This window comes from Grampus griseus (genome assembly GCF_964374135.1).
Source record: "Grampus griseus genome assembly, chromosome: 17".
NCBI classification, from domain to species: domain Eukaryota; kingdom Metazoa; phylum Chordata; class Mammalia; order Artiodactyla; family Delphinidae; genus Grampus; species Grampus griseus.
In genome coordinates, this window is record NC_139011.1 from 21,213,393 (window position 1) to 21,285,481 (window position 72,089).

The window sequence follows — 72,089 nt, forward strand, 5'->3', positions numbered from 1 at the left end:
GCAGACATTGCTAATCAATAGAGGGACTTGTTCTTGCTGAGCTGAGTGGTTCTTATAAAATGTCCATGTTGTTGCATCCAAATGATTAGAGTTGTAATGAGGAATAAAGCCTAGGTATCATCCCACATCCCACATTTTGCCTTGCTTGGAAACTGGAACACAATTGATTCCATCTAGGCTTGGGACAACTTGTTGCTTCCAGTGTTGTGGGTCTGCTCCTGACTTATGCTTCATCTGATCTTGAGGTCAAGGAAATCTCTTCTTTCAGATTTATGCAAATCAGGCTCTGGCACAATTCCAGCCTCCAGGGAACACATGCATAAGTTATTAAATTAGTGTAAACTGCTTAGAATAGTATTTGGCACCTCGTATTTGATAAATTGACATAAGTAAATACTTATTAAAAAACAATAAATAAATATCAGTTTAAACTCTCATCATTATTAGTAAAATTATTTTAAGAGAAAGGGCATTACTCCCAGGGAGCAGTGAGAGTAGGGATCTAAGGAAGAACTGTAGCTAAGAGTGAGGGAATGGCACATTGTCTGTGAGCACGGACAGGGTTTCCTTAGCAGTATTTTTTAAATTAATTTTTATTGGAGTATAGTTGATTTACAATGTTGTGTTAGTTTCTGCTGTACAGCAAAGTGAATCATTTATATATATATATATATCTCCACTCTTTTTTAGATTTTATTCCCATATAGGTCATTACAGAGTATTGAGTAGAGTTCCCTGTACTATACAGTAGGTTCTTATTAGTTATCTATTTTATATATAGTAGTGTGTATATGTCAATCCCAATCTCCCAATTTATCCCAGCCCCTTTCCCGCTTGGTAACCATAAGTTTGTTTTCTACACCTGTGACTCTATTTATGTTTTGTAAATAGGTCCATTTGTACCATTTTTTTAGATTCCACATATAAGTGATATCATATGATATTTGTCTTTCTCTGTCTGAGTTACTCCACTCAGTATGACAATCTCTAGGTCCCTCCCTTTTGCTGTGAATGGCATTATTTCATTCTTATTTATGGCTGAGTAGTATTCCATTGTATATATACACCAAATCTTCTTTATCCATTCCTCCATCGATGGGCTCTAGGTTGCTTCCATGTCCTGGCTATTCTAAATAGTGCTGCAGTGAACGCTGGGGTGCCTGTATCTCTTCAAATTATGGTTTTCTCCAGACATATGCCCAGAAGTGGGACTGCTGGATCATATGGTAGCTCTATTTTTCATTTTTTAAGGAACCTCCATACTGTTCTCCATAGTGGCTGTACCAATTCACATTCCCACCAACAGTGTAGGAGGGTTCCCTTTCCTCCACACCCTGTCCAGCATTTATTGTTTGTAATGATGGCCATTCTGACTGGTGTGAGGTGATACCTCATTATAGTTTCGAATTGCATTTATCTGATAATTAGTGATGTTGAGTTCTTAGCAATATTTTAACTTCACATTCTACTTGTCCTTGAAGCCTGCACCTCTCCCCACCGCCCTTCCATGCATAAAACCATGGGTCCTGGATCTTCTGGCCTCTTCGCTTTACCAGGGCCACAGGAGCTGGGGATACTAAGGAAAATTACCCTAGTCCCTGTCTTTAAGGAGCTCACATTCCAGTACAGAGGCAGAGAAGTAAAGGAAAATAGTGAATTAATAGACACTGTTCTTTCCTTCATGGAGCCTGCAGTCTGGAAATGGAAGAGGTGTTAAATAAATAAACACATAATTTAAAATGTGTAATTTCTAAGAAGCTCAGTAATGGTGTGCAAGAGAGGGAAAGACAGGGAGGCCTAATCTAAAACTGGAGCATCTGGTTAATGAAGACTTCTCTGAAACAGAATTGAGCTGAAGATGGTCTCATTTTGCTATGAATACATGCTTTGTGGGATGACGTTTTCTCCAGGTATTTCAATAATTTTATCACGTGTAAGATCATAAACATGCATTCTGATCGCCAGGACAAGTCAGCAGACCCAGCTCTCTTTGTCCTGCCCCTGGTGTTAAGAAATGGGAATGCTGAAAACACTCTACTAAAAAGCTCTGATAGAGTCTGAATACCTTCCACTTCACTGCCCAGCAAGCCCTCAATAAATATCAAATATGTGACTAAATGAGTGAATGAAGCAATAGAATTTTGGAAATGTTCACTGAGAGGTTTGACTGTCTCACTATCTCATGGGACATCACTTGTATAGTGTCATTGTTTTTGAATTCACTATATGATTAACTCAGTTTGGGAGGTGAGGAGAGCATAATGAATGCCAAGTTTCCTTATGTCAAGCAAATACCCTTCTAAGAAAAAATAAGAGCATTTTTCTAAGAATAAATCCTGACCTCAAGAAAGTTTTAGTTCTTAGTGTTACTGAAAATTATTTTAATAGGACAAAACAGTTGAGCAAATAAAAATAGTCCCCCACTAGCAATGACCAAACCTTAAAGGTGTATAAGCCAAAATGATATAAGTTCCTGCAACTGATCCAACAGTTCTGGGGCATATGGGCCACTGAGGAGAGAAATACTCTAGATCAATGACTGGATAGGATTTGATAAGAATGGAGACACATTCAGCTTACTTGGTTGAGGATTCAAACCCCATCTCAACTCCTTGAATTTTCTTTCTAAGTAAGCTGCTGGAAGTTGAGGTCCCAAAGCTGCAAGCCATGGTCTAAGAGGAGTCACGTAATTGTCACCAGCTGCTTTCATTCCAAGAAAAGGAGGATATCTGGGCTATAAGAGTATCTCACTTTGTGACCAAGTGTTACCGACCAACATTCTTGACCTTCCCTAGTTAATAGAAGTTGATAAAGAGAACAGACAAAAAATCTAGGCAAGGCTTCACTGGGGCCCCTGCTGTAGCAGGAGGGAGTGAAAACAAGTACGAGGTTTCCTTGCTTGCTCCCCAAGGGGGCACAAGCTGGTTCCTTAGATTGGGTAGGGGTAGGGGCAGCTCCAGGAGTCTGGCCAGAAAGGTGGCTTAAGTGGTTTCACCACCCCTTTGGTGGTGGTGTGTACAGGGGGGCATGCCCAGTACCCTGCTTTTGCTCCTGGCTCTTCGGAAGTGACAGTTGGGTTTCTGGTCTTTCTGTATCTTGTTGTCTATAATTTTCCCCAACTGGGCAAGTACACAGCTATTTTTAGTCCCACATGGTTACTTTGTATATTGTTGTGCTAGGAGATGTTTGTCCAGGTGCACGCACTACAGCAAAGGGTCCCAGGTCGCAGCCTGTCTCACAAGGAGAAGAGGGGAGAGAGGAGGTTGACTACCAAACTCAAGGAAGCAGGGTCCTGCCCCTTTTTGGAAGCGTAACATTAAGAGCTTGATTCTGTCAGCTCCTTGTAAGGATATGTTAGGAAGGACTGAGATGGATCAATAGCCCATGTTGATACCTCGATACCTTTAGTGAACCTAGGAGACATCTGAACCACATCTCCCGGGGGATGCAGGCAATACTAGCAGCAGAGTAGGACCCAGAATAATCAGTGAAAGACAATGAGTATTCAGGTAAGTTGTCTCTCATTCCAGTCCCAAACAAGGAGACACAGCACAGATTCCAACATGAAATGGAGCCTTGCTCCAAGCAGTACCCATGGGAGGCTTCGCTCAGTGTCTCCCAGGGGCAACAGAAGCAGCCTCCCCAACTGGTGCCAGTGTCTCACCTTAAGGGCACTTGTCTGTGCCTCCCAGGTTCAGCTTCTCACTTTCTACTTTATAGATTCAGTTCTCCTCTGTCTCATGTATCTCTTCAGGCCTAGGCACTCATTCAATATCTGTTGAATGAATGAACATTCTCATCATCAGCCTAGTAACCTGGGCCAGCAATGTAATTTGCAAGTCCCAGTGCAAAATGAAAATGTGGGGTCTCTTGTTTAAAAACCTGAGGGAAGATGTTGTTGAAAGTACTAAGATACAAAGCGTTCCCTTCCTACCATGTCTTCTCTCTCACTTTGTCATGATGTTTATTCGCTACTTAATTTGTTCTCAGCAAAGAGAAATTTGAAATTGTTTACTGTTTATCTTTTATGGTGCAATGACAGTTTTAAATGCAAATATAAGCGCATTTAGTTCATACATAGAATCACCAAAATTATACGGTTCCTATTTCCGTAGGTCATACAAGCACTTGTATTTTATTTTTAACAGAACAGTGGAAATAGTGCATAAAGTGAACTCAACTGTTTTTATTTCCCTCCTTGTTATAATTCTACCAATACTGTCTACCTTAGGCTTATAGATGATTACAGAAGAGTAAGGAAACTGAAAAGAAAAGGAACAATGGGTCATCCTATCTTTCCCAGTTCAGGATTTATTAGTCTTTTATGTTTCTTTGAACCCCCGTTGCCTGTCATAGCAAGAACCCTGTGAGCATTCACTCCAATGCTCTGTAACAGGCACAGTATATTAGCAATTGAATCAGCCCCCAAACTACCACGAAAGTCTAATCAACTGCATTGTTTTCACATAGCCCATAGAAATACCTTCATTATTTTATAAGATTTGTCTATGTGGCTAGAGGTAAAGAGGAGAAAGACAGTGAGGAAAATACATAAAAAGAGATTGCTGTGGGGCTTCCCTGGTGGTGCAGTGGTCGAGAGTCCGCCTGCCGATGCAGGGGACACGGGTTCGTGCCCCGGTCCGGGAAGATCCCACATACCGCGGAGCGGCTAGGCCCGTGAGCCACAGCCGCTGAGGCTGCGCATCCGGAGCCTGTGCTCCGCAGCGGGAGAGGCCACACCAGTGAGAGGCCCGCGTACCGAAAAAAAAAAAAAAAAAAAAAGAGATTGCTGTGGCCAATTTTTATGCATCATATTTCTAGTCTCAAGAGTTCCAAACTGATTAAATACAAACATAGCTCCTGACCAATGTGGCTTTTGGAGCTCTACAGAGTTCATTTCCCTTACCACCAAGATAATTCAATTCAACAAATATTTATTGAGTTTTACCATATGCTTGCTGTGACAATGCCAAGACCAGCTAAGGAGGCAAGGCAGAAACTGAGAGCTGGCTGTAAATCAAGCTTTTCTCCCTAGGAACCACACGAACATTTACCAAAGGGGAATAAAAGGCTTCCAGAAAGGAAAGGGAGATGCTATATAGGAAACCACATCTCATCTTTGGTGACTGCACAGTTGTTCACTTCCTCACCCTGACATTGGCTTTGTTAGCACTCTTTCAAGATAAATTACAGTAAGAAAAGGGAACCTAGGGGCATGTTAAGAGAACTTTGGCTTTCTGTCTTTGGACTCATTGAAGCTAGAGAGGTTACATCAGGAAGCGCTGACTAGAGATTCCGGAAGGACTGCCATAGATTTACCTTGAGGGCAGGTGGTCAGGCTTTGCTGAAATGAAGGGTTCTCCCAATCTAAATGCAATAAAAAAATTTTTTAAAAGGCATTTTCAGATTAATTGTGAAGGAGGAAAGGTTTCCACACACTAGAAGCCCCTTCGCGGGCGGAGACTGTGGGTGGCAGAAGGGGGAGCTTCGGCGCCACGGAGGAGAGCGTAGCAACGGGGGTGCGGAGGGCAAAGAGGAGAGGTTCCCGCACAGAGGATCGGTTCCGACCGGCACTCACCAGCCCGAGAGGCTTGTCTGCTCACCCGCCGGGGCGGGCGGGGCTGGGAGCTGAGGCTCGGGCTTCCGTCAGGTCGCAGGGAGAGGACTGGGGTTGGCGGCGTGAACACAGCCTGAAGGGGTTAGTGCGCCACGGCTAGCCAGGAGGGAGTCCGGGGAAAAGTCTGGACCTGCTGAAGAGGCAAGAGACTTTTTCTTCCCTCTTTGTTTCCTGGTGCGTGAGGAGAGGGGATTAAGAACGCTGCTTAAAGGAACTCCAGAGACGGGTGCGAGCTGCGGCTAAAAGCGGGGACCCCAGAGACAGGCATGAGACGCTAAGGCTGCTGCTGCCGCCACCAAGAAGCCTGTGTGCGAGCACAGGTCACTGTCCACACCTCCCTGGGAGCCTGTGCAGCCCGCCACTGCCAGGGTCCCGGGATCCAGGGACAACTCCCCCGGGAGAACGCACGGCGCGCCTCAGGATGGTGCAACGTCCCGCTGGCCTCCGCCGCCACAGGCTCGTCCTGCATCCGTACCCCTCCTTCCCCCCGGCCTGAGTGAGCCAGAGCCCCCGAAGCAGCTGCTCCTTTAACCCCGTCCTATCTGAGCGAAGAACAGACGCCCTCAGGCGACCTACACACAGAGGCGGGGCCAAATCCAAAGCTGAACCCAGGGAGCTGTGTGAACAAAGAGAAAGGAGAATCTCTCCCAGCAGCCTCAGGAGCCACGGATTAAATCTCCACAATCAACTTGATGTACCCTGCATCTGTGGGATAACTGAATAGACAACGAATCATCCCAAATTGAGGAGGTGGACTTTGGGAGCAACAATATATATATTTTTCTTTTCCTTTTTTCTCTTTTTGAGAGTGTGTATGTGTATGCTTCTGTGTGTGTATAGCTTTCTCTGTATAGCTTTGGTTTTACCATTTGTCCTACGGTTCTGTCTGTCCGTTTTTTGTTTGTTTGTTTTTCTTAAGTATAGTTTTTAGCACTTGTTATCATTGGATTTGTTTTTTGGTTTGGTTTCTCTCTTTCTTTTTTATTTTTATTAAAAAAATTTTTTAATAATTAATATTTATTTTTTAATTTAATAATTTTATTTTATTCTATCTTACTTTATTTTATTTTATCTTCTTCTTTCTTTCTTTCTATTTTTTCTCCCTTTTATTCTGAGCCGTGTGGATGACAGGCTCTTGTTGCTCCAGCCAGGTGTCAGTGCTGTGCCTCTGAGGTGGGAGAGCCAAGTTCAGGACATTGGTCCACAAAAACCTCCCAGCTCCACATAATATCAAACGGTGAAAATCTCCCAGAGATCTCCATCTCAAAACCAAGACCCAGCTCCACTCAACGACCAGAGAGCTACAGTGCTGGACACCACATGCCAAACAACTAGCAAGACAGGAACACAACCCCATCCATTAGCACAGAGGCTGCCTAAAATCATAAGGCCACAGACAGCCCACAAACACTCCACCAGATGTGGACCTGCCTACCAGAAAGACAAGACCCAACTTTATCAACCAGAAAACAGGCACTAGTTCCCTCCACCAGGACACCTACACAACCCACTGAACAAACCTTAGCCACTGAGGACAGACACCAAAAACAACGAGAACTACGAACATGCAGCCTGTGAAAAGGAGACCCCAAACACAGTAAGTTAAGCAAAATGAGAAGACAGAGAAACACACAGCAGATGAAGGAGCAAGGCAAAAGCACACCAGACCTAACAAATGAAGAGGAAATAGGCAGTCTACCTGAAAAAGGATTCAGAATGATAGTAAAGATGATCCAAAATCTTACAAATAGAATGGAGAAAATACAAGAAACGTTTAACAAGGACCTAGAAGAAATGAAGAGCAAACAGTGATGAACAACACAATAAATGAAATTTAAAATTCTCTAGAGGGATTCAATAGCAGAATAACTGGGGTAGAAGAACAGATAAGTGACCTGGAAGATACAATAGTGCAAATAACTACTGCAGAGCAGAATAAAGAAAAAAGAATGAAAAGAATTGAGGACAGTCTCAGAGACCTCTGGGACAACATTAAATGCACAAACATTCGAATTATAGGGGTCCCAGAAGAAGAAGAGAAAAGAAAGGGACTGAGAAAATATTTGAAGAGATTATAGTTGAAAACTTCCTAATATGGGAAAGGAAATACTTAATCAAGTCCAGGAAGCATGTAGAGTCCCGTACAGGATAAATCCACAGAGAAACACTCCAAGACACATATTAATCAAACTATCAAAAATTAAATACAAAGAACAAATATTAAAAGCAGCAAGGGAAAAACAACAAATAACACACAAGGGAATCCCCATAAGGTTAAGAGCTGATCTTTCAGCAGAAACTCTGCAAGCCAGAAGGGAGTGGCAGGACATATTTAAAGTGATGAAGGAGAAAAACCTACAACCAAGATTACTCTACCAAGCAAGAATCTCATTCAGATTTGACAGAGAAATTAAAACCTTTACAGACAAGCAAAAGCTAAGAGGATTCAGCACCACCAAACCAGCTTTACAATAAATGCTAAATGAACTTCTCTAGGCAGGAAACACGAGAGAAGGAAAAGACCTACAATAATAAACCCAAAACAGTTAAGAAAATGGTAATAGGAACATACGTATCGATAATTACCTTTAATGTAAATGGATTAAATGCTCCAACCAAAAGACATAGACTGGTTGAATGGATACAAAAACAAGACCCATATATATGCTGTCTAGAAGAGACCCACTTCTGACCTAGGGACACATACACACTGAAAGTGAGGGGATGGAAAAAGATATTCCATGCAAATGGAAATCAAAAGAAAGCTGGAGTAGCAATTCTCATATCAGACACAATAGACTTTAAGACAAAGACTATTACAAGAGACAAAGAAGGACACTACATAATGATCAAGGGATCAATCCAAGAAGAAGATAAAACAATTATAAATATTTATGCATGCAACATAGAAGCACCTCAATACATAAGGCAAATACTAACAGCCATAAAAGGGGAAATCGACAGTCACACAATCATCGTAGGGGACTTTCACACCCCACTTCCACCAATGGACAGATCATCCAAAATGAAAATAAATAAGGAAACACAAGCTTTAAATGATCCATTAAAAAAATGGACTTAATTGATATTTATAGGACATTCCATTCAAAAACAACAGAATACACATTCTTCTCAAGTGCTCATGGAACATTCTCCAGGATGGATCATATCTTGGGTCATAAATCAAGCCTTGGTAAATTTAAGAAAATTGAAATCGTATCAAGTATCTTTTCCGACCACAATGCTATGAGACCACATATCAATTACTGGAAAAAATCTGCAAAAATACAAATGCATGGAGGCTAAACAATACACTACTTAATAACCAAGAGATCACTGAAGAAATCAAAGAGGAAATCAAAAAATACATAGAAACAAATGACAGTGAAAACACAACGACCCAAAACCTATGGGATGCAGCAAAAGCAGTTCTAAGAGGGAAGTTTATAGGAATACAATCCTACTTTAAAAAACAAGAAACATCTCAAGTAAACAACCTAACCTTACACCTAAAGCAATTAGAGAAAGAAGAACAACAAAACCCCAAAGTTAGCAGAAGGAAAGAAATCATAAAGATCAGATCAGAAATCAATGAAAAAGAAATGAAGGAAACAGTAGCAAAGGTCAATAAAACTGAACACTGGTTCTTTGAGAAGATAAACGAAGTTGATAAACCATTAGCCAGACTCATCAAGAAAAAAAGGGAGAAAAATGAATAGAATTTGAAATGAAAAAGGAGAAGTAACAACTGACACTGCAGAAATACAAAGGATGATGAGACATGACTATAAGCAACTATATGCCAATAAAATGAACAGCCTGGAAAAAATGGACAAGTTCTTAGAAACGCACAACCTTCTGAGACTGAACCAGGAAGAAATAGAAAATATGAATAGACCAATCACAAGCACTGAAATTGAGACTGTGATTAAAAATCTTCCAACAAACAAAAGCCCAGGACCAGATGGCTTCACAGGCGAATTCTATCAAACATTTAGAGAAGAGCCAACACCTATCCTTCTCAAACTCTTCCAAAAAATTGCAGAGGGAGGAACACTCCCAAACTCATTCTATGAGGCCACCATCACCCTGATACCAAAACCAGACAAAGATGTCACAAAGAAAGAAAACTACAGGCCAATATCACTGATGAACATAGATGCAAAAATCCTCAACGAAATACTAGCAAACAGAATCCAATAGCACATTAAAAGGATCATACATCATGATCAAGTGGGGTTAATCCCAGGAATGCTAGGATTCTTCAATATATACAAATCAATCAGTGTGATACACCATATTAACAAATTGAAGGATAAAAACCATATGATCATCTCAATAGATGCAGAGAACACTTTCAGCAAAATTCAACACCCATTTATGATAAAAACCCTTCAGAAAGTAGGCATAGAGGGAACTTTCCTCAACATAATAAAGGCCATATATGACAAACCCATAGCCAACATCATCCTCAATGGTGAAAAACTGAAACTATTTCCCCTAAGATCAGGAAAAACACAAGGTTGCCCACTGTCACCACTGTTATTCAACATAGTTTTGGAAGTTTTAGCCACAGAAATCAGAGAAGAAAGAGAAATAAAAGGAATCCAAATTGGAAAAGAAGAAGTAAACCTGTCATTGTTTGCAGAGGACATGATACTATATATAGAGGATGCTAAAGAAGCTACCAGAAAACTACTAGAGCTAATCAATGAATTCGGTAAAGTAGCAGGATACAAAATTAATGCACAGAAATCTCTTGGCAATCCTATACACTAATGATGAAAAATCTGAAAGTGAAATTAGGAAAACACTCCCATTTACCACTGCAAAAAAAAGAATAAAATATCTGGGAATACACCTACCTAAGGAGACAAAAGACCTGTATGCAGAAAATTATGACACTGATGATAGAAATTAAAGATGATACAAATAGATGGAGAGATATACCATGTTCCTGGATTGGAAGAATCAGCATTGTGAAAATGACTCTACTACCCAAAGCAATCTACAGATTCAATGCAATCCCTATCAAACTACCAATGGCATTTTTCACAGAACTGGAACAAAAAATTTCACAATTTGTATGGAAACACAATAAACCCCGAATAGCCCAGGCAATCTTTAGAAAGAAAAACGGAGCTGGGGGAATCAGGCTCCCAGACTTCAGACTATACTACAAAACTACAGTAATCAAGACAGTATGGTACTGGCACAAAAACAGAAATATAGATCAATGGAACAGGATAGAAAACCCAAAGATAAACCCATGCATGTATATGGTCACCTTATCTTTGATAAAGGAGGCAAGAATATACAGTGGAGTAAAGACAGCCTCTTCAATAAATGGAGCTGGGAAAACTGGACAGCTACATGTGAAAGAATGAAATTAGAACACTCTGTAACACCATACAGAAAAATAAACTCAAAATGGATTAAAGACCTAAGTGTAAGGCCAGACACTATCAAAATCTTAGAGGAAAGCATAGGCAGAACACTATAACATAAATCACAGCAAGATCCTTTTTGACCCACCTTCTAGAGGAATGGAAATAAAAACAGAAATAAACAAATAGGACCTAATGAAACTTAAAAGCTTTTGCACAGCAAAGGAAACCATAAGCAAGACAAATAGACAACCCTCAGAATGGGAGAAAATATTTGCAAGTGAAGCAACTGACAAAGGATTAATCTCCAAAACTTACAAGCAGCTCATGCAGCACAATATCAAAAAAACAAACAAACAAATCCAAAAATGGGCAGGAGACCTAAGTAGATATATCTCCAAAGAAGATATACAGATTGCCAACAAACACATGAAAGAATGCTCAATATCATTAATCATTAGAGAAATGCAAATCAAAACTATAATGAGATATCATCTCACACCAGTCAGAATAGCCATCATCAAAAAATCTACAAACAATAAACGCTGGAGAGGGTGTGGAGAAAAGGGAACCCTCTTGCACTGTTGGTGGGAATGTAAATTGATATAGCCACTATGGAGAACAGTATGGAAGTTCCTTAAAAAACGAAAAATAGAAGTACCATACGACCCAGCAATCCCACTACTGGGCATATACCCTGAGAAAACCATAATTCAAAAAGAGTCATGTACCAAAATATTCATTGCAACTCTATTTACAGGAGCCAGGACGTGGAAGCAACCTAAGTGTCCATCAACAGATGAATGGATAAAGAAGATGTGACACATATATACAATGGAATATTACTCAGCTATAGAAAGAAACGAAATTGAGTTATTTGTAGTGAGGTGGATGGACCTAGAGACTGTCATACAGAGTGAAGTAAGTCAGAAAGAGAAAAACAAATACTGTATGCTAACACACATATATGGAATATAAAATTAAAAAAAGAAAATAAGTTCTGAAGAACCTAGAGGCACGACGGGAATAAAGACACAGACGTAGTAGAGAATGGACTTGAGGATACGGGGAGGGGGAAGGGTAAGCTGTGACAAAGTGAGAGAGTGGCATGGACATATATACACTACCAAACGTAAAATAGATAGCTAGTGGGAAGCAGCCGCATAGCACAGGGAGATCAGCTCGGTGCTTTGTGATGACCTAGAGGGGTGAGAAAGGGAGGGTGGGAGGGAGGGAGTTGCAAGAAGGAAGAGATATGGGAACATATGTATATGTATACCTGATTCACTTTGTTATAAAGCAGAAACTAACACACCACTGTAAAGCAATTATACTCCAATAAAGATGATTAAAAAAAAAAGAATACACAGTGATAAGTTTGAAAAAAAAAAAAAGCCATTGTTCTTTCCCTGGTGGTATCCTCAGCCTAGTGGGAGAAACATTTACCTAAAAAGCAAATGTAATACAATGTGCCAAGTATATAGAGCTAAGCAGGGGGTTTATGGGACATCCTGGGGGCTGACATAAAACCCTTGCCTAGGTTCCTAACACAGAGTGGATGCTTAACAAGTATTTGGTGAATGCATGAATGAATAAGTGAAGAAAGACCTTCTCATAGGAGTTAGTAGATATGGCTAGTCTTTCAAAAATATATTAGGAGTTATCAGGATTGTTCTGTGGGGCTTCGCTGGTGGCGCAGTGGTTGAGAGTCCGCCTGCCATGCAGGGGACACGGGTTCGTGCCCCGGTCCGGGAAGATCCCACATGCCGCGGAGCGGCTAGGTCCGTGAGCCATGGCCGCTGAGCCTGCGCGTCCAGAGCCTGTGCTCCGCAACGGGAGAGGCCACAACAGAGAGAGGCCCGCATAACACACACACACACACACACACACACACACACACACACACACGCACACAAAGATTGTTCTATGCAGAAAGAACAAGTACAGAATTCCAGGTGCAAAAGACAGCAAGGCATGTCCAGGAAAGTCCAAAGAGATCACTGTGGCCAGACTGTAGGGTGTGAGAAGGCGAGAGGTGAGAGACATGCCTGCAGAAGTGAGCTTTAGATGTCGTCTAGGGCGGGGATTGGACTTTACACAGAGGGCAGTACAGTGCCCCCGAAAGGTTGGAAGCAGGAAAGGCATGTGATCAGATTTGTTACTTAGGAAACTCACTCTGGCTGCAGCACTGGGTATGGACTTTTAAAGCATGAGCCCGTTATTGGAGTGCAAAGGACAAAATGTTACAAGTGGTATAGGCCTCAATTTCCTTCTCCTAAGCTTCTCTCCAGGAACTAGAGCGCTCTGTTTTGCAGCAGAGCCCTAGCAGGAGCCCTCCTCTTCTCTCAACAGGATTAAGCTTCTTGACCCTTGCTGAGCACTTACAGTTATTAGTTCCCAAGGAGATATAAAAGAGCTTCAGAGGATGGATCTTGGGGTCTCTTGGGATCTTGGGGTCTCTGAGAGATCTTGTCAGACAGTTAAGAACCAGTGTTATAAACCCATCCTTCCAACAAAATTTGGTTTGGGAAATGGAGTGTCTGATTTTAGTTAATCCTCTATTTCTTGACACCACATATGAGAAACATTCTCAAAAGAGCCATGACTTGACTCACTTCATGTGCAAGGAAGAGAGAGCAGTTCCAGACTGTTCGTTTATCCATTATCCCTTCTCGAAAATCCTCAGACTCTCTTGGAGTTACTTTGTTCTTCATGCTTGCCCAACAAATATCATAATCTTTCTTATGTAACCACAAGAACTTTTAAATTGTCTTTGATACCCTTGTACAGTTATCCTACAGAAGCTCCTTATAACTAAGGCCACACGTTTGGAGTTAGACTGCCCAAGTTCAATTCCTGGGTCCACCTCTTATTAGCTCCATGACCTATATAATTCAACTCTCTGCATCTCAGTTCCCCTATCTGTAAAGTAGAGATAATAATAGTCCTTATCTGCTAGGAGTTTCCTGATAATTAAATTAGAGAAGTCACAAGAACCCTTTAGCACAGCATAAGCCACGTAAGAAAGACTTGGTAAGTGAAAGTTACGCTGCCGATGGTATTTGTCCAGATAGGACTCTCAGATTTTTCTTCATATTTTTTCTGTACATATTCTTCTGTCCTATGACATTCTAAAGATAGTTTTATAAGTTGCTTCAGGTCTGAGTAACTCTAATTGTACTTCTCACATTCAGAAGTAACTTGACATCCCATTTAATGTAGACATCGATAATGAAATCTCTAGAGGCTGAGTGGTTCCTACAAACTTTTTATTCATTACACAGAGAGTTGAGTGGGTATAATGGTGAGAAGGATTGATTAGCAAATAAGAGAAACATGGGTTTAAATCCTCACTATGCTGAGTACTATGAATAATAGAGTGATCTTAAGAAATTTAACTAACCTGTTTTTTCCCATCTGTAAAAACGAGTTGTTGTGAGTATTTAATAATGTGTATGTAAACTTCCTGGCACACAGCAACTACTCGATGAATATGTTATAATTGTTTTTTAACTTACTGAAGAGCCAAGGGAAAAATGAAGACTTTGTAGCCTAAGCTATTTCTTTCTCTGTTATGTACCTATTTGTTTCTGAAACAGGGTGAATTCCCAAAACCTCATCAAAAGAAAGATTTGAACGTAGAAAAATAATAAATCTCTTTGGAGTTGATATCATTTGTTTCACGTAGCTCAGAGCTATTTTGCTTAATCTGAGCCTCTATAATGTCATCAGGAAGGAATCAGACACCCTTAATCCAGTGATTCCTGGGCTATTATTTCACCAGGAGGGGAGTCAAAGTCAGGTTCACATGAGGACTCTCTCTTCTTCATTACTCCATGTGGTAAGATGTGCTTGATTCTAAGTAGCTCACATGGAAGCCAGTTATAAGTCTTTGCTGAGGAGACTGTACTGGAATCAGAGAATCTCCCTATGGGTTTTAACTTTCCCACCTACCTACTTTGGAGCAACCATTCACACCTAGAAAAAGACTAAAATGCAGGCGTTTACAAAACACAAGAAGAACCGAAGGTCCGAACTTCTACCTGGAATAGGTAGTCCTTCGTAAGGGGACAAGAATGGAATTTCTAACAGCTTGGTTTGACCAAGATTATACAAGGAAGATGGGGCAGAGGTGGGGGGTACCTACCAGGGAAGAGCAACGGAGAAATGGTACATTCCTTGGGAACAGCCTAATAAAATGGCAAGTTCTTCCTTGTTCTTCTTTCATGTGATACAAGGGTCAAATTAGATATGTAGAGTCATAATACCCCATCTGTACTGCTCAGGAATTTGGGAATTCAGCCGACTACAAAAGTTGGGGATGACTTACTTCTGTCACTCCCAGGTGAATGGGATGGCTCAGGAAGAAATTCTGACTGCCAGACTCCATAAGCATGAGGGAGTAGAAGCCAATTCTCTGTTCCTCTCCTCTTTTCCACCTAACCTCCCCTCTCCAATAGACTTGGGAGAATCACACAATATAAAACAGAAAAAGAGAGCCCTGCTGTATACTTCATTGGCCTGAAATGGTCTCATCTGTTAAATAGATCCATCATGTTACTCTCAGAGACAATTACAGCCAAAAATATTTGAAGTCTCTTGGAAGAATTGAGTATATAAAGGCTCTATTACTTAATCTCTGTATTCTTATCCTGGCACTGGCAAAGGCCAGGGGGACCATTTTGAAAGTGGCCTGAAGACAGGGACTCGGATGCTACTGGCAGAAGCCCATCCAGAGGACCAAAGACACAGATGACACCATGACTGTATTTATTAGTCAAGATAGGCGAGATTAGGCTGTGGTGGCAAATTAACCCCAAATCTCAGTGGTTTGATACAATAAAGGTTTATTTCTCCCTTATGCCACATGTCCACTGCAGATCTACAAAGCTCTGTTCCACTCACAGACCCAGATTAACTGAGGCTTTGCCATTTCGTAGCTGTATCGTCTGGAACACTTACGTCTCAGCAAGAGAAGTGTCTCAGGTCTGGCTACATAGGAAACAGCTCAGGATAATTTCTGTGCTGAAAGGTTATTGGGGAGTAAACTCAGAATTGACATCTATGAGAGAGAGGGAAATTGGCTGGGCAAAGAGAAGTATTGAACTATGACAGGGTAGCAACAAAGGTCTTGGGAACCCCACAGGGAGTTCTGGAACTGAAATGGTAGTTCAGAGTTGTCTCACCTTAAGGCAAGGGATCTAGGCGTTTATTCACATCAATCCTCTCCATTAATTCAGAGTCCTGGACCCTACATTATTCTACTATATCCTACTACATGGCATTCAGTTCTCTTCTAGTTGCCTGCTCTCATACTTCACATCATCATGATAAACATCTTTGGCTGGACCAATTGCCTTGTGTTGGATCTTTCAGACTGGTTTCTCTAACCACGTACCTAGTTGAATTTCTGGTACCCCAAACCCTGAAACCCCAGGATTCAGCCAAGACCACTAAACTGGGATAGAAAGAACGAGATAACTTCTCAACCTTAAAGTTCTTTGAAAGTACATTTCTGTGATCACCTAGTTTTTTCTCTTTTAATCACTTGATTCTTTCTCACTACCCCTTTTCCTTATACCCCTTTACTTATGTATAAGTAAAAGTATACATATTACTTTTCATCATTAGAGAGTCATTACGTACTTCATCTAGACAGTGCCCTGTGTTTTAAGGACCTAGACCAATTATAATTAAAGCAAGGTGTGGCTCACTGCATACACAGCATTAGTCCTTGGACATTCGGTAGCCATTAACCTACTTTAATAATTGACTGAGACTATTGCTTCTTTAAATATAGCTATGTGTTTCTATCTTAGTGGAACCAATTACAGTTTATAAGTCTGTTGAAGAACAGCTGACTTCTCAACTCAGCTTAATCTCAGGGATTTAGGAGTTAATGAATGACAACTAAAGGACCTCTGACCCGTGGATGACTGGGGCTGGGCTACTGCTTGAGTCCAGCTCAAACGCTCCATGCGTATTTCCATTGAAATGGCACCTAGGGACAGAGAGAGTGTGTGTGAGAAGGACAATCTAACGGAACGAGCCATCGCTGTAAATCTGCTATTACAGCCTACTTAAACCAGACTTTACAAACAAGCAGCCAGACACAGGTACAGTTTTGAATTAGTGCCAATCTTTAAACTTGGAAGATTTCCCTTAATGATTTGTAGTCCAAGCCTGAATTGAAAAGCCAGCCTTGAGAACACTGAGCCATCCTTGTGGCAGTCATTGATGGGGGCCAAGGAGTGGCTCCTCTCCTTCAGAAGGACAGGGCACGCACTCACTCTCTAGGTCACCAGGGTGCCACTCTTCCCCATTGTTATGGACTGACTTTTGTCTCCCTCAAATATTGAAGCCCTAACCCCCAATGTGACTATATTTAGAGATAGGCTGCTTAAAGAAATAATTAAGGTTAAATAAGATCTTAATGGTGGAGCCCTAATCCACTAGGACCGGTGTCCTTCCAAGAAGAGGAAGAGACACCAGGGATGCATGCACTCAGAGGAAAGGCCATGTGAGGACACAGCAAGAGCACAGACGTCTGCAAGTCAAGGAGAGAAGCCTCAGGAGAAAACACATTTGCTGACACCTTGATGTTGGACTTTCTGCCTCCAGAACTGTGAGAAATAAATTTCTGTCATTTAAGCTGCCCAGTCTGGGGTATTTTGTTATGGCAGCCCAAGTCGGTCAAGACAACCATTGTACCATCCACACAGTCCATCACCGTGCCTGTGATTTACAGTTTTCCCACACACCCCGATCATCTCACTCACTCCCTCTCTGGGTCCAGGAGGAATTTCAGTCTGTCACAGATGATACAATCACTTTGGCCAACAACCAGATGCAGATGGCTCTGCAGTTACAAAAAACAGTGACTTTGGGAGAATATATTAAAGTAGGTAAAAGGAAAACCAGGTTAAATATTCAAGTAAAAACAGTTTCTGCAAAGGCAAATTTTCCTCACACAGAACAAACCACCCACCACGGACAATTTAACAGAGTTTGTAAAACTGTATGACGTATAAGTCTAAGAAGAATATGGCAGAGTTAACATCATCGATTTTGAAACAAAAAATGGAGGAACTTCTGAGTTCATATCTTGTCTGTGCCACCTTCTAATTATGTGCTCTTGATCTCCATTTCTCCAACTTTAAAAAAAAAAAAAAAGACAGTGATACAGGGATGTATATAATCTATATAAGGACCTAACAAGGGCCTGGAACATATAAGATCCAAGTAATTGGAGCTAGTCATTTTGTTAGGATGCTTTCAATTACAAATAACAGAAATTTCAGCTCAAGGTAGTCTGAATAATAAGGAATTGAATTGGCTCAAACACTGGAAATCCAGAATTGGGGTAGGTTGCAAGGTTGACTTAATCCAGTAGCTCCAACTGGCATTGTTTCTCTGTAGTTATCTTAATTCTGTCTCTTATCATGTGTCAACTTGATCCTCAAGTTGGCTGTCGCAGATCCGTGTTCCAAAATGTCCAGGATAAAAAATATGTTTTTTCCTATGACCTTTTCCATAAGCAGCCACAAATTTTTCTTCATGCCCAGGTGAGTCAAATGCCTGTGCCATTTCCTTGTTGCTAGAGGAATGTCGTGATCTGATTGGCTTAGCCCTGGGTTCCTGAACCCATCATTAGTAAAGAGAACGGTGCTATGAGTAGCTTGAAATAATTAAACATCGCTAGTAGAGTTCTGATCAGTTGAGTTCCTCTGAGGCACCTGGGCTACTTAGTGGAAGTGACAAATGCCTTAACAAAATCTGGGTCCTGCTATGAGGGAAATGGATAATAGAAGCTGTGTAGGTGACCAACAATGACCACTATGTTAGTATTTTCTTAGTGAAAGAAAGAGAATTTATAATCTGTGGCACTGAGGTCTTGCTTAGACCTTTTTATGTGCTAAGTGGAATAATATAGCAATATAATGTAATTAATATAATATAACTTAACCTTCACATCAGTACTGTGAGGTGGACGTGTTGACGCCCATTTTGAATGTCAGGAACTGTCAGAGAGAGGAGGGTCCTGGGTCACAAATCTGAAAAGCCACAAGAGTCAGAGTCACAGCTCTGAGACATTTTTCCTTTTCTGTACAATGAGAATAGCAGTAGCACTTATCTCATAGGGTTTTGTGAGAATTAAATAAGTTAATATATGCGATGTGCTTGGAGGCATGTCTGGCACATAGTAAGGAAGCAGTAACATCTAGCATTGTCATAACTTCATTTCATGGGATCTGAGTCGATCAGTAGTAAGAAACTCCATTATTTTGGGGGAAGAGAGACAAGGAGAAAGAAAGAAAAGGAAGGAAGGAGGGAGGGAGGGAGGGAGGGAGGAAGAAAGAAAAGGAGAGAAGAAGGAAAGAAGACTATTAATTAAACTATAACCTAAGGTATTCTTATCACTTAACATTTTGTATTCATCAGAAGAATACTTTTGGCTTAATGAAACATAGATTGTTTTATTCTAAATCACCTTTGTGTATACATTAAAAGGAAATGTAAATGAAATAAACTGGCTAAGGTATTTCTAAAACTGCTTCAAAATTCAGAGTTTTAATCTTCATCACTTCTCCACTGAGTCACCAGTAGCCAAGTTTTTCACACGATACCATCCTCGGTGCCGTGAAGAGTGCTGGAGATGAAGCGCTTCTAAAGTAACCTGTAAATTGTAAAAAGCCTTTACTGAGGGTCTCCTTAACATGGTTTTGTAACTATGTAGAGCTAGTCTTCATAGACTTTGGCTCTATAAATATTGCTGATGCTCTGAACAAAAATTGGTTTCTAGAGGTTGAAAGAGTACTCTTCTCCTTTCTTCAGGATTTCCTTCCAACCTGCTGACACCCATTTAACACATTTTGATGTTGACACTTTGAATGCATGTACAGGTAATGCCAACCACTTCACAACTGCTGCCTTCCTAAGAGAGGTTATAAAATTCCATCAGGTGAAAAATGCATCCCAGTTTCAGAGTTCTTAAAATACGAAAGATGTAGAGCTTGCAGCTGATGAAACAAAGTAGTCTTATCATTAGTTTTATTCTTATTCTTAGCTGTTTGTCTCCAAAGGTCATAGGCCTTACAGTATTGGACTAAAACCAAAATCAGATGTCAAATAGCAACAAAGTATTAATCAAATAGAGAAAAGCTAAACACAATTTGAGTCACACTTAGCTCTTACTGAGAAAATTAAAAAGTCAAAGGACAGAGACCCCAAAAAAAGTTCAGTTGGAGAAGTAGCTTATTTTATTGGTTAGGGATAATAAGCACAGAGATTAATTCTGGCAAGCCATCCTAAGACACCTTTTTCTTTTTCTTTTTGGAATAGTGAAAAGGATCAGAAACTTGAAGTGCAGAAGCACTGAAATGTCCATTCTAAGTCCAATCCCTGCAAGAACCCTCATATCTGTATTTTTAACAAGCTCCTCGGGAGATACTGAGGCTCAACCTATGTAGGGTGAATGGACCACCAGGGGCCAGTACTCAACTAAGCAACTTAGGTGAGCTGAGACAGAAGCCACTAGAAAGGACAACTCAGTGAGAAGGGCTTTTTCCTCAATGCTTAGGTTCATGGAGAGTTGATGGAGAAGGAAAGACATTGCTTCTCACGTTTACTGTTTAAAACCTGCTCTGTAAAACAACAACAACAACAAAAAAAACCTCTCTGACTTCCTGTTAGTTATTTTAATGAAAAGATTTAAGATTTCTTCTTTGGATGAAAAATTGAGCTAGTTCAAGCTTTAAAGTTCACAGGGTGGGATGGTGCCACTGTCTCACAGATACAACCACCAACATCTCAAGATGCATGAGGATAGACAGGTCTCTTAAATGCCACATCTGTTAATAGCTTTGCAGCGTTCAAAAACATCCCTGTAGTTCTCTAAAAGTCTTATAATTAGCTATGTCAGCCAAGAAGATTTAGAGAAATAGAACATATCCTACCAAGACTTGCTGCAAGAGTAGAACGTTTCTTCTTTTAATGATAAGATGTCCCTTCAAGAGATATTTCACAAACCTCAAGGTCATGTTTATCAGTTTCTGCTGCATTTCATTAATTTAGTTCATCAATCAGTCAGTCAACCTGTCAACAAACATCTTTAAATTCCTATTCTTAGCCAGGCACTGTAATAGATGCTGCCAAATAGAAAAATGACTAAGACTTGACCCTTCTTCCTTAAGAGATCAGAGTCTAGTGGAGACCGATAAATAAGATAATGATTTTAAAAGAGTGTGATGTGTAGTTTGCTAGAAAGCAGCAGAAGAGGAAAAGAAGTAACTGACCCCAAACTTATAGGTCTGTCTTGGAGAAGAGAATACTCCCTATGGTTAATTATAGCCTGGTTCTTCCTGGAAGCGCCCAGTCCATGTTTCCCGTCTTTCTTAGGTAATCAGTATACAAGACAAGTGGCATGATGACTATTTGCAGAAAGCTTTGCAATTTTCTTCACTCCTCTTGGTGAGTAACTCTATTTCTCAGAATTCACTGTAGTTTAAATTTTTGGAGCACCAAGAACAGGAGAGGGAACCAATTTCATATCTGATTACCTTTGGGTTTTTGGCCATCCCTATTTCAGTAAATATAGAAAAGTAGACTTTCTCCTCCTCTTGAGACACTTATTTAACTGAAATGTTTGTAACTTTTTGTTACCTGGATGTTTTGATAAGAATCACTTGGGATGAACTTTATTAGCATAGCTGGCATGATATTAATTGAATACCATTTAAAAACCAAAGGACTCTGGATGAAAAGGATACAGAGATTGTTTTGTACTATTTTATTTTGTAACTGTTTAAAGTCTGAAATTATTTCAAAGTGAAAAGTTTAAAAAGTTACAAAGAAAAGAAAAAAGAATAGAGCAGGATTTCACTGGGATGGCAAAGGCAAGAGAAGGTATAGTAAGAGAAGAAATTCAAGGCACAGGTACAGAGACATAAACTGACATGGTGTATCCAGGTGACTGCAAGCAGTTTGAAAGGCTGGAATATGAGATATTGAAGGCAGAGTAAATAGGGAAGAACACGGAACATAGGGAAGAACACGGACAAGATCATAGAGGAACTTATATACGGTGCTAAGGGGGGTTTTTTTTGTTGTTGTTTTTTTTTCATGGTCAAGTTACCTCCAAGTAAATAGTCTTTTTATTTTTTTAACACCTTTATTGGAGTATAATTGCTTTGCAATGGTGTGTTAGTTTCTGCTTAATAACAAAGTGAATCAGCTATACATATACATATATCCCCATATCCCCTCCCCCTTGCGTCTCCCTCCCACCCTCCCTATCCTACCCCTCTAGGTGGTCACAAAGCACCGAGCTGATCTCCCTGTGCTATGCGGCTGCTTCCCTCTAGCTATCTATTTTACGTTTGGTAGTGTATGTATGTCCATGCCACTCTGTCACTTTGCCCCAGATTAACCTTCCCCCTCCCCATGTCTTCAAGTCCATTCTATACGTCTGCGTATTTATTCCTGCCCTGCCCCTAGGTTCCTCAGAAACTTTTCTTTTTTTTGCATTCCATATATAAGTGTTAGCATACGACATTTGTTCTCTTTCTGACTCACTTCACTCTGTATGACAGTTTCTAGGTCCATCCACCTCACTACAAATAACTCAATTTCGTTTCTTTTTATGGCTGAGTAATATTCCATTGTATATATGTGCCACATCTTCTTTATCCATTCATCTGTTGATGGACACTTAGGTTGCTTCCATGTCCTGTCTATTATAAATAGAGTTGCAATGAATATTTTGGTACATGACTCTTTTTGAATTATGGTTTTCTCAGGGTATATGCCCAGTAGTGGGATTGCTGGGTCGTATGGTAGTTCTATTTTTCGTTTTTTAAGGAACTTCCATACTGTTCTCCATAGTGGCTGTATCAATTTACATTCCCACCAGCAGTGCAAGAGGGTTCCCTTTTCTCCACACCCTCTCCAGCATTTATTGTTTGTACATTTTTTGATGATGGCCAGTCTCACTGGTGTGAGGTGATACTTCATTGTAGTTTTCATTTGCATTTCTCTAATGATTAGTGATGTTGAGCATCCTTTCATGTGTTTGTTGTCTATCTGTATATCTTCTTTGGAGAAATGTCTATTTAGGTCTCCTGCCCATTTTTGGATTGGGTTGTTTGTTTTTTTGATACTGTGCTGCATGAACTGCATGTATGTTTTGGAGATTAATCCTTTGTCAGTTGCTTCATTTGCAAATATTTTCTCCCACTCTGAAGGTTGTCTATTCGTCTTGTTTATGGTTTCCTTTGCTGTGCAAAAGCTTTTAAGTTTCATTAGGTCCCATTTGTTTATTTTTGTTTTTATTTCCAGTTCTCTAGGAGGTGGGTCAAAAAGGAGCTTGCTGTGATTTATGTCATAGAGTGTTCTGCCTATGTTTTCCTCTAAGAGTTTGATAGTGTCTGGCCTTACATTTAGATCTTTAATCCATTTTGAGTTTATTTTTGTGTATGGTGTTAGGGAGTGTTCTAATTTCATTCTTTTACACGTAGCTGTCCGGTTTTCCCAGCTCCACTTATTGAAGAGGATAAGCTCCTCTTATTGAAGAGGATAAGCTTATTGAAAATAAGCTTCTTATTGAAGCTCCTCTTATTGAAGAGGATAAGCTTATTGAAAAGCTCCACTTTTCTCTACTGTATATTCTTGCCTCCTTTATCAAAGGTAAGGTGACCATATATGTGTGGGTTTATCTCTGGGCTTTCTATCCTGTTCTATTGATCTATATTTCTGTTTTTGTGCCAGGACCGTACTGTCTTGATTACTGTAGCTTTGTAGTATAGTCTGATGTCAGGAGGCCTGATTCCTCCAGTTCCATTTTTCTTTCTCAAGATTGCTTTGGCTATTCGGGGTCTTTTGTGTTTCCACACAAATTGTGAAATTTTTTGTTCTTATTCTGTAAAAAATGCCATTGGTAGTTTGATAGGGATTGCATGGAATCTGTGGATTGCTTTGGATAGTATAGCCATTTTCACAATGTTGTTCTTCCAAACCAAGGACATGGTATATCTCTTCATGTGTTTGTATCATCTTTAATTTCTTTCATGAGTGTCTTACAGTTTTCTGCATACATGTCTTTTGTCCCCTTTAGTAGGTTTATGCCTAGGTGTTTTATTCTTTTTGTTGCAATAGTAAATAGGAGTGTTTTCTTAATTTCATTTTCAGATTTTTCATCATTAGTGTATAGGAATGCAAGAGATTTCTGTGCATTAATTTTGTATCCTGCTACTTTACCAAATTCATTGATTAGCTCTAGTAGTTTTCTGGTAGCATCTTTAGGATTCTCTATGTATAGTATCATGTCAACTGCAAACAGTGACAGTTTTACTTCTTTTCCGATTTGGATTCCTTTTATCTCTTTTTTCTTCTCTGATTGCTGTGGCTAAAACTTCCAAAACTATGTTGAATAATAGTGGCAAGAGTGGACAACTTGACTTGGTCCTGTTCTTAGAGGAAATGGTTTCAGTTTTTGACCATTGAGAACAGTCTTGGCTGTGGGTTTGTCATATATGGCCTTTATTATGTTGAGGGAAGTTCCCTCTATGCCTACTTTCTGGACAGTTTTTTATCATAAATGGGTGTTGAATTTTGTCGAAAGCTTTTTCTGCATCTTTTGAGACGATCATATGGTTTTTCTCCTTCAGTTTGTTAATATGGTTTATCATACTGATTGATTTGCGTATATTGAAGAATTCTTGCATTCCTGGAATAAACCCCACTTGATCATGGCGTATGATCCTTTTAACGTGCTGTTGGATTCTGTTTGCTAGTATCTTGTTGAGAATTTTTGCATCTATGTTCATTATTGATATTGGCCTATAGTTTTCTTTCTTTGTGACATCTTTGTCTGGTTTTGGTATCAGGGTGATGGTTGCCTCACAGAATGAGTTTGGGAGTGTTCCTCCGTTTGCTATATTTCGGAAGAGTTTGAGAAGGATAGGTGTTAGCTCTTCTTAAATGTTTGATAGAATTCGCCTGTGAAGTCATCTGGTCCTGAGCTTTTGTGTGTTGGAAGATTTTTAATCACAGTTTCAATTTCAGTGCTTGTGATTGGTCTGTTCATATTTTCTATTTCTTCCTGGTTCAGTCTTGGAAGGTTGTGCTTTTCTAAGACTTTGTCCATTTCTTCCAGGTTGTCCATTTTATTGGCATATAGTTGCTTGTAGTAATCTCTCATGGTCCTTTGTATTTCTGCAGTGTCAGTTTTTACTTCTCCCTTTTCATTTCTAATTCTATTGATTTGAGTCTTCTCCCTTTTTTTCTTGATGAGTCTGGCTAATGGTTTATCAACTTTGTTTATCTTCTCAAAGAACCAGCTTTTAGTTTTATTGATCTTTCCTATCATTTCCTTCATTTCATTGATTTCTGATCTGATCTTTATGATTTCTTTCCTTCTGCTAACTTTGGGGTTTTTTTGTACTTCTTTCTGTTATTGCTTTGGTGTAAGGTTAGGTTGTTTATTTGAGGTGTTTCTTGTTTCTTGAGGTAGGATTGTATTGCTATAAACTTCCCTCTTAGAACTGCTTTTGCTGCATCCCATAGGTTTTGGGTCATCGTGTTTTCATTGTCATTTGTTTCTATGTATTTTTTGATTTCCTCTTTGATTTCTTCAGTGATCTCTTGGTTATTTAGTAGTGTATTTTTTTAGCCTCCATGTGTTTGTATTTTTGATGCTAAGGTTTTTGACTTGCTTTTTGTGTAGGGTTCCCAACCTGACTGAAGGGTGAAGGAATAGGAAAGTGATTTGATTATGTCTGCATTTTGAGAAGAGCAGGGTGTCAATATGGAGAATGAATTGGAGGAAGGTGAAGCTAAGGATGAGGAAACCCATAAGAAGGCTATTTAAATATTCCAATAAAATATTATGTGGAAATGGAAAATCATAAGACCACCCACATTTTGATTCACATTTGATTAAAATTGCAGTTGAAACCATAGAGCACATCTCACAATGGCATTTTATGAGAGTTCTCAAGAGGAAGGAACGTTTTGGCATAAGAACCCTTGAGATGGCAAAGCACTGGACTTGACATCATGATATGTTATAAAAATATGGAGGAAAGTTGAAAAATCTTTGCAAACCCACTACCACAAAAACATGATAAATACAAAGAATTAGTCACTGTTGTAAACAAAATTAAACCTATAGTATTCCATATATTGTTACCATAATATTAAGATTCTGGCCATTTTGCTAGAAGGGGGACAAGAATTTCCTGTAATACTTTGCTTTCTAACCACTAAGATTTGTAGCTTTCTCCCATGGAATCTAATCCTTAATCTCCAGGTTACTGCAAGCTTGTTTTGCATGTTTGTGGTTAGATGTATTCTACTCACTGTATGTTTGCTATAGGATTTTGCACTTGCTAGATTATGTTAGTTGTAGAAAATTGAGTTTACTCACTGAAATTTTAATATACATTGACTTCTTTCTGGAGCTCCTCCACTTACATAAGAGGCATGAATTTGAAAATGTTGATCCTTGTTGTTGCCTTTTTCCCTACAGACATAATTGTTTTCAAAAAAAAAAACTAATGCATAATTCCAAGTGATTCATTCTAAACAAAGAAGTCTATTTATTCCACAATGACAAGGATCATAACCTAGAACACAGATGGTAATGGAGAGGAACAGATGGAGTTAAGTGATGTTATAGAGGCAACTAAGTGGGTCTTACTCACTTATAGGCTATGAATGATGAGAGAGAGTGGAGGATACTGCCCAGATATCTGTTTCAAGTGATGAGGAATATAGTGGTGTCATTAACCAAAATACAGGAGAAAGAGAAACTTCAAAAGATAACACATATGGTTCAAGGCATATCAAACTGAATATGCCTTTAGTCACTACCATTTAAGGGGATGTTAAACAGGTAGTTGAAAGTATGGACCTGAGCTCAGCAGGGAGACTGGGGTTGGCAATGAAGATTTGAAGATTGTCAATGAATCCGTGATAGCCATAGCTGTGACATCAATACCCACTGAGGTAATAATAATCCTTCACATTTGTATGGCATGTGGTGGTTTTCTAAGCACACTTACTGTATAATATCTCATCTGGTGTAGGTAGTTCAAAAGCAGTTGTTCCCATTTTACGGATGAGTACACTAAGGACAAACAGGTTAAAACTTGCCCAGATTCACAAGTCCACCCCAGAATTCAGATGCTCCCACTCCAATCCTAGTTTTCTTTCTGTTGTTCCTTGTTGACTCATAATGAAACCATTGTGTGCAAATCCATGGGAAAGGCCTTGGGGCTAAATACTGTGCTCTCCAATTTAGGTAAATGTAATCACTCAGAAACAAATTTCAAATTCTCCATTGCACTAAAATCCCAGCCACTTAAACACATACAGACTTACCACATGCTTCATTCCGAAAGGACTGTAGGTAATTACATTCCTCCCACAGTTGACATCTGCCTCCTTCACGTTGTATGTTAGAAATCTCCCACCTCCTGTCACAGGGAAAAAAGAGTTTCCCAATTAACCAAGTGTTATGTTGCCCTCTACTTGCTCTCCTATGGCAAGAAGAATTCAGTTGTCCTATGCCATGTACCTGATTCATAAACATGCAGAGAGAACAGAATGGGTAGACGGTCAGATCCCACGTACCATCCTTCTGGACTATTCACGGAGGTTTGACAGGGATCTTAGGTGGGCACAAAATCACAGAAGAGCAATGTTATCGACTGTACCATTGGGGTTTAGGATCCAAGTGACTCAGATCAGAATATTCTCTAACCTAAAATATATCTCACAAGAAACCGGTTACAACTCTTAAGGAAGAGCTAATTTATTTTCCAGAGGGAAAGAGTTTTGGATATTTGAGGTGAAATGGTATTGAATGGGATGAATAGGATGTCAGAAGAAAATTTTAAAAGAATATGGCCTATTTAAAGGCAAAAAGCAAGAACTATTTGTGGAGTAGGAAGAAGTAGTGAAGGAGCCTGGAGAAGGAAACAAAAGCAATACTGCCCCCAAAATCCCCAGTAGTCTTGGAAGTAGTGTGTGCTCAACCATGAAAAATTGCATCTACTTTCAAAGGTGCAAAATGGACATTTTTCAAGTAGAGCCACAATGGTGGCTATTGAAATGCAGTGAAATGATTGAGAAATCAAAAGCTATAAAGCCATCTCAGCAACTGAAATAAAGCTCCAGACATGACACTACTCTCACATCACACATAAATGTCAGACACCACATATTTTATACCCAAATATGCCGTTAAATTTAACGGGAATTTTACATGTACAAAGACTCTGGCATTTGGATACATGAAAGGAAGATTGGAATTGCTAATATCAAAAATGGATCAGAAGGGCCCCTACAACCTTGGAAAGGTAGGATTTAGGATTTGAGCCATTTTTTCTTGATAGAGGTGGAGTGCTATTGGTTTATTAGGATATTCTCAATTGGACTTTATGTCCCTTTAATGCAGACACTGACAAAACAGCTCATATAGGTGGGTCCCTAAAACATCTGGGAATTAATGAAGAGAATAAAATCAAAGGTGGTGACAAAAAATAAAATACTGTGTAGGGAAGAGTAGTACATTTTGAAGGGGAGTCAGAAAAAGGACTTAAGTAGGGAACATAAAGAATTGGACAGTCTTTTTGGGGTGATCTGGTAAATTTTATCCTTGATTAGACATTTGATGGTATTAAAGAAGAAACAGTATCTCTTTCAAAACACAAAAATAAGTGTAAGCATGTTCTAGTAGTGTCATTAGGAACAGACTTTTTAAAAATGCTTTTCACTATAGCTGCATTTTACAAATGAGGATGTTTGTTTCTATGATGGGAAAATGACTTAATTTAAATATACATGATTACTTTCTAAGTAAAATCTTAAACTTCAAGCATCATCAGCTTTTATAATAATGGAATGGCCCACAACTTCAGCCTACACAACTTCCACAGTGCAGAAAAGAACTGAAGATCTAGCTTCCAATGCCTATCACCAGCTGTAGAATTTGGACTAATCATTTTCAGTCTCTAAGCTTCTGTTTCCTAATAGGTAAAATCAGGACAGTGATGGTTACCCACTCACTTCACAGAGTTAGGAAGAACAGATGACAAGCTGTATTTCCAACTACAATGACATCTACAGAGTGTTAGTTGTGGTATAAACAATGCTAAAATGCACATTAGCTCAATTTCATCTAAAAGAGTCAGTTTATAAAAATTTTTATCTCATTTTATTTTTATAATATATTCTTATTTAAAATAAAAATGTAAAACTACAAAACATATATAGAAGGGAATAAAAGTCAACCATAAATGTTGCCATCCAAAAAAAAAGAAAAAAACTACTCTTCATGTATTCAATACCTATATATATTTCGTGATTATCTATGAATGTTGTGTCTGTCAGAGACTTGGTAGAAAATTGAATTCAAATAAAGATGGTTCAAATAAAGAGACTTAATGAAGGGACTGCTTTCAGAAGTGTGGGCAGGGGTGGTGAGAGGACCTCTCACAAGGGATGGTGAGAGGACCTCTCACAAGGGATGGTGAGACACACAGGAAATAGTAAAAGTGGAAAGGTGTCACAACCCCTTAGCCAAAGACCAAGGGAGGAGAATACAGTTACTTGGCAGGAGCTGTAGTCATAGAGAGTCATAGATTTGGTGCCAAAGGGGAAAAATCAAACACCAGACCACTTTCTTCTCCAACCATCCAGTCTTAAGCTAGTAACTTCCATTGGCCACAACCAATTGGAAGACCACTGATGAAGAAACATCCGAAATACAGTTTATAGGAGTCAGCCCTTCAGGGCACACAGCAAGGCAGACAAGAATGGAAAATGGATCTGATGGGAGGCAGGCAATTAAAGATCAACTAGCATGTATATTAAAATGGGAAATATAATATACTGACAGCTTTGCATATTACACTTTCAGTTAACATTACATCAATGACCATTTTTCTATGTTATTAAAAGTTTTCCTGTGGCATAATTTTTTATGACCATGTAGCATTTTGTCAACAGGATATGTTATAATTTACTTGAAGCATATAAATTATTTATTTTTTTCTCCTCCAAATATTCTCCTTTTTCAAAATTTTTGTACTTATCTCATAACTTCCTAGAGTTACTAGATCACAAGATCTGAACACAGTTTAAAATCCTGAGTACATATACCAAATTCTCCTCCTAACAGTACATGAGAGTGCCCATTTCAGTACAGACTCACCAATACCAGGCATTTTTATATTTTTAATTTTGCCATTTCAGTTGGTGAAAAACTTGATCTTATTTTAATTTGCATTTTTTTTATTACTGGTAATATTAAACGTGTTTTCAGTTTCACTGTCTATTTCTTCTCTAGGGAATTGAGTTCCTGTCTTTTCCTGGTTCTTCTTTTACACAAGGAATCATTTGAAATAAGTTGTTTTGGTGTCAATTTATTCCCTAGGTGTTTTAGGTATAAATGTCTTGCTGCCACAAATTATTTTCTACCATTATATTTTTTAGTGTTCAAAGCATAAATTTGTAGGTGACTTCCAATTTTTAGAATTCCTTATTGTTTTGTAATCATTAAATCATAATTTGGCTATTATAATCCACCATTGACATCTGAAATGAGATATTTTAAATTTAGGAAAACAGACAGAAATACAGAATGATGATGGGAAGGTGATTTGCTGAAACCATCTAAATTATACTTTTAAGTAATCTACTCTTCAGGTAAACAAAGAAAGAAACTAAGATCCTACGGCGGATTGGAAAAACATGGCCACAGTATTTTCCAACTGCTCCCATCTAAAGGTGGAGTATATTTCCCCACCCCTTAACTATGGGCTGGCCTTGTGCCCTGCTTTGACCAGTAAATAGAATGTGACAGAAGTGATGTTACGGGAATTCTAGAACTAAGAGTTTAGGAGACTTTGAAGCTTCTGCCTTTGCCTGTTGGGACACTGCCCTGACCAGCCATGGAAGGATGCCTAGCAAAGGCTAAGGCTCCTCATGTGGAGGAGAACTGGGTGCCTCTGTCTGCAGCCAACACCAACAGCCAGAAATGTGAGTGAGGCCATATTGGACCTTCCAGGCCATCCAACCGTGCAGTTGAATGCAGCCACATGAGCACGCTCAGGCAAAACCAGCAGTGCAACCCACAGAACTGTGAGAAAAAAGAAGTCATTTTTGTTTGAGCCACTCGATTTTGGAGGGGACTGTTTCTCGGCAGTCATTAACAGATATAGATCTCCTAAGAGGACACATCTCTGAGTCACTGATTAATTTCAGTTTTATCCTGCAATACAGATACAGGAAGCAATAGATCATGAAAGTTTTCTCACAGAAGTAAATGAAGAAACTGAATGTGAAAGAAGCAGATAAAAATCAAGACGTGTTAGTGTTTGAGAGGAAGAGGTGATTAGTAAACTTTATTATATGTGTAAACCACACCACAACTAAAGAGCAAACCCACTTCCAGGGCACGTGTGAGCTTCTTGGGGTCCCAGGGGCAACCCTGGGCAACTCTCTAATTCTTTTTAAAGAGGAATCTGAAATGTAGATGGGGTTATAGCTATTCTTTATAGTTTTCTATTACTGTGTGTATTTTCTTGTGTGTTCTTTAATAATGCATTCATATTGCTCTGTAATAAAATAAAAAGGTAAAAAACACTCAAACAGTATACAAAACTATGAAAGTATTCTATGGCTAATTCCCTGAGCCAAGAAAGTAGCAAAATGGTTAACAAGAAAGGGAGAATTCAAGAGATATTTGGGAAGAAATTTATACATATCTTAGAGATAGAATAGAAGGTCAGAGTTGAAGAGGAGAGAGAGGAGGAACCAAGGGCAGTTAATAAGAAGATAGTGTCATTCATTGAAATGGGGATGACCATGAGTAGGGAAGCAATTGAGAAGATAAAAATAATAATTAAATGCCCAAATGCTGCATGTGGAGAACAGATGAGGTGGGAGAGAATGGCATCACAGTATGATTCACCTTCCAATTATGTAAAGCCATGATCATCCTTATTTTAAAGTAATCGCCCCATTTGCTCACTTTTAAGAAGTCTATTTGGATCTAAAGCCCTTTCTTGCTTTTATTTTGCCTGACATTAGATTTTGCTAGTGAAACACTCCTCCTACAACACTACAGGCAGGCTCTGAGGAGTTGACTCCTAGGACCCCTGATGGAAACACTACAGGGAATGAAAACTGGATTCAAGTCTGGCTGGCTGCAGTGCCTTCCATTAATAGGTAGAAATGTAATATTCATTAAAAAGAATTCAGACTTCAATCGTTCTAACGATCATGAAACTTCTTTCATTAATGCATAAGAGAACAAAAAGATTGATTTTCATTAGGAATGACTTTCAGCATTTCTTTTTACTTCTTATATAAAAAATAAATCTGTTCAAAGTCTTATAAGGTCCAAGCTATTTCTGATCTGCTCAGAAACAGTACTTAAGTTTTTATAGAGTTGCTCTCTGCTTCACCATTGTAGTCAATTTGGAATACTCCATTATTTGGTAAAATTAGTCACCTAAAATTGCTTTCAATTAAGAAGTCCCTCACTTCTCTCCCTCAGATCAATAATTTTTTTTTTTTTTTTTTTTTTTTGCGGTATGCGGGCCTCTCACTGTTGTGGCCTCTCCCGCTGCGGAGCACAGGCTCCGGGTGCGCAGGCTCAGCGGCCATGGCTCACGGGCCCAGCCGCCCCGCGGCATGTGGGATCTTCCCAGACCGGAGCACGAACCCGCGTCCCCTGCATCGGCAGGCGGACTCTCAACCACTGCGCCACCAGGGAAGCCCATAAAATATTATTTTTAAAAGGACATTTGGTATGACTAGGACATTACATAGTTTCTTTTTTTCTTTTATGGGAGAAATGAGGACCAGGAGATAGTCATCAATAAAATTACTACACTGCCCGTATGTAGTCACCCAAAGTTAGAAAATGAGTACTTAACATTTTCTAAGTGTCAACAAAAGACTGAATAGCTTCATCAGAATAAAACCTTGCCCGTCGGCATCTGCATTTTCAGGGTGTCACAGAAATGTGAGTCCTCCAGAGTGCATGGCCACTTTCGATTGTATAGACCTCCCTTGTGCTGTTAAAGTGGATTCTCGTTCAACTTGAAAGCCAATCTATTTACAAACTTAAAAGGGTACAATAGAAGGGCCCATAGAAATCACACAATCTGACTTGGTCCATTAGAGCATCACATTCTCCTGGCCATAGTGAGTGATCCAAGGAGAGGCGTGTGACCCAAATCAGTGAGATACATGAAGACTGAAACTGGGACTGCTGGGAAGGAATCACAATGCTGTCCTCTTCAGTTTACAAACCTTCTGAGCATAGGGAATGACTAATGTTTGTTGGTATGTACTGATGTTTTATATATTGAATGAATGACTGAGAAAATTAAGCTCTACAGCGATTGCATACTTTTCCCAAAGTCACGGGAGATGGTGAACTGATAAGACTTTTTTAAAGGATTTTTTTTTAAGTAAAAACAGTCCTCCAAGTGGCTCAAGCATGAATGTCATCTGTTGATTTGTATGACTAAAATCCAGTAGAGGAGGTTTTCAGGAAAAACTGGATACAGGAGCTCAAAAGATGTCGTCAAGCATTGGCTTCTCTTTCTCTCTCAACTTTGCCTTTTCCAGATCATTGTAAATTAGCTTCAGCCTCCACAGAGTGACCCCTAGAAGTCTAGGCCAGCTTCTTCCTTATTGCCAAATATCCCAGAAGGAAAAGGAAAAAAGTATGCATCGTTCCCAGGAGTTCTAGAGCAAGCTTCACTGGATCTCATGGACACTGGTGGGTCAAGTGACCAGTCTTCAATCAGTCACTCTGGCCAAGAGATTGGATGTTCTTATTGGCCCAGTCTGTGTCACACCCTCACCTTGATCCAGTGGGAAGCAACTGCATCTGAAATATGTGGAGTGAGAGTGGGATTAGAGTGGTTCCTCAGAGGAACCTCAGAGGAAGATCATTATTCTGTTATCAGGAAATGCTGGGTGGTAAAAACCACAGATGCCCACAACAGCAGCCAAACAGCATCTGGATCACTGGCCCCTGACTTCAAGAAAGGAGCTCTCTCCACCAGCTCTCCTTGTCTTGTAATTAAAAATCTCTGAATACGCTTTGAGAGAGAGAAGACAGCAAATCAACAAGCAATGGGTAGAGTAGGGAGACTCAGTGGACTAAACACAAAAACCGCAGAGCTTTCTAAGCAGCTTGTTTATTCCTCAGGACCGTTGAGCAATAGGACAGGGAGAGAAGGGGCTCTCCTTCTTGCGCTCACTGCCCAGTCTTGGTCTGGCTGGAGTCTCTTCCTCCGTATTGCTGCTGCACTCAACGTGAGGCTGAGAGTTTGGCATCCCAAGGGTCTATGAGAGAGAGAAAGAAGATGGTCCCCTTATACCCCAGGTGAAGCCTTCCTGTGTTCTGTATTATGTGTTTCACTAACACACGAATTAACAGCTAAAAGTAGAGACTACAGTCAGTTAAGAGCAAATGGGGGCCCAGATGAAGTGTTGAGGAAAGTAGTAGTGCCAGAGTGGGGCAATGGGACCCATCAGTGGCACACTTCCCAGTTTTCTCAATTTTTCTGAGGGCCAGTCAGACCAGGCTCTGCCAGCCCCAGTCGTATTTATAATTGGGCGTTCTGTGTTCCACAGGACATCTTCTGCAACCTCTGCATCTGATCCCATGTGCGGATATGGGATCATCTGCTAACCTGCTTCTGAAGGCTTATGTTAGCCATACAGACAAGACTGACCTGAGTTCTCTCTTCCTTCTTGGTTTCAGCATTCCTGGAGAAGGAACCAGTTGCCCCAGCTTGTATTATTTGTCCGACATGGACCATCCAGTTGTAGCCAGAGAGTGAGAACATGGGGGGAAAATTGACTGTTCTCATGGTGACAGTGTAAATCAAGGGGAGAGGGTTCCAAAAAAACTGGAATAAAGGAAGAACAGACAGTGCAACAGGTGTCCGGGTCAGGGTAATTCCACTGCCTCTACCTGCTGCTCCTATTGCTGCTGGCAGCAGAAAACCCCGGATCTTAGGACAAGATACGCAGGGGCACTAGCAAGCTAATAATTTGGTGTCCATTCATTTATTTACTATAAAAGGAAATAAATATTTTGTATTAATATAAATCATATTCTTCCTTTTTTATGTTCCAAATAAGGAATTTATTGCATGGTTTTTTAACTCATTTCACTAATTTTTCTATCAGTAATAACTCAAATGTTAGACACATTCTTGCTAAGCACGGATGTATACCTGTATATACATGTATTTCTATAAGTATAAGGTTTTCTTAAACTTCGTTTCCAGGTTTAAAGTTGAAGCACCTTTCTCACTTTCAGAGGACATATCTCTCACTTTTCTGTAGCTCACTGTCTCCAGTTTACTTTTGCAATTTTTCTGACCCAGGTAACTTCTTAGGAGACATAGTAAAGTTCTTAAAATTTAGATGATAAAATAAAATAGAAAAATAAATAGAAACCATAATTAACATAGTGAGGTCAGAATTAAACATTCGGATATATAAAGACACTGAGCCTCCTCATTTCCCAGAGTTAATCTAATCTTCCTCACAAGCCCTTACCTTATTGGATAGTAAAGGGGAAACAAAATCAATTTCGTCTCTTAAATTTGGCCCAACCCAATAAACGAAACAGTCTCTTTACATGATCCAAACGTGTTTAGGTAAAGTTCCTTCCCCTTGCAGATTTCCTTCCCCTCCCCTTGCTTCTTTCCAAGATGGCAGGTGATCGTTGCGGGGATGGGGAAGGAGGGCTCACATGGCCTCTTGGTGGCAGGGAGAGGAGGTATCATTTCCCACACAAAAATCCTTGTGTTCTCTGGTGACCTTGATGACTGGGATAGAGGTCTTTGGCAGCCTGGTTATGAATCATCCTGCTAGCATCAAATGATAAAATCTGTGGCGGGTTCTCTTACTTTGATCAGTATCCTATGATCACCCCTGCTGAACTTGGTCTTCCTTGGTAATTGCTGGTGTCGTGTACACCCCTGAGATCTCACTGTAACTCCCTGTTGATCCCCAGCAGAATGGTCTGCTCCCCAGTAGTCAACGGTTAGGGTCACTTCACACCCTGTGACATCCCTCCTGGTTAGCTCACCAACAAGCACCACCAGCCACTTCCCACATCTCTGCAGAATGTGTAAGAATGTCTTGATACCTTCCACACTGCAGAGATGGAGTCCTCTCTCTGTATAAACACTGTACATCAAGGATTTTATTTTGAGATGGTCACCACAGATGGCGTGGAAGGAGTTACTGTGAAAGTTGGTCTCTTCTCAGACCCTGTAATGGAAAAGTAAGTCAAAAAGTGCCTCAACTTTTAGACCTTCCCTCAACTCACCTAATACATCTCTGTATTAGTCTGTTAGATTTTTAAATTTTTTTCTTTTATTTAAGTATGGTTGATTTACAATGTTGTATTAATTACTGCTGTACAGCAAAATGATTCAGTTACACATATATATGGTTTTTTTTAATATTCTTTTCCATTATGGTTTATCATAGGATATTGGATATAGTTCTCTGTGCTATACAGTAGGACCTTGTTGTTTATCCATTCTCTCTATAAAAGCTTACATCTGCTGACCTCAACTTTCCACTCCATCCCTCCCCCAACCCCCTCTCCCTTGGCAACCACCAGTCTGATCTCTAGGTCCATGATTCTGTTTCTGTTCTGTAGATAGGTTCATTTGTGTCATATTTTAGATTCCACATATAAGTGATATCGTATGGTATTTGTCTTTCTCTTTCTGACTTACTTCACTTAGTATGATAATCTGTAGTTGCGTCCATGTTGCTGCAAATGGCATTATTTCATTCTTTTTATGGCTGAGTAGTATTCCATTGCATATATCTACTACATCTTCTTTATCCATTCATCTGTCAATGGACATTTAGGTTGTTTCTTAGCTATTGTGAATAGTGCTGCTATGAACATAGAGGTGCTATGAACATGTAATTGTGAATTACAGTTTTGTCCAGGAGTGGGATTGCTGGATCACTTGGTAATTCTATTTTTAGCTATCTGAGGAACCTCCATACTGTTTTCTACAGTGGCTGTATCTGTCTGTTAGATTTTTAATGCAGAATGGGAAAGTCAGGACAAATATGTCTCAACTCTTCTTTTGACTTACTTACATTCTCTTCTTTTTTTTTTTTTTTTTTTTTTTGCGGTACGCGGGCCTCTCACTGTTGTGGCCTCTCCCGTTGCGGAGCACAGGCTCCGGACGCGCAGGCTCAGCGGCCATGGCTCACGGGCCCAGCCACTCCCCAGCATGTGGGATCTTCCCAGACCGGGGCACGAACCCGTGTCCCCTGCATCGGCAGGCGGACTCTCAACCACTGCGCCACCAGGGAAGCCCTCTCTTCTCCTTTTGATGATGAACTGGGAGGTGAAAGAATTAAGATTTCTATATTCTCTACTTTTCAAGTCAGAACTTTCTCTATACCACCTCTTCTTCCTTACCAAGCTAGAATTTTCAGTGCCACTTTCTCTGAGTCTGTACTGTCAGATGGCTACCAGGGAACAGACGTGAGAATGAGGAATAAAAAAACCACACTATTTAATATGTTCAAGGTATTATCCCGTTTACACGTGTATGTTTGCTCTCAGAGTTGCCTGTTCCTTTTCATTGGAAGTTGTTGCCTCCTTTGGAAGGAGCTGGCCTGATTTATATTTTACCTCTTCTGTAAGGAGTCATATGTAGAACACTGGATAAGAGAGACCATTTCTGTTTTATTCCCGTGAGGTTTTCACATCCTTTCATAAATGGACGCCAAAGAAAAGTCCTCTGACTGACCCTCTCTTACTCCAGCTCTGCCTGGCTCATAATTTCTCTGATAAAAAAGGGATTTAGAGCTTCCCTGGTGGCGCAGTGGTTGGGAGTCCGCCTGCCGATGCAGGGGACACGGGTTCGTGCCCCGGTCCGGGAAGATCCCACATGCTGTGGAGTGGCTGGGCCTGTGAGCCATGGCCGCTGAGCCTGCGCGTCCAGAGCCTGTACTCCGCAACGGGAGAGGCCGCGGCAGTGAGAGGCCCACGTACTGCAAAAAAAAAAAAAAAAGGAATTTCGCAACTGCTAAAGAAAAAATGAGACATTCCCCCTACTGTAATTAAATGAACTGAGAAAAGGAAGCATTTTGGAAAGAAGGTGAGCAGCCATCCAAAGCATTTCTGCCAAGAATAAATATCTACAGCTTTGTATATTGATGGGAAATCTAGCCCCTGATTATAATCTGGCTTGAGTTCGTCTCTCAGTAGTTCCGTGCGCTCACATTGTTGGGTATGAAGTGATGAAGCATTGTGTCAGGAGCAGCTGTTACCTGGAGACGTCTAGTGGTGCTACGCAGGAAAGGTCTCACACTGGGCAAAGAGGGGATCCGTTTTAAGTGAAGACTACAATCAGAAAAAGATGATTTCTGCCAAAGAAGCTTTAAGCTCCCTCGAACATCACTACTGTGGACCAAAACTATAGGTTAAGTCCAGGAAGAAATCCCAGGCATCCAAGAGACTCAGTCCTGAAGCAAGAGAGAAGAGGACAGCATGCCTCAGCCACCCCCAGGGTCTAACCAGCCTCCAAAGGCCACATGCCTGCTGCCTCACCTCCCTCCAGTTTTCCTAGTTCTGACCTCAGGTTTATGGCCACAGCTCAGTCTCTGGCCACACAGAGACCTCCTTTCCCATGTCATTCCTGCTGCCATTCTGCTAACTCCCTGCCTGCATCCAACGAAATTCACAGTCACCCCTAAGCCTGGCTAACTAGATCCAGTGGTTCAGTATCAACATTTACCTGCCTGATCCTGCTTGGGTTTCTTTACGGAAGACCCAGCTCCTTCCCAGGCGATGCTGCTGCTTTAATCACTCCTGTTTCTAGGACACATCTGAATGGTTTCAAGCACATGGGGAAAAGTGGGAAGGTAGATGGGGGCCGAGGCCAAGAAAGAGTTGGTCCGATTCTCAGTAACATAACACCCCGCCACAGTATTCACAGCACCTTGTGAAGATGGCGGTGGTCGCTCTGCTACTCTGTAGTATGTTAGCATTCTGTACCAAGAACTTCCGTGTTGGCTTAGCGGTATCTATAAGAAGTGTAAATTTCAGCTAACAGTATATCCATTGTCAGTGCAATGTCTGCAGATTCAAACTGTTTAGGGAGAAGTTAGTTGTACCGTTGGACATTCAGTCTTCCATAAATGTACCTCCGTATAAAAGAATTGCACATCTTATTTTATTGTGCTGCGTTACAATTATGAGAAGCAGGGACTTAGAGGTTCCACAGTGGGACGAGACTTCTGTCTTCATGACTGGGCTGGTGAATTTGGCTGAGAGAGTAACAAACCGTTCTGCAGACTCCTCCACACAGCCCTGTGTCTGGTCTTTCCTCTTATTCGTGATACCAGGTGTTCTTTCTGATTCACGCACAGGCTTTGTCCCTCATTTGGGTCTCCTCTTGCCTCTCTTTACTCAGTGATCGCACGTGATTCCAAGCTCAGCCCTACCGGGATGACTCTCAGGGACTGGACAAGTAAAATGCCATTTGCTGAAATGGCCTTCTAGATCTTAGACAAAGCTGGTGGCTGAACACACACTCAGGTCTCTGCCAAGGGTCTTCACGGCCCAGTGCAGCGCACAGCTTGGGCAGCCCCGATCTTGGCTTATAACTTAGAAAGAGTTACGGCTGATAGGAGTTATGACAAAGAGTTATGACAACCTAGAAGAAGGTCATCGTCCGAGGGGCCTTTTAACGTTTTGATATGATTTAAAAATGGAAATAATGCTATTTTCATCTTTACAATGGAAAATGCCTAGGATATATTTTATGAGCTGCTGAAGAGCTTCTTCTGAGATGATCTTTATTTTAAACATGTTCATATGTATAGGACTCATCCGCAGAGTAAAGATAAAGAGGCCACAACTTGGTCTCTGAATTTTCCGTAATGCGCCACTTATCAGTTATAAGAAATCTGAGAAAACGTATCTGGCTAGGTTTGCACACATCTTGCCACTGACACCGCACACATGCGTGCATGCTTGCACGTACTTGTGTGTGTGTGTGTGCACGTGTACACGTGTACTTTCCTAATCCACTGAGTATAAGCAAATGGGTGATGGGTAGTTAGATGGTTTCTGGTTTTGCTGTTTGGACTTTGATCACTGAAAAGTCAACCTAGAGTCACAGTGAGAACAACTGAAGAAGGACTTTAGTCATGAAAACCATGATCTGATGTCATTGACCAGGAAGCTCATCAATTTCTGCTGCTTCATCGATCGATTAGTAACAAAACAACACTAGCTATCGCTCTGAGCAAAAGAGCAGGCTTGCCGAGTAGAGCACGGTGGGAAATATCAGGACCAAAAGAATCTTCTAATTCTTTACAGACCCAGAAACCCTCAATGGTCGCTCACAAAATAGGGAATGAAAAAAAAGGCAAGCGTGGGGAAAGAAATAGGGATGTGAAGTGCATTTGTAATATTTTCGTTCCCAAAATATATTCCGAACTAAAGGAACAAAAATAAAGTGTTTACCTGGGGAAAACAAAGCCTGCTATGAATTACCTGGTGGTTTGATAGAGGAAAAGGAATCGTTTCCTTTAGAAAATTTGCTTCCCCAGGTTTTGGCGGCCGGGAAACATATGTGATAAAACAGAGACGTAACGGAGTCAACGGGGGATTTCAGTCTAATCAGATTTAAGAAAAGCCAAGTTGTCTCTGGAGTAGAGAAATGGAAGGAAGAAGTTTTATAGCGCATATTGGGAGAATATTACTTACTTCTCTCTGCAACACTGATGAGCTACCGGGTAATGAAATTTTTATTGCAAAGCTTACTACAAACTGGCTTTGTTTCCTGCATCTATATTTTGGCTTTGTTGAGTCCCTCTGCTGACTGATTTTTGTTTGGCCTTGTGGTCTTCACAGCCTCTCCCATGCCTTCCTCTCCTCCACGATTTCTCTTTCTGATCAGCACTAACGCTACTCACTTGTCTTTTGCTTTGTTCAGTAGACTTCTTAAGACGAAACCCTGAAATCTTTACCTGGTTTCCTAGATTGTTCCCACTCTTTCTTCCTGTCTTGCTGTCGGCATCTGAGCTCAGTGTCCGAGTAGACGTGCCCCTGCTTTTCCATCTCCTGACATCATCCCCTGGGCCCTGGAACAGTATCTCCATCCTCTATTTTGACCACTCAACCTGCATGTCCTGCTGACACTCTCAACTCAACATATCCAGAACTAAACTTACTCTTTCCCTCCCAAACCAGCTCCTCCTCCAAATTTTCCTGCTTCCATTCATGGCGTCTGTAGCTCAAAGCTCTTCTTCTTTAGCTCCCACATTCAATCAATTGCTTCTGCGGTGATTCTTCTGTCTGCTTTCTCTGTCTTATCCCCTCAGGCCCCACACTAGTTCAGAGCCTCATTAATCTTTGCCTGGTCAACCGTACTCCATTGATCTTTCTGCCTTCACCCACTCCAATCCATCCCACACACACAGCTACCAGATTAATCATCCTGAAATACAGCCCCAATTTCCTTGTCCACCCCCACCTGTAAAACTTTAAAATACCTCACTGTCTTTGGAATAAAGCACAAACGTTTCCTCCTGCCATTCAAGTAACTTTACAATAGAACCTCGACCCATCTATTGAGATTTATCAACCACTGCTGTCTATGGTCCAGCGACACCAATGTGATAGGGAAGAACTCAAGAAAGGTCCAGAATTGGGCTTTTGCCTAGAAGTTCAGGTATGCGTATTATTCATGGGTAGGGGTGTGGGAATGTCAGGCAGTGGCCCGAAGGCAAAGAGGGTTGTCCAAGACAAGACCTGCCAGTTGCCTAGTTCTTTCCACAGCTCATTACTCTGGAAATAGTAGATGCTCCATGAATTCTTGCAGAGCAACTTGCTTTTACTGCGTTTTAAGCTAGAATGTTACATTTGGACAAATCTCAAAGAGCAGATATTTTCTTATGCTTTTATAAATCAATGTGGCTTCTTATTCTCAGCTTTCTCCTAGTATACACTCTGTTACAAATACATTCCCCAGGCGAGGACTCAGCTATATTTTTGATGGGGAGGGAGGAACAACTTTCACTGCAGCCAGATTAAAACCAGCGGTCCTTTTCTCTTTCATCTCTCAACACACAAGTCATGCAGAAGTCAATGAAAAGTCTGCAGAGTCAAATTGTTTAGGGATCAGTTAATCATACTGTTGGATAGTCAGACTCCCATAAATGTGATTCCAATATAAAAACAAAATAACAATAATAATCATTTCCCAGGGTTGTAAGTGCTCTGTACTATGAAAAATTCTTTCACAGGCTTTACAGACTTTTCTTCCAACAACTATTTTTTAAGTTAGGCAAAGAAGGTATAGTGAAGGGATTGGCAAACTTTTTCTCTAAAGGGCTAAATCGTAAATATTTTAGGCAGTAGTCTCTGCCTCAACCACTCAACTCTACCTTTTTTGCACAAAAGCAGCCATAGATAATATGTAAAGATATGGGTGTGTCTATGTTCCAAAACAATGTTATTTATAGATGCTGAAATTTGAATTTAATATGATTTTTATATGTCACAAAATATCATTCTTCTTCTGACGTTTTATTCAACCACTTAAGAATATAAAAAAACTCTTCCTAGCATATGGGCCATATGAAAAGAGGAGGTGGGCTGGGTTTGGCCCGTGGGCCAGAGTTTGCCAACCCCTATCTATAGTGCTTTCCTCATTCCACAGATGAGATTCTGTAGCTCAGAAGCTGAAATGACTTGTGTCTGAAATCGCACAAGATGATACCAGGATTATTAGTGAAAGTCTGGGCCATGTCATCTGAGCAGAGGTCTAATGCCCTTGCTCTACAGCAATGCCTCCCTACATCTGTAAACATCTAAGAGTAGCCGCCCATTCTTCCAAGCAATGAACACTGCATCCGACATGGAGAGGAGTGTCTGAAATAAGACCAAAGAATCACAGCATTTCATCTTCCTCAGAGGGCTCTTGGGTGGTCTGTGACATCCTCCCCAAAACTAAATGCAAAAATTATGTGTGGGTTTTCATTGACAAAGACTCCCTCATTGACCAAACTTTAGCCCAGCTCCTCTGAACCCTCTTCTCAACTAGACCTCATTCTTGGCCTGCAGCCCTTGGCCTGCTATGTCCAGTTTTAGCAAAAAAAAAAAGAAGGTTGAAGTTGTGCTATTCCTGGGACCTACCCAGTCTTCTTGTCAGGATGGTGCTCCTTAGGGAGGGTAAACTCACAGATCCATGCCCTACAGAGGGACTTTGAGCGTTAAAGGCACAGAGCCCTGACTTTGGCCAGAAGCCTTTCCCTTTATAGTTACCACTGTGGTGATGGAAGATGAGCATTGATGGGGACAGCAGCAGAAGGGACTGGTTAGCATCATCTTGGATGACCGTAATGGTGGCTGGGGGAGGAGATTGGCAGAAGTAGGATTCCAGAAGCGCCCTGAACCTGAAGGGTTCCCCTTGACGGTATTGATCTGATGGTTCATGGTCAGATGCTACACTATAATTTGAAAGCATGGGTTGGTAACATGGAGAATGCACCAATATTCTTTACTGGTGGGCTTAAGTCAACAAAAACAGGGCTGTCTAGAGAAACTGCTCAGTTATATGGCAGACGAATGGATGGAACAGACTGTGGATACACTGCACAGCTGTGTGAATACAAAGAATTCGTTTCTTGAAACATTTGTTGTTTGGTCCCAAGGTTAGTACCATTTATGGGCATAGAATTATTGTAAAAGTCGTAACGGGTCAGATCACCGAGAAGAACATCTAGATTATCCAAGTCTCCAGATCCTTCTTCATTTATATCTGTCTTAATTTTAGTTTTTTCCTTGAATGCAGGAGCTGCTGCATGGACTCATTTTGTTATCCATTCCTTCCACTTTGGCGTTTTCCAAAAAACAGGCTTCCCTAGACCATGCTGTCACCTTTCTGCATTTTAAGTAATCTACCCACCTATTAATGGCAAGTTTATGCCAAGTAGCATGGGTATAAATTTTTAAAGCTCAGGAAATGAGTTCTAGCCAATAAAGATCTTAGTGATATCCAGTGGCCTATATCAGGACAATGAACTATTACTCCATAGAGCCTGATAATATTATTTTAATGAGGAAAAATGCTTGGACATGTTTAGAGCTTGAATAAGTGAATTTGGGTGTCAGGGCTGTGTGTGTGTATACATGTGTCTGGGTGTAGAGAGTATTGGAAATGGTGTGGTCCTTCTCTTGGTCATGCCCAAGAGGTCCTCTAATTAACTTTGGGCTTGCTTTAATCTGTGTCTCTCTGGACCTGACTGCTATCACACACTGAGAAAACTGAGGCAGTTGCTAGAATCTCCTGACTTTCTATTTCTGGCTTAGACCCGACAAGAGATTGTTTTTCCCCTGTGTTGACCCTTAGTCTTTTCTCTTGGTCAGAGTTTTGTCCTTGACCTTCATCTGCCTCCAATCAGATATGGATCCAGTGCCTATTCTCCTCCAGACCCACCTCTCACCCTCAGTTGCAGAGGGACTTGGATGGACTTCCCTTCCCTCCATTGCAGTATTTCCTTCCTCACCTAAGATTTAGTCACCTTCTCCGTTTAGGAAACTTACATTTGAACTTTCTTTGCCATAACTTTGACTACATTAGGCCCTAAGGGCAGGCACCGGTTTTTTCAGGTAGATGCTAGTACTACAAACATTCAATAAGTAAAACTAAAAACAAGCTTTCAATTGCATTGTGCTTATATTCCCCAGTCTGTTTGATAAGTTTCCAGTGATGCTTACAGGATAGAGGAAAATCTGATATTCTGCCTGTCTGAAGGAAATTTAAGCTGCAGCTAAGAGGTCAACGTGAGAGTGCATTAAAATGTATATATGTGGATTTAATCACAGGGTAACTGATCTACATTTTAATAACCACAAATATATGTAGAATTCCTTTAGTCTTTTTCCTAATACCTTTGTACCCCAGACCCTAGTATATGTCTTTGCTGAAGGACATATATACAGACATTCTCTATATATTCATTCATATTAGTGGTCATTTAATTTTTTTTTCGTTATTTCAACATTTCATGTGGGGTGCTCAAATGACTCCAACAAGGCCTATTGAGCTGAAACTATAATGATGATCACATTAGGGTAAGAATGCACAGAACAGAAACGAAATTCTTACTAACTGAAGAAGTAGCAAACAAGGAAGGCAGATTTTAAGTGACATTTGGAATCTAAATCAAAATGACATCCTAAAAGGAGCTGGAGAGGGGACCCTGCTGGTCCTGTGATGACTGCTGCTGAGATCAGAAGTCATGCTATGCAGCCCAACAACTGCTGCTGTCTTTGGGGGAGCCAATTTAGGATTTGCTTCAGTAGCTGTGATTTAAGAGTAAGGGCATTGGGACTTGAAGCTGAGCGCTCCACACGCATATAACCAAGGAGATTTCTATCCACAGTGTAGAAGCTTTGGGCTCATGCCACAGCTTTTCTATTCTCTGTCATCTTTTTGCAATTAGATAGAAGACCAAGTAGGAAAAAAATATCACTAATCAGCCCTATCTGAAAATTATCAGCTCTGAGCCCCTATGTTAGCTTTTTGAGTTCCAGTCCCTGGAGAGGGACTGGTAACCAGGCACTTCCAAGCACTGATTGAAGTTCATTATCACCAAGGTGTTTCTGTAGTTCAGTTTTATCTGCCCCATTTCACAGATGGCCAAATTAAGGTCCAGCGAGGTTAAATAGCTGGCACAGTCTCCCAGAGACTGGATTTCAAGGACCTTGAACTGGAGATCAAGGTCTGCCCTTTCCACACCGAAAACTATTTTCTCTCCCTCATCAAAACATTTTGAGAGAATCAGAGTAAAGTAAAAAATGTGGTATGAGTCTTAGATCTCCGAATAAAATGCTCTGCAGAATCCACATGAGATTTGGTAGCAAACATTTTTTGTCAAACTATCGAAAATAGACTCTTGTGACTATGACTAGCTCTGGATAAAACTCTTATTTTGGGCTTCCCTGGTGGCGCAGTGGTTGAGTCCGCCTGCCGATGCAGGGGACGCGGGTTCATGCCCCAGTCTGGGAAGATCCCACGTGCCGCAGAGTGGCTGGGCCCGTGAGCCATGGCCGCTGATCCTGAACATCCGGAGCCTTTGCTCCGCAACGGGAGAGGCCACAGCAGTGAGAGGCCTGCGTACTGCAAAGAAAAACAAAAACAAAAAAACAAACTCTTATTTTCCTTCTCCTCTGCAATCCTTTACCATTTTCCTGGCATACCTCATATCTAATTAATATTTTCTGTAGCGCTGACCATTTTAACCCTTTGCCTCTGTTATTCTAGCCTCACCAAGATGAAAGGGGGAAAAATTTCTCATCAGTCACACCTAGAAACTTTTTGAGTGTTGTTCAGTCCAACAAGGCAGGGACTTGGGCATTGTCCTGTCTGTTTGCATGTTGATGATGATGAATTGAATTCTATCAAGAATTTCACATCGTTTGCTCTTATCAGTTACCTCACCTACAAAATGAAGTTCGAACCCATAGGGTTGTTTGAAGATTAAATTTGATGGTATATGTAAAGGATTTAGCAGCACATCTGATATACACTAGGCATCTTTCAAATACGTATTATTTTTTAATGAATCTTTCATGCATGCAGTATGGTAGGAAGAGCATAAGGTTAGAATTAATCCAGAGATTTATGTTCCAATTATGGATCTAGCTTTGAGCACTTGTTTGTATAACTCCAAAAGACCTCCTTCTTCTGTCTAACATGGGTATCAATACCTGTTCAGTCTTCTGAAATTTATAGAAAGGATCAAATATGCTGGTAGTTTTCAGTATACTTGAAAACATTAAAAGTCTATGCACAAAAGTGTGAGTAATTATTTTAGTCATTCTTGCTGTTAAGTCACCGCTATGTGATAACAGTGAGTTCATTGCCTTCATATTGAAGGGTGTGAGTCATGGCAGAATAATGTAGCAGCCTCGGGCTCCAGACAGAATGGAGTTCAATCCAAGTTCTACCACCCACTGATTTTCTTTAAGACCTTGGGAAAGTCATGAACCTCTCAGAACCTTGATTTCTACGTATGTTCAATGGGGATAATAAAGAGGTAATAATAATAAAGATAATTTAATAAAGATAATATAATAAAGATAAAGATAATAAAGATAAAGATAATAAAGATAAAGATAAAGATAATAAAGATAAATATAATAAAGATAATATAGAGGTTCCTGTAACAGCTGGGTTAGGGCTAAGGCACAGACATCCCAGAATGTGAATCTAGGCAACATGGCCCTGTTTTCTGTCTGCATCCTCTATTTGCCTGAGACCCAGATAAAACTTGAATCTAGTCTATAACCAGGGTTTAAACATACACAATTTTGATTCTCTGACTGGATTGGTATGGATGGAAGTCAGATTATAGAAAAAGAATATTGAACCCCTAAGAGACAAAAATCGTAGTGAGAAAGAGCCGCTACAACTGACAACTAAAAGAAGACTTAACACATCCTTTATTATCCTGAAATGCAATTCAGAGATAATAGGACCTATCTACATACCTAATGTTTTTTAAAGTCAATAAAATGGCTTAACTATAATATGAAGGAGAAGTAAAAAGAAAAGTAATTTATAATAAAATCATCTGTACTTCATAAAGTAACAGCTGGGAGGTGATAACAATGGGATATTAAATGAAATAATCAGAAGCTTGTACCTTTTTATAGAATCATGCTGCTACAGTCCAGCTGACCCACAAGTCTGTAACATTGGCAGTTCACGCATCCCAAGTTGTGTTGCCATTGGTGATATAATTTTCTGAAAAAAAAAAAAAAACCCTAATGATGTTATGAAAAGAGGAAATGTAATGTTCTCTCAATTTATACAGTTGAACTATAACTCATGCTGAATTCTTGGAAAATTCAGTGTATATTAAAAGTATGCAAAAAATTATGCTGACAAAAAAATAAGTTGCTAGGTTTAGATAATGATTAATAGGCCTTCTTTATCTAATAAATGTCTAGGTAGACATTCAAAAGTTAGATGGGTATGGGATAATTCGTTTGGGGCAGGACTATAACACACATCACAAGACTTCCAGTATTTCTGCCCCGATCCACTAAGAGCTTCCCTAATTGTTGTAATAACCAAAACAGTTCCATAAGTTTCAAAAACACTCTTTAGGGGGTGGTACCATACCCACTGAGAACTACTGCTCCAAAAAGTTAGTATAATCTTAACAAAATCATAAAACTATAATAATCAACTTCGTAATCTGTCCCTTCCTCTGTGCTCCTGTTTCATCCTAAAAATCCCAGACTACTCTCCCTCTTTTTGTCTCTGCTTTTATATTAAATTATCTTTTTAAATTATTCTCTGGCCACACTGAGATCAGATTTAGCAAGAATACTGTGTCTTTTCTCTGACTCGTGCATCCACTATGATCAGTGGGTATCAGAACCCAATTCATCCATAATTTTAGTCTCATTTCACAGAGGAGAAGACTGAGCAAATGAATGCAGGTAACTCACCCAAGGTCATGCCACAACCTATCTGCAGGGATTGACTAGAATCTCTATCATTCAGGTCTGACCACTGAACCCCTTTTCCTCCCAGTTCCCTCATAGACCTATGACTTCATTAGCCTTTTAAGAAGGGGTGGGTGGAACAGCAGGTAAAACCCCAGTCTCTCTGTTTGGCTGTTAGTCAACCTGTCTGGTAAGAAATCAGTGGTGGAGGAGGAGACTCCCAAAATGGGTTTCCATTCATCCAAGCTCTTGCCCCCCTCATTTGCATGATTAATTGCACCCTAGCTCTTAGAGAACTGCTGGCCACCACCAAGGCTGCTGCTCCATTGAGTACAAACCCATCATTGAACCTGCTTAAGAGAAGGAGCGGGTGATGAACACACCCAGACAGGATAAAGCAGGGTCAAGCCACAGACTCACTCAGCCAGGGGACAAGCCGTGCACCGTGCTTCCTGTCTCCCTCCTTTGCAGAGATGTGTCAGGGAGTGTAATGAAAAGTAATGACGTGGAAGAAAGCATGCTGTTGCCTTCCAAGGGTCAAGTCAGTACAATTTGTGCAAGGTCCTGACATTTTCACTCTTTCTCAGTATAGAAATACTGAACTAAAACAATACAGTGCCCAAGGGGAAAAAAACACACAAGCCAGGGTCACTTAAAGCACTTTAAAACAGATCCCACGTGGACCTTCCCTGGTGGCGCAGTGGTTGAGAGTCTGCCTGCCGATGCAGGGGATGCGGATTCATGCCCTGGTCCGGGAAGATCCCACATGCTGCGGAGCGACTGGGCCCGTGAGCCATGGCCGCTGAGCCTGCGCGTCCGGAGTCTGTGCTCTGCCATGGGAGAGGCCACAACAGTGAGAGGCCCACGTGTCGCAAAAAAGAAAAATAGACCCCACATGAAGCATCCCAATATATCATGAAGATTGTTTTGCAGAGCGGGAAAGAAAGCTTGCAGGGATTGCCACACAGTGCTGCCTCTGTGAGTGACGATGGACTCGTTCTTCTTAATCACTGTGGGCCGTTCTCGTGAGCAGCTATACATCAGCTCTCACTTTTGGAAAAGCCATTTTCTAATGGGACAGGTGGGTTCTTGCTAATTCTGATCAAGAGACCTGTCATTTCATGAAGTGATTCAAAGGGTTTATTCAGGGTTTTCAAAAGGAGAAAGGCACAGTGCCTACTTGGAACCACACATCAGACCGTAGGTAAAGAAGATGGCAATTGGTAAAAACATTTTCAGAGCTTCCAAACAACTGATGTATTCCTGAGGGCTCTAAAATGATAAGTGGAACTTTGCAGCCCCCAAATTGCAATAATTGTAGCTGGGACCTCCTTGGATAGAAAGGGGGTATTTTAAAGGCTTGACTACAGGGTTTATTCAGGTATTATTATCGCCCAGATGGTAACCTAGCTTCTAAAAGCCAATAGAACATACTATTTGCAACCTTAGGAAAGTTAAATAATCTCTTCATTTGTTTCCGTAACTATATACATACCTACTTCAGAAGGTTATTGGGAGAATTTCTTGTCACAAGTGTCTAATGTGTGGAAAGCATTATGTAGTGACCACAAGGAGAGCTAGGGCACCATTAAAGGCTGATATAAGGTAGAAAGAATAGAAATACAACTTTATGTATTTCCATTTAAGGAGGGCAAAGAAACCCTACACACACCAAAGATCTCCCGAGGTGGAATTGTCATTATCACTGATACTGTTAATACCCTATATTTGCTTAGTGACTTCTAGTTTACAAAGCCCTCATTTTCATCTTATTTAACCCACCCTAAAATTCTGTGAAGCTATCTAATATGATACTAATAGGTAAAAATCTCCAGTCTTTTAAATTAAGACATATGTTTCTAAAAGCCCCCTTTTAGGGGAATACCCTGGCAGTCCAGTGGTTAGGAATCTGCGCTTCCACAGCAGGGGGCACGGATTTGATCCCTGGTTGGGGAACGAAGATCCCACATGCCATGCAGTGTGGCCAAAAAGTAAATAAAAGCCCCCTTTTAAAATTTTCAGTAAGGTCCACATCAGTGAGAATTTAACTATAGCCATGAAGGCAGCACATTAGGATCAAGGTTTATTTCTCTTTTTGCTATGCTCACATTCACTCTATAAAAGAAATGGAACCGAGATTGTATTTTAATCCAGTAGGGAACGTCACAAGGGCAATGATCTTAGAATAACCCAGTCTTATTTTTAGTAAAGAACGCTGTGGTGTTAGGTGAAGATTTATTGCATTCCTTCATTCAACAGATATTTGTTGAGCACCCATGCCAGGCACTTTGCCAGGCAGTAGGGACAGAAATGGTCAGCATTTTTGTCCAAATATTTATAATCTAATGAGCCATCCTACTAGACCAGATAGAAAAAGAAAGGAAGAATAAGGTCAGACTGTTTTAAAGACATTGAAAATAATCACAATCAGCTGGATCTAGTGATAAATGAGGCAATTCAACAGAAGGATGTGAAGCATCAAGTGTTACCACAGTAGGTACATAAAGATGCATTTTTGAACAATTATGGCAATTAAAGTACTTGGAATAAAACTGTAGGGATATAGGAGGAGAGCATGAGAAAAGAAAATATCTTGATGTTTCTCTAGTCTTCATTTCTCTCCCTCCACCCCCACCCCAACCACCCCACTAACCCAGCCATCAGGTCCTTGTTCAGATAATCATCCGTTTACTTGCCTCCTGACAGCAAATCTGATGAACACATGCAATCAATTCCTTCCATCCTGGTCAATCACACTGAACATATTCAATATGACCGCCCTTGGGAGAGAATGATCTAGCAAGGTCACATGAGCTCTAACGATCTGTGGCCAGCAGATCCAGTCTCATATCCTGATCTTTTTGACTTCCTAGCCGTAAAGATAGTGAGGGACCCATATGCACTACTTTCCAAGGTCATCCTACTTGTTGGGCTTCGGAACTGATTTCAATCACCCTGAAACTGTGCCAACTCACACTTATCAGAAGGGCTTTCAGCTTCTGAACCTCCTGGACTACAGGAGAGCCAAAAGCATTTTTATAAATATTATCTTTAGGAGTGGAGGAGGAGTAAGATGTGGAGATCACCTTCCTCCCCACAAATACATCAAAAACACATCTACATGTGGAACAACTCTTACAGAACGCCTACTGAATGCTGGCAGAAGACCTCAGACTTCCCAAAAGGCAAGAAACTCCCCACGTACCTGGCCGTGTTGCTGACAGTGTCTTGGTGCTCCAGCCGGGTGTCAGGCCTGAGCCTCTGAGGTGGGAGAGCCAAGTTCAGGACAGTGGACCACCAGAGACCTCCCGGCCCCACATAAGATCAATTGGCAAGAGCTCTCCCAGAGATTGCCATCTCAATCAAATATCAATTGGCAAGAGCTCTCCCAGAGATCGTCATCTCAATGCTAAGACCCAGCTCCACTCAATGAATGACCAGCAAGCTCCAGTGCTAGATACCTCATGCCAAACAACTAGCAAGACAGGAACACAACCACACCCATTAGCAGAGAGGCTGCCTAAAATCATAGTAAGTTCACAGACCCCCCAAAACACACCACTGGACGCGGTCCTGCCCACCAGAAAGACAAGATCCAGCCTCATCCACCAGAACACAGGCACCAGCGCCCTCCAACAGGAAGCCTACACTGAACCAACCTTACCCACTGGGGGCAGACACCAAAAACAATGGGAACTATGAACCTGTAGCCTGCAAAAAGGAGACCCCAAACACAGTAAGTTAAGCAAAATGAGAGGACAGACAAATACACAGCAGATGAAGGAGCAAGGTAAAAACCTACCAGACCAAACAAGTGAAGAGGAAATAGGCAGTCTGCCTGAAAAAGAATTCAGAGTAATGATAGTAAAGATGATCCAAAATCTGGAAATTGAATGGAGAAAATACAAGAAACGTTTAACAAGGACCCAGAAGAACTAAAGAGCAAACTAACAATGATGACCAACACAATAAATGAAATTAAAAATTCTCTAGAAGGAATCAATAGCAGAATAACTGAGGCAGAAGAACGGATAAGTGACCTGGAAGATAAAATAGTAGAAATAACTACCACAGAGGAGAATAAAGAAAAAAGAAGGAAAAGAATTGAGGACAGTCTCAGAGACCTCTGGTACTACATTAAAGGCACCAACATTCAACTTATAGGGGTCCCAGAAGAAGAAGAGAAAAAGAAAGGGACTGAGAAAATATTTGAAGAGATTATAGTTGAAAACTTCCCTAATATGGGAAAGGAAATAGTCAATCACGTCCAGGAAGTGCAGAGTCCCATACAGATTAAATCCAAGGAGAAACATGCCAAGACACATATTAACAGACTATCAAAAAATAATACAAACAAAAAATATTAAGAGCAGCAAGGGAAAAGCAACAAATAACATACAAGAGAATCCCCATAAGGTTAAGAGCTGAACTTTCATCAGAAACTCTGCAAGCCAGAAGAGAGTGGCAGGATATATTTAAAGTGATGAAAGGGGAAAACCTACAACTAAGATGACTCTACCAAGCAAGAATCTCATTCAGATTCGACGGAGAAATTAAAACCTTTACAGACAAGCAAAAGCTAAGAGAATTCAGCACCACCAAGCCAGCTTTACAATAAAGGCTAAAGGAACTTCTCTAGGCAGGAAACGCAAGAGAAGGAAAAGACCTACAAAAACAAACCCAAAACAATTAAGAAAATGGTAATAGGAACATATATATCGATAATTAACTTAAATGTAAATGGATTAGATGCTCCAAGCAAAAGACACAGACTGGCTGAATGGATACAGAAACAAGCCCCGTATATATGCTGTCAAGAGACCCACTTCAGACCTAGACACATGCAGACTGAAAGTGAGGGGATGGAAAAAGATATTCCAAGCCAATGGAAATCAAAAGAAAGCTGGAGTAGCAATTTTCATATCAGACAAAATAGACTTTAAAATAAAGACTATTACAAGAGACAAAGTAGGACACTACATAATGATCCAGGGAAAATCCAAGAAGAAGATATAACAATTGTAAATATTTATGCACCTGACATAAGAGCACCCCAATACATAAGGCAAGTGCTAAGAGCCATAAAAGAGGAATTCAACAGTAACACAATAAGAGTAGGGGACTTTAACACCCCACTTTCACCAATGGACAGATCAACCAAAATGAAAATAAATAAGGAAACACAAGCTTTCAATGACACATTAAACAACATGGACTTAATTGATATTTATAGGACATGCCATCCAAAAACAACAGAATACACTTTCTTCTCAAGTGCTTATGGAATATTCTCCAGGATAGATCATATCTTGGGTCACAAATCAAGCTTTGGTAAATATAAGAAAATTGAAAGCGTATCAAGTATCTTTTCCAACCACAATGCTATGAGACTAGATGTCAATTACAGGAAAAAGTCTGTAAAAAATACAAACACATGCAGGCTAAACAATACACTACTAAATAACCAAGAGGTCACTGAAGAAATCAAAGAGGAAATCAAAAAATACATAGAAACAAATGACAATGAAAACATGACGACCCAAAACCTATGGGATGCAGCAAAAGAAGTTCTAAGAGGGAAGTTTATAGCAATACAATCCTACCTCAAGAAACAAGAAACACCTAAAATAAACAACCTAACCTTACACCTAAAGCAATAACAGAAAGAAGTACAAAAAAACCCCAAAGTTAGCAGAAGGAAAGAAATCATAAAGATCAGATCAGAAATCAATGAAATGAAGGAAACGATAGGAAAGATCAATAAAACTAAAAGCTGGTTCTTTGAGAAGATAAACAAAATTGATAAACCATTAGCCAGACTCATCAAGAAAAAAGGGGAGAAGACTCAAATCAATGGAATTAGAAATGAAAAAGGAGAAGTAACAACTGACACTGCAGAAATACAAAGGATCATGAGAGATTACTACAAGCAACTATATGCCAATAAAATGAACAACCTGGAAGAAATGGACAAAGTCTTAGAAATGCACAACCTTCTGAGACTGAAGCAGGAAGAAATAGAAAATATAAACAGACCAATCACAAGCACTGAAATTGAAATGGTGATTAAAAATCTTCCAACAAACAAAAGCCCAGGACCAGATGGCTTCACAGGCGAATTCTATCAAACATTTAAGAAGAGCTAACATCTACCCTTCTCAAACTCTTACAAAATATAGCAGAGGGCGGAACACTCCCAAACTCATTCTACGAGGCCACCGTCACCCTGATACCAAAACCAGACAAAGATGTCACAAAGAAAGAAAACTACAGGCCAATATCACTGATGAACATAGATGCAAAAATCCTCAACAAAATACTAGCAAACAGAATCCAACAGCACATTAAAAGGATCACACACCATGATCAAGTGGGCTTTATCCCAGGAATGTAAGAATTCTTCAATACACGCAAATCAATCAATGTGATACACCATATTAACAAACTGAAGGATAAAAACCATATGATCATCTCAATAGATGCAGAGAACACTTTCGACAAAATCAACACCCATTTATGATAAACCCCCTCCAGAAAGTAGGCATAGAGGGAACTTAACATAATAAAGGCCATATATGACCAACCCATAGCCAACATCGTCCTCAATGGTGAAAAACGGAAACTATTTCCCCTAAGATCAGGAACAACACAAGGTTGCCCACTGTCACCACTGTTATTCAACATAGTTTTGGAACTTTCAGCCATAGCATTCAGAGTAGTAAAAGAATTAAAAGGAATCCAAATCGGAAAGAAGAAGTAAAGCTGTCACTGTTGGCAGATGACATGATACTATATATAGAGAAGCCTAAGATGCTACCAGAAAACTACTAGAGCTAATCAATGAATTTGCTAAAGTAGCAGGATACAAAATTAATTCACAGAAATCTCTTGCATTCTTATACACTAATGATGAAAAATCAGAAAGAGAAATTAAGGAAACACTCTCATTTACCATTGCAAGAAGAAAAATAAAACACCTAGGCATAAACCTACTGAAGGGGACAAAAGACCTGTTTGCAAAAAACTATAAGACACTGATGAAAGTAATTAAAGATGATACAAACAGATGGAGAGAGATACCATGTTCTTGGATTGGAAGAATCAACATTGTGAAAATGACTCTACTACCCAAAGCAATCTACAGATTCAATACAGTCCCTATCAAACTACTAATGGCATTTTTCACAGAACTAGAACAAAAATTTCACAATTTGTGTGGAAACACAAAAGACCCCGAACAGCCAAAGCAATCTTGAGAAAGAGAAACGGAGCTGGAGGAATCAGGCTCCCTGACTTCAGGCTATACTACAAAGCTACAGTATCAAGACAGTATAGTACTGTCACAAAAACAGAAATATAGATCAACGGAACAGGATAGAAAGCCCAGAGATAAACCCACGCACATATGGTCACCTTATTTTTGATAAAGGAGGCAAGAATATACAATGGAGAAAGACAGCCTCTTCAATAAGTGGTGCTGGGAAAACTGGATAGCTACATGTAAAAGAATGAAATTAGAACACTGCCTAACAACATACAAAAATAAACTCAGAATGGATTAAAGACCTAATGTAAGGCCAGACACTATAAAACTCTTAGAGGTAAACATAGGCAGAACACTGTATGACATAAAGTACAGCAAGGTCCTTTTTAACTCACCTCCTAGAGAAATGGAAATAAAAACAAAAACAAACAAATGAGACCTAATGAAACTTAAAAGGTTTTGCACAGCAAAGGTAACCATAAACAAGATGAAAAGACAACCCTCAGAATGGGAGAAAATATTTGCAAACGAAGCAACTGACAAAGGATTAATCTCCAAAATATACAAGCAGCTCATGCAGCTCAATATCAAAAACACAAACAACCCAATCCAAAAATGGGCAGAAGAATTAAGTAGACATTTCTCTAAAGAAGATACACAGATTGTCAACAAACACATGAAAGAATGCTCAACATCACTAATCATTAGAGAAATGCAAATCAAAGCTACAATGAGGTATCACCTCACACTAGTCAGAATGGCTATCATCAAAAAATCTACAAACAATAAATGCTGGAGAGGGTGTGGAGAAAAGGGAACCCTCTTGCACTGTTGGTGGGAATGTAAATCGATACAGCCACTATGGAGAGCAGTATGGAAGTCCCTTAAAAAACTAAAAATAGAATTACCATATGACCCAGCAATCCCACTACTGGGCATATACCCAGAGAAAACCATAATTCAAAAAGACACATGCACCCCAATGTTCACTGCAGCACTATTTACAATAGCCAAGTCATGGAAGCAACCTAAATGCTCATCGACAGACGAATGGATAAAGAAGGTGTGGTACATATATACAATGGAATATTACTCAGCCATAAAAAGGAACGAAATTGGGTCATTTGTTGAGACATGGATGGATCTAGCATCTGTCATACAGAGTGAAGTAAGTCAGAAAGAGAAAAACAAACCGTATGCTAACAAACACATATATGTAGAATCTAAGAGGAAAAAAAAAAGTCATGAAGAACCTAGGGGCAAGACGGGAATAAAGAGACAGTCCTACTAGGGAATGGACTTGAGGATATGGGGAGGGGGAAAGGTAAGCTGTGACAAAGTGAGAGAGTGGCATGGACATATATACACTACCAAACGTAAGGTAGATAGCTAGTGGGAAGCAGCCACATAGCACAGGGAGATCAGCTCGGTGCTTTGTGACCACCTAGAGGGGTGGGATAGGGAGGGGGGGAGAGAGACACACGGGGGAGGGGATATGGGCATATATGTATGCATATAGCTGATTTACTTTGTATACAGCAGAAACTAACACAGCAATGTAAAGCAATTATACTCCAATAAAGATGTTAAAAAATAAATAAATATTATTTTCGTACCATTCCCTCTGTTTAGGGAGTAATTGGGGAATAGAATTTGAGCTTTGGATCGAATCCAGGGGCTGTCCCTTAATAGCCTTCTGGTCTCAAGCAGGTTACTTCACTTAGTGAGCCTTGCTTTCCTCATCTGTAAAGCAGAGCAAACTCGGCTACACTCATGAGATCGTTGTGAAGATTGAATATGTTAATACTTAGGAGAGTCATTTCACCAGAACTTGGCATCTAGGAGTCTTCCAGACATGCTTAAAGTACCTATCCTCCCACAGCCCCACCAAAGGGAAATTGGGTCCCTGTAATCTCTGCTGTGTAATGTCCATGTTGGTGCTCTGGGATCCCACCTTCTACTCATCTACAGGGATTGGACCAAGGTCGTCACCTGACCCCAGAGCAGACAGTGCACAGACTAGTCGGTAGCCATAGCCAGTTGGCCTGGCTCAAAAACAAACAAACACATTAGCAAGCTGGGCTGATCAAATTCTTCTTTCTGGATTTTAGATAGAAGAAGAGGAGGCTGAAATAGTTAACAACGAAGGAGAAGATAAAAAAAGAGCAAGATGGCCGTTTGGGGGGTACGACATGTCAAAATCATGGGTAGGCATACTTTATGAGCAAGTAGAAATTTAAGAGTGGAGACTAAGACCTCTAAGTAAAAAGGAGAACAAAGCGGACATGCAGAAAAAGACAATGAGAAAAAGGTACAATTTGCTCTCAGTTCCTGAGCTTCCTGTGCTGATTCCATTTCCAGTCCATGGGAATCCTTAGAACAGCCTCCTTTTTAGTGAGATAACTTGGGTGGAACAAACGAGGTCTGATTAGGCACTCAATACGTGTTAGTTCCCTTGTCTTATTTACTTATCCGGTTATTGGTCTCGTCATTTATTCATGCATCCCTTCATTAATTTATGTATTAAGTTAAATAATTCTTGACCACCTACTATGTTCCAGGTACATCATATCTGCCATATTTATACTGAGGCCTTAACTTGTATCCTTCCCAAATACTAATTTTGCATTTATCTAGGCATGGGACAGAAGGACAAGACACACAGGAGTGACTGTCATGGTGAGGGAGATATTTAGGGAATTAGTGCAAGGCTCATCAGATGTTCCTGGAAGGGGCTGCCCTCTCTTAATTCTGAGCAGCTGAGCCCAGTGAGCTCCAGCATCAGCCCCAGAGCCCAGAGTAAACTACCAGATTTTCAGGTCTGAAATCGCTCTTGCTTTTATGTCGTCCAACATGCTCAGACTTGGAGAGGGACCTTCACAACATCTTCCGCTGACCCCGCCCTCCGTGGCTCATGAAATGTATTTCTTTTCTCCTGCGCATTCCTTAGACTTTCTCATATACCATCATCAGGCACAGGGATGTTGACAGCTCAGAGTAAACCAACTTTAAATCTGTGGGTTATTTTCCTCTTTCAGCTTAAAAAACAAAAGGAGAAAAGTGGGGGAAAGTCTGTTCAGTCTCTCTTAAAGAAGGGTAAAGACCGAGATGCACAAAGAGACAGTGTCAGAGATCTTGGGGCAACTGGCTGGTCTGAAGAGGTCTGCAAGCTCAGGTTCACATTCATGTCCAAACGTTAAACAAACAGATGGCTTGTCTCGTGAATGTTGATTAGTCTCACGCTCCGCATTGGGCATGTTTTCAAAGAACTGCCGCTAACAGCAGCGTAGCTGTCATGTTCCTACCCGGCAGAGGCCTGGAGTCCACTCACCTAGTCAGGCACTCCAGCCTGGTTCTTCCAAGATGCCAGTGGGAGAGGATGGCCTGTTCTCAGTATTTGCGCAGCCTAACAGATCCTGCCTGTTTATCCACAGTAAGACTGCACAAACTGTCAGAACATCAAACCCCTTCGCTTTGGCCTGAAATAGATATTAACCCAGGCTGGCTGTGTTTGTCATTTCCAAGCAACTAGAAACCTGACTTGACAGCAGGGGCCTCTTTGATTAATACCAAACAGGCAATCAATGAATTGTTCGATTAAATAAAGCTAATTTGGTGGATAGGTGAAAATCTTTCAAAGATAAGATGGGGAAAACAAAGGTGAGCTTGGTGGGGAGACACATGGAAATATTCTTGCAGGACTTTATTGATAGAGCATTTCAGCTTTCCTGTATGCAGGCTGTAAAAAACACCCTCAAGAGGTCCCTGCAGGCAAAACACTAGGGCCTTCCTAAGGGGGAAGGGGGAAGTTAATGGTCCAAACTACCACCCTCCAGCATGCTTTTAAAAGGTCAAATTGTGGCTTCATCACGGCTGGGCTGGCTTCCAATCAGGCTGCTAAAAGAATGAAATTCCGCTTTTGCAAGAAGAAAGAGGATGACGAGGGGAATATTGTCAGTAGGGAATTTAATTCCTGGCAGGCCACGAAGGGTTAAATCCCCTGTTGGATTCGGTGCCTCGTACTTGTTTGATGCATCTTGCTGATGGAGCCGTAAGGAGCGCAATCAGACACCAGGCCATTACCAGCTGGCGCTGAGGTGGAGTGAGCCTTTCCAACACGAGATGGCAGCACAAGCCTGCATTGGAAGCAAAGCCTCTACTTGAGGGCAGCAAAACCCCTCCACCCCAAGAGGTTTTTATTCCCCTTGAATTTTAACCAATTGTATTACATCTTTTGTCTCCAGAAGGACAGAAATATGTTTCCTCCTTCCCTCTAACTGATTTTAAGTTTCCTTTTGTTCAAGCTCTGCTAAAAAGAGGAGAGAGCCCTATTTCAAGGGTTGACCTGCTTGAGACTTCTATTAAGTAGGCCAAATAATTATACCCCAAAGACAAACCTGTTCTCTGAAAACCACTCTCAGCATTGTCAGGAGCGATGCTTGTGCTACGTTAACCCGCTGACAGGCCTCCAGGGAGCAGTCCTCTTCCCCCAGGGAGGTTTTAGCTTTCTAGTCCAAACCTAATTGTTTATTGAACAAGAGTCACCTGCTGTTACCTTCCTCTCAGGACTAGTTGGCATATTTTATAGGTTTTTTTTGTTTTTTTGTTGTTGTTATTGTGGTACACGGGCCTCTCACTGTTGTGGCCTCTCCCGCTGCGGAGCACAGGCTCCGGATGTGCAGGCTCAGCGGCCATGGCTCACGGGGCCAGCCGCTCCACGGCATGTGGGATCCTCCCGGACCAGGGCACGAACCCGTGTCCCCTGCATCGGCAGGCGGACTCTCAACCACTGCGCCACCAGGGAAGCCCGTAGTTGGCATATTTTTAAAGGTGATAAATTTGCCCTTTGGCTTCAAGGTCCTATTGCTAGAATTTTCATTGCCTTTTTTCAAGTAATAACGTCACTTAATGAAGATACACAGCCTCAAATGTGTATTCGGTTATTTGTTCAATAAATAAACAATATTACTGTTCTCGTGGTCTTCCTTCCATCCTGACTCCCTGTGCTTATGACAGCAGCCCCCAAAACAATGAAGGATCCTTGGCCATGGCTCTCGAGCTTCCAGAACTTTGTCTGTGCAGTTACACTCTGCTGAAACCCCTCTCTTTACTTGGCTAATGTCACTACCTTGTCTAGTTCTCAATCTAAGTGTCACTTCCTTTGGTAAGTATGTCAGTTGTCAAGGCCAAGTCCAGATGAGATGGCCTTCACATGGTTCCCGTAACAGCCTAAACTTTCATCATTACCGTCCTTCTAGCATTACGGAACAACCTCAGGTTGATGAATCAGTGTTCTACCCCCTCCCCTACCAAAGACTATAAGCTGCTCAAGAACTGCATCTCCATCTGGCTTAATTTACCCTACAGCCCTCAGCATGAAGGTGCTTAATCAATATTTATTGAATTAAATAACTGTAGAATTAAAAGCATACTAAAATTCGTGAACTTACTTTAAGAAATATTTTATTTTGGTAACCTATTTGCAGCCCTCATGCTTATTCTCTTACCTCCTAATTGTTTTATTCTTTTGTGTAATTTTAATAACATACATAATGTGATGCAAAGCCTAATGTTGCCTCTAATTACAAGCTCTAGAAGAATCTGCTGTGACGTTTATCCTTCTGTGGTGAATTAAGATCACTTGTGTTCTGCTGCTTGTTTTGAAGGATCCAATCACCTTTCCCCTTGAAAGAGAGCATCGGCCATCTTTGCTGGTTTCAAACCTCAGGCAGAGTTGTCAGACCATTTGAAAAGCAATAAACTGTTAAAATGCGTAATAATAAGGGGCAAACTCTCAGTTTTGAGAGTTAAGAAGTCTCAGTGTATGTATTTTTTTTACCCTGTTTTGCCAGCATGGAGGGATCTACTGTTCGCCTTCCTGAAATGATTGTTCTTAAGAAGAAATGTAAGGCATACTTGTAAGCAGATGAAGCTCACAGCATCGGGGCTCCGGGCTCTACAGGTCGACGTGTGGTGGATTACATCGGCCTGGATCCTGAGGATGTGGACACTGTGCTGGAAACCCACCGAGGGCTTTGGTGCTTCTGAAGGATACACGGGAGACAAGAAGGTAAGTGGGCTGTGAGAATGAAGGATAGAGGTCCTGGCTATGAGATTCGGGAACTCACCTTTAGCATAGAGTGTCCTGACGTGGGATGGGGGAGTCTTGATCGTTTGTGGCTTAGACTCATGGTGTTTGTGGGCTGCACACTTAGCTGCCTGGTGAGTGACTGATGAACTAAAGGCTGGTTCTGTTCATTGTCTGTTGTTTTCTTTTTGGAGCTTTATTCTAAACTACTTGCTGGTGTGAGTAGGGAAAACCCTCTTGTCTGAAAGAATACAGCATGGTGCTGCCTGTTCACCGCAGTCTTCTACTGGGTTTGAGTTGTCTCACAATTTCAAAAGTAGTGGGGTTGTCATGGCAGCCATGGGAATAGGATACCAGTCCCCTTGCCCTTGGATGCAGGTGCGTCTTGAGTGAGCATAGAGACGGGAAGAAAAAAGATCATTTTGCTAGTTCTGATGCATTACAAGGTGTCGTATTTTTCACTTTCAAAATATGGAGAACTTTGAGGCATTTGAGAATCGATGTGGCATGGTGGAAATGGTTGAACCATGAGACAGAGGCCTAGGTGTGAATATTTCTCTGCTAACTTTGTGAGTCCTTGGGCAAAGCATTTATGCTTTCAATTTCCTTATCAGTAAAACATAAGTATGCCTAGTTTATAAGATTGTAGTAGGGTTTAAAAAATAATGTATATCTGTGCTACAAGTGGATGAACCTTGAAAACACCATATTAAGTTCTAGAAGTCAGTCAACACAAGGTCACATTTTGCTTGATTTCTTTTATGCGGTATATCCAGAATCTGCAAATCATAGAGACAGTAAATTAGTGGTTGCCAGGGGCTGAGATGTTGGGGAAAGTGGAAAGTGACTGCTAAAGAGTATGACGTTTCTTTTTAAGGTAATGAAAATGTTCTAAAATTAGATAGTGATAAAAGTTGCACAACTCTGTGAATATACTAAAAATCACTCAATAGTACACTTTAAAAAGTGAATGCTATGGTATGTGAATTATATTTTAATAAAACTGTTGTTTCAAAATCTCTGCAATGTAAGTCAAGTATTTGTATGTGGCACATAGTAGGTGTTCATAAACGTCTTTAGTTCCTCTTTTTCCATTTTTTTCTTATTTTTCTATTGAGGGGTAATTAACAGATTATATATTATATTAGTTTCAGGTGTACAACATAATGATTCAATCATTACAAAATGATCACCACAAGTCTAGTTAACATCCATCACCTTTTGTAGTTACAAAACTTTTTTTTACCCTCTTAAAAGTTTCAAATATGCAATACAGTATTATTAACTGTAGTCACCATGCTGTACATTACATCCCCATGACTTATCTTTTTAAACATCTTTACTGGAGTATAATTGCTTTACAATGCTGTGTTAGTTTCTGCTGTATAACAAAGTGAATCAGCTATATGCATACATATATCCCCATATCCCCTCCCTCTTGTGTCTCCCTCCCCCTCTCCCTATCCCACCCCTCTAGGTGGTCACAAAGCACTGAGCTGATCTCCCTGTGCCCATGACTTATTTATTTTATAACTGAAAGTGTTTACCTTTTGAACCCTTCACCCATTTCACCCACCCCCACCTCTGACAACCACCAATCTGTTCTTTGTATCTATGAGCTTGTTTTTTCTTTGCTTTTTATGGGGTGTGTGTGTGTTTAAATTCCACATATAAGTAAGATAATACAGTATTTTTCTTTCTCTGTCCGACTTATTTCACTTAGCATAATGCCCCCAAGGTCCATTCATGTTTTCAGAAACGTCAAGATTTTATTCTTTTTTATGGCTGAGTACTATTTCATTGTATAGGTAGATAGATTAGATAGATAGATAGGACATTTTCTTTATCCATTCATCCATCAACGAACCCTTAGGTTGTTTCCATATCTTGGCTATTGTAAATAGTGCTGCAATGAACATGGTGGTGTGTGTATGTTCTCAAATTAGTGTTTTGTTTTCTTTGGATAAATCTCAGAAGTGACATTGATGGGTCAAATGGTAGTTTTATTTTTTTATTTTTCTTAGGAACCTACGTACTGTTTTCTATGGTGGATGCACTAATTTACATTCCCATCAACAGTGCACGAGAGCTCCCTTTTCTCTACATCCTCACCAACACTTTTTTTTTTTTTTGCAGTACGCGGGCCTCTCACTGTTGCGGCCTCTCCTTTTGCAGAGCACAGGCTCCGGACGCGCAGGCTCAGCGGCCATAGCTCACGGCCCAGCCGCTCCGCAGCATGTGGGATCTTCCCGGACCGGGGCACAAACCCGTGTCCCCTGCATCGGCAGGCAGACTCTCAACCACTGCGCCACCAGGGAAGCCCACACCAACACTTTTTATTTGTTGTCTTTTTGATAATAGCCATTCTAACAGGTGTGAGGTGATATCTCATTGTGGTTTTGATTTGCATTTCCCTGATGACTAGTGATGTTGATCATCTTTTCATGTGTCTCCTGGCCATCTGTATGCCTTCTTTGGAAATATGTCTACTTGATCTTTTTAAATTAGATTGGGTTTTTTGCTATTGAATTGTATGAGTTCTTTAAATATTTTCAGTGTATCAGATATATGATTTGCAATATTTTCTCCCATTCAGTAGGTTGTCTTTTCATTTTGTTGATGGTTTTCTTTACTGTGCAGATGCTTTTAATTTGATATAGTCCCACTTGTTTATGTTTGCTTTTCTGGATTTTGCTTTTGGTGTCAGCTTCAAGAAAATCACCACCAAGACCTATGTCAAGGAGATTACGGCCTATGTTTTCTACTAGGGGTTTTATGGTTTCAGGTCTTATGTTCATGTCTTTAGTCCATTTTGAGTTAATTTTTGTGTATGGTGTAAGATAGTGGTCCAGTTTCATTCTTTTGCATGTGGCTGTTCAGTTTTGTCAACACCATTTATTGAAAAGGCTGTCCTTTCCCATTGTATATCCTTGGCTTCTTTATCATAAATTAACTGACCATATATGTGTGGGCTTATTCTGGGCTGTCTGTTCTGTTCCATTTATCTATGTGTCTGTTTTTATGCCAATACTATAGTGTTTTTATTACTATCACTTCATAATATAGTTTGAAATCAGGGGGCATAATGCCTCCGGCTTTGTTCTTCTTTCTCGAGCTTGCTTTGGCCATTTGGGGTCTTTCATGGTTCCATACATATTTTAGGATTGTTTAATCTATTTCTGTGAAAAATGCCATTGGAATTTTGATAGGGATTGCATTGAATCAGTAGATTGCTTTGGATAGTATGACATTTTAACAATATTAATTCTTTCAATCCATGAGCACAGAATATCTTTCCATTTATTTAGGTATTCTTCAATTTCTTTCATTAATGTCTTTTACTTTTCAGAGTGTAGGTCTTTTACCTCCTTGGTTAAATTTATTCCTAGGTATTTTATTCTTTGTGATGTAACTGTAGATTGAATTGTTTTCTTAATTCCTCTTTCTGATAGTTCCTTATTAGTGTAGAGAAATGGAGCCGATTTATATATATTAATTTTGTATTCTGCAGCCTTACTGAATTCATGTATTAGTTTTAATGGTTTTTTGATGGATTCTTTCGGGTATTCTGTAACATCATGTCATCTGTGAATAGTGACATTTTTACCTCTTCCTTTCTAATTTTGAGGCCTTTTATTTCTTTTCCTTGCCTAATTGCTCCAGCTAGGATTTCCAATACTATGTTGAATAATGTGGCAAGATTAGCATCCTTATCTTGTTCCTGAGAGGAAAAGCTTGAAGTTTTTTACTGTTGAGTATGATGTTAGCTGTGGGATTGCTATATATGGCCTTTATTATGTTGAGGTATGTTCCCAGCTATATCTACTTTTTTTTTTTTGCAAGTTTTTATCGTAAGTGGATGGTGAAGAACTTACTTTTTCATATAACATAACTGTGGATCCATTGTTGGTTTTGAGACCTCTCTTTCACTTGAATTTCAATATATTGTTTCAGCTGCGTGGGAGGATTATAATTAGAATTTTTAGAGAATTGTGAATATCTCTGAGTAACTCATGGTAATGTGTCACAATGTCATCTGTATTATATTTTTCTCTAGGGTAAAAAATGTCCGAGTATCATAGCTCACAGGATCAAATAAATATCCCTGCTTGGCAGTTGATTTGTTCTAAAATCTGGCCCTATTTTTACCTCCACCTTTATTGCCCAGTTGGTACTTTTCTTCCCTATCAGGTACGTGTCTCACTTTTCCAGACATATGCCATCCTCCTCTCACTTTTGTGACTTGTTCCGACCACCTGATTTTGGATAACTTCCCTGGTGTCTCTTTATTCATGCAGTTCCCACTCAGCCTCACAAATGCGCTTAGGTCCTCTCTTTGCCCAGAAGTTTCTCCCCACTATTGAAGTCCACAGTGATTCTCCATCTCTGACAGCCAACCCCCAAGGGTCTGTACCCAGAGACCATGACTTCTGAAACCAAAATCACAACTAGATGAAAATGGATTATGCTAGGATACCAGAAAATGCTGTATGCTAACTGAAAGTATAAACTGTACATTCTGCTTATTCTCCAATTATTTCCTGTCATAAGCATATTCTCCCCAACCAAAAAATAAGCTACTCAATGAAAGCTTTGTGTTATGTGTTTTTGATATCCAGGAAGCTCCTTATTTGAGCCTAGGCATAAAGTAAATACTCCATATGTTGCTTTGTGTAGAGTAGGCCACTCTGTAAATTGATTAATATGAAAAAAAATCTATAATTATTTAACCTATTCCAAGTCTCAGCAGCCTTATCACAATAACAGATTTGCACCTAAGAACGTGAGAGGTCCCAGGCCTCTTCCTGATCCCAGGAGGGCTTCAGGCTGGGCTAGCACGTTAACAGGACTTCAGTGCTTCCCAGAGGGCAACATTCGAAGGACCACAAAAGCAAGGAGTGAAACAGCACTGGATTCCATGGAGACAGACCAGAGGGCGCCCGAGAACACCTTTCCCCATCACTACCCCACCTCATAGATACATATGTGTGAGAGTCTGCAAAATCCTTTCTGATTTATGCATTGGCCTAATAATCCTGCCCGTTAGTGGGCTAGTCACTTAATTGTACTCCATTTCCTGAGCACTCAATCAAAGAAAGATGTAAAGTGTTCTCACCATGTTTCTAGATAGCTCACAAATTAAAAACCTTAAAGTTTTCTGCAGTTTCCGAAGCAAAACCAGAAAAGCTGAAAGATGACTGGTATGATTAATACATTTCTCAGCACTAGGACATTGTTATTTTATTGCTGGTACCAGTGACATCATTTTTCATAAAGACACCATAATTGTCTTTGACAGTCATAAAAGGTAAAATTCATTCTCATGGAAATTGAAGAGAACATTGCAAAGCTTGAGTCAAAAGGGGACTAAATGATACAGATGATAAAATGTCCTGGCTTTAAACGTCTGCATGTAAACCAGGAGTGAAACTACAGAGAATTAGGCTTGAGATGAAGATTGTAATAACCTGGAATTAGTTTAGGCATCCCTCTAATCTCATTTTTTCATGGTGTAGAACTATTCATTGGGAAATCTGTTTTCCTTCATTGGCCAATATTTCAGCTGTCTACTTCCCAAATGAAAATACTAAAAGCGGGAGGAGACAAAGATACTAACTGAAATATATCTTATTGGAGATGGCAGAAGCAACTCACTTCTCACTAAATCACACAAAACTGAAGATATAAAGCAAACGATATGTAAAAGTCCTTTGCTCAAAATATTGAGGCTCTTGTCTACTAAGCTGTCAGAAATTCTTAAGGACAAATCCTAGAACCATCACACACAAATTTCTTTTCAACAGGCTGAAATGAAGCCTGGACAAATATTTAGGAATTCCTTGCTATTATGTTATATGTCAAAGTTCCTTACTCCTCCACTCCCACCTCAATATGAGCAGAAGGAAATTCCTTCTGCTGCCAAGAGCCTTATAAAACCTTTACATTATTAATTTTTGCATGGATGCATTGTGTTTTGCAAGCCTCACAAGAAGCTGAGTGCAGAGTTTGAGGGCAATAAAACAGCAGGACAAATGGCAAACCTCTCAGCTTGGCACCATGGAATGGAGCACGCATCTGTGCATTCCTCTCTGGGGGGCTGGAAGGCTATAAACGTCTCAAATCTGGTCCTCGGTTTATGTTATTCATGCAAATGGTCTTTCAGTTACTGTATGGGAGAAAGCCCTTTAAAAGAAAGGCAACAGGGCTCCCCTGGTGGCGCAGTGGTTGAGAGTCTGCCTGCCGATGCGGGGGACGCGGGTTCGTGCTCCGGTCCGGGAAGATCCCACATGCCACGGAGTGGCTGGGCCCGTGAGCCATGGCCGCTTAGCCTGTGTATCCGGAGCCTGTGCTCCGCAACGGGAGAGGCCACAATAGTGAGAGGCCCGCGTACCGCAAAAAAAAAAAGAAAGGCAACATTATGGGCTGGTGAGTCTCAGTTTTCCTGTGCATAGATATCTCTTGCGCGTCTTGCTAAATGCATATTCTGATTCCTTAGGTCTGTGTGTAGGGCCTAAGCCTCTGAATTCCTAACAAGCTCCCAGATGATGCTGATGATGCAAGTTTGTGGACCACACTTGGAAATGAAAGGGGTGAGCTCAACATAGGGTTAACTCACCCTATACCAGACTGGGCTTCCGGCAGTTAAGTCAGTGCTTGCACTTGACTTAAAACAAATTTGAAATGAGTCCAATTCATAACGTTTGTGAAAATATCCGTGTCATTTCCATTTGGGGCCAGTACTTACTAGGCAATTAAAACAGATTATCAATTAACCCAGGGAACGAGGTAGGTGTAAAAGGAAGAATTCTTTGATCTTTTACTTAGGCATTTTTCATTCTCACTTTGCAACTGTATATCTTGCTTCCTTGTTAAAAGTAGCTAATGCCGATTTTATCTTGCAGTTTTATTAAAAAGCTCATCTTAGCCAAGTACAAATCAGTCTCAGAAATGTCACTGTAGCCCATGTGCGTCAGGCACAAGGATTAGACAGAGCAAAGCTTTGCATGGCCTGTTTTATTTTGCTCACCCAAAAGGAGCCTCATGTTCAGTTCCAAGCCAGGTGTCATTTGGGGTGATATTATATAGAAATTCCACTAATTAAACTCACTAAACTATGACCAGCTGGTATTAACCCTCTTGTTAGGTCACAAATTGCTTCCTTCTCTTGTATGAAAAGATATCTAAGAGCTCCTCTGTGGTTTGAATTAGTTACAAGCTCTCAGGAAAATGACCTCAGAAGGCATGAGCTTGGCACGTAGCAGTGATCAGAAAGGGATTTGTGTGTGTGTGTGTCTACTGTCCGTGGGTGAATGCGCATACCAGGCTACATGCGATAGGAAAGAAAACTGTAAAGCCTGAATTTCAGATGTTGGTGCAAAAATATCAGCATCATAACCTAAAGGGAGCATCTTCCCTGGGGTGTGGCGGGGGGAAGTAGTTTACCAAAAGATCTAGTAAGGTCCAGAAAAGGTCAGAAGAAATCCAAAAGCCATTAAAAAATGGTATGGGAGACCATTTTGCCCCATATTCCAGGCAACACTTAAAAAGAGTAAATATTTACTAAGCACCTGTCATATACATACTAGTCATTCAGAAGTCATTAGAAGAGCCAAAAGCAGAGTAGGGTCGATGTATCCATTCAGCTAATATTTACTGATGCCTGCCTTCCACTAGGAATACAGCCATTGCTATCAAGGGACCTCTTGGGTAGAGAGTATTCTTTAAGACCTCAACAATGTCTTCTCCTGTCCTCTGAAATTAAAGCTCGGGGGAGGCACGTGTTCAAGACAGTTGCGTCACATGTTTGTATAAGGTTCGGGACACACTGTCATGTGGTTGCACATGTCAAAAGAGGTTCGTGAGTGAAAGAGGACTTGAACTCCATAAAATGTGTAGAGTAGAAGTAAAGAAGTAGCAAAAGTGTTAAGAAATATTTGCCCACTTGGGATAGTTTTATCTATTAAGAAAGACAAAAATCAAAATGCATACTACAACACATATATGTCTAAATAAGTAACATAATATGTATGTATAAATAAACAACATACACATGTAAAGTATGTATTGATAAAACTAAGCACTGTTACATCAGAAAACAAGTATGCTCTCTCCTAAGAGAAGCTGAAAGGATGAGCAAGTAAACTGATGGCAGGAAATATATCTTGTTCACTCTTCTAGCCCCAGCATCCAGCACAGGTTCTGGTTCACGATGAGTGCACAAGATCGTCTGAATGATTAACATATAAATCTTCATTTATTCATTGAGTTCCAGGTCAGAGGTGAGATGCTTCAAGAGTATTTCTGGAATCACTTCCCCACGTCTCCCCAGCCTGTGTACTTCTAGCTTATCTGTCTGCTATTTTAGCTGCCACTGCCTTGTCTTCATCAATGGCAGTTTCAAATACTCTACAACCATGCTTGAAAGTCCTGAAAGCCAAGAACAATTTCTAAGGCTTCCTCAGAGATGCCTTCAACCACAAGAGCGAAATGCTGGTGGAGTGATTGCAGTGACCGAATAACCTGCTGTCTTTTAGTTTAAGATCATTGGATTCACTGTACAGGGAAATTGTCTTGAAAAATACAGAAGATGCAGAAAGAAAATAATTCTGGTCAACTGGGACAAAGTAATTTAAGGTTGGCAAAGGTGTAGACCATCATTCTCAAAGACGATTGATAGAACAGCTTCATCACCCTGTTGTGCGGCTTTACTACAACTACTACAAATTTAAGTTCATATGCCTTTTAATAGTTCCACTTATAGGAGTTTTTTCTACAGTTATGCCCGTGTGTGCAGTGATCTATGGACAGAGATATCTATTGCAGCATTGCTTGTGGTAGCAAAATACTGAAAGTAAACTAAATGTGCATTAGTATAAGAATGATTCAATGAGGTCTGGTATATTCATCTAGTAAAAGACGATGCAGTCAAGAAAAGAAAACGAGCTCCAAGACACACTGTTAAATGAAAAAAAGTCAGAGTGCAGAGCAGTAGGCATCATTGATGGTTTCAAAGGAATGTTTGCAATACATAACTAATATAGGTGCGTGGAATCTCTTTTAAAAGATGTACAATAGGGCTTCCCTGGTGGCGCCGTGGTTGAGAGTCCGCCTGCCGATGCAGGGGACATGGGTTCGTGCCCTGGTCTGGGAGGATCCCACACGCTGCGGAGCGGCTGGGCCCGTGAGCCATGGCTGCTGAGCCTGCGCGTCCGGAGCCTGTGCTCCACAACGGGAGAGGCCACAGCAGTGAGAGGCCCGCGTACCAGAAAAAAAAAAAAAAAAGATGTACAATAAACTGGAAACAATAGTTGCCTCTTGTAAGGGGAATTTGGAGTAATAGAGACCCTTAAATTATCATGTAGACTTTTCTGTATCATTTGTATCGTGTTTACCACGTACCCACGTTGGTTTTTAAGGTAAATTTTATAAAACTACTGTTTAGGAAAACAGAACAGCTTAAGGGTATTCCGATACTACAGTAAATGCCAAATAGGGCTGCAAACACTCCGGCAATACCCCAGTCACCGTTTCCTAGCATTCTGCCTCACGATGGCAGTCTAGTTCTTCCATTTTTTCTTTCTCCAGCAAAAATTTAATTTGATTTCCTCTGAGTGTTCTCTGGCGTCACCTGCAACTTCAGAGTCCACAGTGAATTGAATTATTAAGGACCTCCTTCCCCAGAAAAAAAGACATTGGTTTTATTATATTTAATTCACCTGATCTTTTTCTTGTCTAACTTTCTTTCTCTTTTAAATTCTCACAACACAGTCTGGCCTCCCCCCACCACAGAATGCACAGTGGAGTTTTCCCCTTACCAGCTTGATAGGTGGTCAGCTTCCAGAATCTTGCCGTAGCTAAGGAATAACGTTTAGAAGCCCACCTTAGATGGTTTGTTTTCTTATTATTCTAAGTGATGTTTTTATTTTATTCCCTTCTAACCCGTTTCTCTGGTTCTACGTATTCTTCTTTACCCACTATGGTACTTTTTTCTCAATAAAATATTTTCTTCCTACAAAATACTGTGGGAAAATCTGTAGGGTCAACGTGGGCTTCTCTGGGTTAAGGAGAGATGGGGATGCTGACCCACCTGCGTGTCTTTTCTTCCCTTTGCCCATTTGTCCCTGACTATCCACTCTCCTCGCCCCAAACCCTTCAGACAATTTTGA